The 72089-nt window shown below is 38.2% G+C and overlaps 3 protein-coding genes across 3 annotated transcripts; 1 reads left to right on the top strand and 2 right to left on the bottom strand.

Annotated features, from left to right (window-relative positions):
• Positions 1-34347: 34347 nt before the first annotated feature.
• Positions 34348-35196, bottom strand: LOC138889457 (uncharacterized). Its single transcript, XM_070172766.1, has 2 exons — positions 34711-35196; positions 34348-34599 (listed from the first exon to the last, which is right to left on the bottom strand). The coding sequence occupies exons 1-2, from the start codon at positions 35194-35196 to the stop codon at positions 34348-34350; spliced, it is 738 nt and encodes a 245-aa protein (XP_070028867.1).
• A 4822-nt stretch (positions 35197-40018) lies between these two features.
• LOC138889458 (uncharacterized) lies at positions 40019-40778 on the top strand. The gene is made up of 3 exons (XM_070172768.1): positions 40019-40087; positions 40169-40219; positions 40407-40778. Exons 1-3 carry the CDS (start codon positions 40019-40021, stop codon positions 40776-40778), a joined length of 492 nt encoding a protein of 163 aa, XP_070028869.1.
• A 2963-nt stretch (positions 40779-43741) lies between these two features.
• On the bottom strand, positions 43742-45368 carry LOC104228031 (reticulon-like protein B9). Its single transcript, XM_009780416.2, has 5 exons — positions 45204-45368; positions 44597-44777; positions 44352-44481; positions 44194-44263; positions 43742-44027 (listed from the first exon to the last, which is right to left on the bottom strand). The coding sequence occupies exons 1-5, from the start codon at positions 45313-45315 to the stop codon at positions 43858-43860; spliced, it is 663 nt and encodes a 220-aa protein (XP_009778718.1). The 5' UTR covers positions 45316-45368; the 3' UTR covers positions 43742-43857.
• Between the last annotated feature and the right edge of the window lie 26721 nt (positions 45369-72089).

Genomic DNA, 72089 nt, shown 5'->3' on the forward strand with positions numbered 1-72089 from the left:
GTTCACGGTACTGTTCACGGGGTACTATTTCTGCAATTTTCTCCAATTTTACTAAGTCCGAAATCACTCCGAGACACCTCCGAAATACTCCCGAGCCCTCGGGGCTCCTAACCAAACACATACACTTTCAAAAACATCCTACGAACTTAACCGTGCGATCAAATCGCCAAAATAACGTCATATACCACGAATTAAGCTTTGAAATCCAAGAATTCTTTCAAATTTTCCATTTTGAGTCCGAAACACGTCAAACGACGTCCGTTTTCAACCAAACTTTACAGAAAATGCTTAAACCATATATAAGACCTGTACCGGGTGCCGAAACCAAAATCCGGGCCCGATACCATCACTTTCTAATCAAATTTCATTTCCATTTTCCTTAAATATTTTCAGAAAGCAATTTTACTCAAAAACTCATTTCTCGGGCCTAGGACCTTGGAATTCGATGATTCTTATTCCTATGAGTCACAAATAATAATACGAACATATCCCTTCAGTCGAAACTAAATTCGGAGCTCATTTGCTCAGTTCAATACCCATTTCGCTCGTTAAACAATTAACTCATGTTTCATGTCAAAAATCCAATCGCGACTTGATGAAATTAGACCAAACTTTCCAGATCACTCCTATAATTCATTATTTAAATTCTGGAAATCTCGAAATAAAATTTCAATCTCTAGAACTAAAAATGGACCTTTGGATCATTACATGCTTATGCTCAAACGACAAAAATCTTCCAAAAACTCTTCCAAAACTTATCCGAGCCTCATGGGACCCCGACCAAACATGCCAACATAATTCATAACATTATTCAAACCTCTTCCAATCATCAAAATACCTGAAACAACATCAAATTACCCAAAACTCATCGAATTCAAGCCTAATTTTCTAAAAACTTCCGAAATACACTTTTGATCAAAAACCCGACCAAACCACGTCCGAATGACCTGAAATTTTGCACACATATCCCAAATCACATAACGAAGCTATTTCAACTCTTAGAATTCCATTCTGACTATCAGATCAAAATCTCACCTATCAACCGGAATTCGCCAAAATATTAACTTCGCCAATTCAAGCCTAATTCTACACCGAACCTCCTAAATTACTTCCAATCACACTCCTAAGTCACAAATCATCCCTCGAAGCTAACCGAATCATCGAGATTCAAATACGAGCCCTCTAACACATAAGTCAACGTCCGGTTCACTTTTCCAAAACAAACCTTCCTTAAAGAGACTAAGTGTCTCATTTCCTACTAAAACCAATCCAAATCAACTCGTTCACACCCAACACTGATAATGAAGCATAAAGAAATAGGAAATGGGGAAAACGGGGCGGTAACTCACGAGACGACGGGTCGGGTCGTCATATGGGGGTTACCATCAAAATATAGTTTTATAAAAGGACTTAATAGCAAGAAATATAATTTCAGAGATATACTACGGAATCTTATATATATATATATATATGCAGCTTGAGAGCATGATGATGGCATAAACATAGAATGTGTAATTCTTACATTTAGCATTGTGAAGATGGTATATGTTGTGAAAGTTATATAATGATATGTAGATTTAGCATAAAGGAGTCACACTAGTTCAACATATTTAAGCGTAAGATGAGAGGCGCAAAGCAGTTGTACTTGTTAGAACTGTATTAGAGCATGGATTGAAGGGTGAAATATTATAAGAAATCTCAACGCTAGAGTGAACATGAAAGAATGAAGTGGTAACTATAATAATGTCGTAAGGGCAAAAAATAATGGCCCTTAGAAAGATATGTTACAACGAGTAGCGACGTGGTACTTGGATACAAAAATGAATAAAGAAAGCTCCTATGAGTATAACCAATCTATCCTATCATCATAATAATGAGCATATCAGCATAATGATGAAATAAAAGTCAATGTACGATGAAAGACTAAAGCGCTAAGATAGAGATTTATAATTGAGAGAGATAAATAGCCTATTGTAGTGGGTGAACAAATTGATTGTCAATGAAAAGTTCTATGTGAGATATAAGTTTAATATTGACTTTAAGTGGTAAGTAAGAGTTTGAATTGGGTTTACTCCTAAGTGGGGGAGCATCGGAAAAAAAATGATTCACCTTAAAGATAATGGTTTGAGAAATAAGATATTTTATTTACTAGAGTCAAGATGAAGATAAAACATTTGGTAACTTCATGATGGAATGAGTACAATTACCATAAAGTTTTTGTTGGGATTCAAAGACTCATTACGAGTAATAGTTACAATGTTCTGCATCAGGGATATTAAAAGTTATGTCTGATAGTAAAATATTTAATGGGCAACTCGAATGTATTCCTACAACTTTGGGGGGATGTGTGATTTGAATTAAATTCAAGTATTGGCGGAGAACAAGGAAGTACTTTAAACTGTACGTGGGATTAAGTGGAATAAGAGGATATTTTAATGTGTGCACACTTTAGAACAAGATGAAATGGAAAAGGGTAATGTAATGTGCATTCCTGAATGAGAAAAGACTCTTCTATACAAAAAATAAAGTATTCTAGTAAAAGGCATGGGTTCAAAGAAGAGCACTAATATTAAAAGGGTGCAAGTACCATCGTGATAACAGTGACTCTCAACTATTGAAAACTTATGGGCTACGGTAGCATGTCTATGGTGCGAATGGAAATAAATGCAATCCCAAGTTTTGGTAGAAAAATATCACAAGATACTTAATGGGGTCAAGGAATTGTTAAAAGTTAAGAAATAAAACTGGAACACGGATGTCCGCGATTAGGTGGCAAACTAGTGTCATGAAATCAAATGAAGTGAGTTGAATTACTTTCAAAGTAAGCTTGTTGGCAATAATAGTTATCAAGCTAAGAGTCTAGCATGAGCTCTAAAGGTATGAGCGAAAGTAGGGATGTTAAATTACCATATGATGGATAAATCTGAGACAAATATCTTATTAATCTTTGGAAGGAATAAAAGGATATTCCAAAATAGTTTTGATGATTAGAGAATATTAAAAGTCTTAAGTGGGAAAACCTTTCCTGGAAACAAGACTCAAAAAGAGAAATAAACTAATTTAAAAGTATTGGTTATAAGAAAGTTTCAAGACTATGAGTCGGAATGGATAAGTTTACAGGTACCAAGTAGGCAATATGATTTTCTCTCACCAAGCATGAGCCATAGCTTTGAGAAAGCTGAGAATTTAGGAAGCATGAAAATGTGTCATTCTGCATTATCCAAAAAAATATTTATTAAGGACGTCCAATCACAGAGAAATTTTTGGCTTATTTGAACATACTTTTCAAGTACACCTTGACATATACATGACTAAAGAAAATGCATGCATGTATAATAATGATATGGTGGCTATGTATAGTAAAAATTATCATATATGTTACAAGTTAAAAGTTTTAAAGATTTACATTTGATGCACTTATGGTATATGTAAGGCTGAGTGGGGTCAAGATAGCACATTATATTTCGTATTATTAGTTGTTGAGCGATATTGTTATTGGTGCCCGTGTGGGGGCTTGTTCTGGACAGGTTAAATGTGATGACCCTTTGGGTCATCACTTGTATTGCAAGTGAATTCAGCGTTCCGAGGCCTAAAAACCTCCCTTTTACCTCACCTTGATTTTCGTGTGTGTTCCGGACCTATAACCAGAAAGCCCTCTATGTGAAAAAAAATGAGAAATATAAATTCCTATATTTAAAAATTTAATTTTTGGTTGACTTTGGTCAATATTTTTAGCAAATGGACCCATATTCTTGTTCTGACAATCCCAGGAGGTCCGCGGTAAAATATGGGACTTGGACATATGCCCGTAGATGAATTCTGAGGTCCCAAGCCTTAGAAATCAATTTTTGAAAGAAATTATTTTACTGAATTATCTAAGAAATGAAGAAAATAATTAATGTTTGAAATCATTATTATCAGGCTCGTATTTTGGCTCTGGATCCCGGTACAAACTTGTTATAGTATTTGAAAGATAATTGTGAAATTTGGTGAAAAACGGAGTTTATTTGACGTAAGTTGGACTTCCGGTTGAAGAGTTATGAACTTTGAGAGTTCTTGATGAAAATGTTGAGTTTTGAGGTTTAATTCATGATTGTACATGTTATTTTGTTGATGTGATCGCACGAGTAGGTCCATATGATGTCTTTGAGTTAGTATACACACTTGGTTTAGAGTTCCGAGGGCTCGAGTGAGTTTCGGGTAGGTTCTGGGATGTCTTAGGCTTAAAACATAGTTGTTGGGGGTTCAGAGAAGTGTAAGTCCTCTGAACAAACCAGTGCGGTCCGCACAAAATAGAATGCTGCCGCGGAGGGGCCTGTGCGGCCGCACTGGATTTTGTGTGGTCCGCAGTGAAGAAATATTTCACTGGTCCGACTTCGGAAGCCTATATCTTTTGATCTACAAGGAATTTTGAGATGATTCAAAAACAAAAGTTGTAGCCCTTCGCATCTAGTTTCCCGAGCTAAAGAAATCACAATTTGGATATTTGTAAGAAAGGTATGGCCAAAATACTAAAGCATGTCACTGCAGTCCACATGGGAGATGTGTGGCTGCACTCGATTTTGTGCGGTCCGCACAGGGGGTCTGAGAGGGGTATATTAAAATGGAATTTTCATTTATTTTTCATTTTTCAGAACCCCAAAAAATATAAGAGGCGATTTGTCAAACAACCTTTCTTATCCAAAACATTGGTAAGTGATTTCTAACTCGTTTTCTTCAATCATTAACATCTTTCACATGATGTCAACTCAAAATCAATGATTTTCATGGGGGAAATTGGGTGTTTTGGGTAGGACCTAAGTTTTTAAAAAATTGGGGATTTGGACCTCGATTTGAGGTTCGATTTCAAAATAAATTATATATTTGGGTTTGTGGGGGAATGGGTAATCGGGTTTTGGTTCGAACCTCGGGTTTTGACCATGTGGGGCTGGGGCGATTTTTGACTTTTGGGTAAAACTTTGGAAAACTTATTTTCATGCATTGGAGTTGATTCATTTTGTGTTTATTGATATAATTAAGAAAATTATGTCTAGATACAAGCGAGTTGGAAGAGGAACCAAGGGATAAAGCGGTAGTTGAAGCTTGATTGTGCTCGTGGCTTTGAGGTAAGTGTTTGGTCTAACCTTAGCTTGAGGGATTAGGAGTCGAGTCCTATTTTCTATGTGGTAATTGTTGAGTACGACGTATAGGCATGGTGATGAGTATCTATACATTGGTGTCTAGCATGCCCGTGAGTCTTATATTGTGATTATCATAACTTTGTTGTATCTTTCATGCCTTGGTAATGGTTTCTACTTGTTGTGTAAAGTTTGTGGAAAGAATTGTGACCTATGAACATTGAGGAGCGTTGGCTCAAGTTATATAACGAATTGTGAAAGTATAAGTGATAATTGAACTTCTAGATCATTGACTCGAGTTGTGAAGTGAATTGCGAGGTAAAAGTGAGAAAGGTAAGAGATCATTATGTTGCCACCCTTGTCGGGCTGTTGTTGCTTTATTTGTTATCTCCCTTGCCGGGATGTTGATATTATTGATGTTGTTCCCTTGCCGGGACTTAATTGTTGATTTGTTGTTCCCTTGCCGGGATTCTTATTATAATCTCCTTTATTTTCTTTCCCTGTTGTTTGTGATTATTGTTTGGGTGAGGAAGAGAGCTAAAGCACGAAGGGTGATGTCGTGCCGCATGATGTACCATTCTGTTCCGATTATATTGATTATATGAGGAAAGAGAGTAAAAGCACGAAGGGTGATGTCGTGTACATTTTTATTATATGATTGCTTTGGTGAGGACGAGAGTAAAAGCACGAAGGGTGATGCCGTACACTTATCAATTTCTGACTCTTTGTTGATGTCCGATTTATATTGTTTCTTTCGTTTACTTGTTGTCTTTCTATTTGGAATCGATATCTCCCCCCGCAGCATGCTCCCCCTCCCATACTTGACTGTTTATTTCTATATTTCTTTTCTGCTGTATATAACTGAATTGCACAGGTTTATTTGGTAGTCTGGTCCTAGCCTTGTCACTACTTCACCGGGTTAAGGCCAGGAAATTACCAGCACATGGGGTCGGTTGTGCTGATACTACACTCTGCACTATGTGTAGATCCCCGAGCGGTAGCTTTTGAACCGTAGCATTGGGTGGTTGCCGTCAGTCCAGCTAGAGATCCCGAGGTAGTCCTACAGGTGTCTGCAGGCCCGGCGTTCTCTTCTATCTTTATGTATTCGGTTTTCATTTGCTTCCGAGACAGATTGTACTTTCCTTTCAGACATTGTATGTAGTAATCCATAGACAGTCCGTGATATTATGTCACCGGATTTTGGGTAGAGATGTATATTGGTATTGTCGTACTGGTTATGGTTAATTTATCAGATTAAGTCTTCCACTTGTATTTATTTATGGTTAATATTTCATTGTTAATCACATGTTAGTTTAAATTGTTGAAAAGGGCTAGTTAATGATTTGGTGATCCTATAATACGCGTCTTTCCTAGCTTTCACGAGTAGGCGCCATCACGACTCTCGAGGGTGGACAATCTGGGTCGTGACAAGTTGGTATCAGAGCTCTAATTACATAGGTTTTACAATTCACGGACAAGCTTAGTAGAGTCTGAGGATCGGTACAAAGACGTCTGTATTTATCCCCAGAGGTTACAGAGTTAGGAAAAACATCACATTTATTCTTTCCTGTCGTGCGGTTTGGTTTCTCAATGCTAATTGAATTTCTACTCTGTTATTTCGAAGATGGCGAGAACACGCGCTTCCTCATCCATCGATCAATAGACCGAGACCCCAATAGCAGCTCCCACGAGGGGCAGAGGGCGAGGCCGAGGCTGTGCTAGAGGCCGAGGCGTGGGCAAAGCTCAGCCCAGTGCAGTAGCACCAGCAGCGGAGCCTCAGGTTGACTTTGATGATGAGGTTCCGGCCCAATAGTTTTGGTGGGCCCAGCTCAGGTCCCAGAGGGGTTTATTCCTACCCTAGTACTCCAGGATGCTCTGGTCCATCTAGTGGGCCTTATGGAGAGTGTCACCCGGGTAGGCATGCTTCCTGTAGCACCAGCCGTCTCTCAGGCTGGAGGAGGAGCCCAGACTCCTACTACTCGCACTCCGAAGTAAATGACTCCTCAGTTTCAGACTCTAGTGGCTCAGCCAGTTGGAGCAATTCAGCCGGGTATGGTAGCTCAGACCGGTGATAGAGCAGTTATGTCTGCCGATGCTTTATGGAGATTGGACAGGTTCACCAAACTCTTCCCTACTACCTTCAGCGGTGCATCTTCTGAGGATCCCCAGGATTTTCTAAACAGCTGTCATGAGGTTCTCAGGAACATAGGGATAGTGGAGACCAATGGGGTCGATTTTGCTACTTTTCTCTTGTCGGGATCCGCCAAGACTTGGTGGAGAGATTATTGCTTGGCTAGACCAGCCGAATCACCAGCTTTGACTTGGGAGCAGTTTACTCAGCTATTTCTAGAGAAGTTTCTCCCTATTACTCGGAGAGAGATTTATCAGAGGCAGTTTGAGCGTCTCCAGCAGGGTTTTATGACTGTTACTCAGTATGAGACCAGATTCATCGACTTGGCTCGTCATGCTCTTATCATACTTCCCACCGAGAGAGAGAGAGAGGGTGAGGAGATTCATTGAGGGACATATCTAGCCTATTCGACTTCAGATGGCCAAGGAGACGGGGAGTGAGATTTCCTTTCAGGAGGCGACCAATGTGCCCAAGAGAGTTGAGATAGTTCTATCACATGGAGGTGGTCAGGGGTCTGACAAGACGCCTCGTCATTCAAGCCGATTCAGTGGTACCTCGTCTGGAGGTAGAGATTCGTATGGTAGAGGCCATCCTTCTAGGCCTTTTTAGTCAGCCCTTCAGGTTTCTCACGGTGCTTTAGGTGGCCATTGTTCTCACATGCAGTATTTTGATCAGCAGCCCTACAGTGAACCACCAGCTCCTATCAGTGCACCGCCACTCCAGAGTTTTCGGGGTGGTCATTCAGGTCGCCAGGGTCAGTCTCAGTTTCCTCAGCCGCAGCATTCAGGTGGATGTTTTGAATGTGGTGAGTATAGTCACATCCGGAGGGCTTGTTCGAGATTGGTGGGTACTCAGTTGCAGCAGCAGGGTTCCCGTGCTATGGTTTAGGAACCAGGTGTTCCACCGCCCGCTCTGCCAGCTAGGGGTGGGGGTAGAGGTGCTATAGGTAGAGGTAGAGGTAGAACTCAGACCGCTAGAGGTAGAGGCCAGCCAGCTGCAGGCCATCCCAGAGATGTAGTCCAGGGTAGTGGGGCCTAGCCCCGATGTTATGCTCTTCCAGCCAGACCTGAGGTTGAGGCTTTCGATGCAGTTATCACAGGTACTGTTCTGGTTTGTAGCAGAGATGCTTCAGTTTTATTTGATCCAGGGTCTACATACTCCTATATGTCATCCTATTTTGCACCGTATCTAGTCATGCCTAGTGATACCTTAAGTGTTCATGTTTATGTGTCTACACGGGTGGATGATTCTATTGTGGTAGATCGAGTCCATCGTTCTTGTATAGTTGTGATTGGGGGGTCTTGAGACCCGTGTAGATTTTTTACTTCTGGACATGGTTGATTTTGATGTCATATTGGGGATGAACTGGTTATCACCTTACCTTGCTATCTTGGACTGTCATGCCAAGACTGTGACCTTAGCCTTGCTGGGTTTACCTCGTTTAGAGTGAAGGGGGACTCATGGTCATTCTACCCGTAGTGTTATCTCTTATGTGAATGCTCGGCATATGGTCGAGAAGGGGTGTTTGGCCTACTTGGCATATGTTCGTGATTCTAGTGCCGAGATTCCTTCTATTGATTCTATGCATGTTATTTGTGAGTTTCCTAAGGTATTTCCTTCTGACTTACCGGGCATGCCACCCGATAGGGATATTGACTTCTGCATTGATTTGGCTCCGGTCACTAAGCCCATTTCTATCCCGCCGTGTCGTATGGCCCCGCCTGAGTTGAAAGAGTTGAAGGAGCAGTTGCAACTTGATAAGGGTTTCATTAGGCCCAATGTTTCGCCTTGGGGTGCGCTGGTGTTGTTTTTTAAGAAGAAGGACGGATCAATGAGAATGTGTATTGATTATCGGCAGTTGAACAAGGTTACAATCAAGAATAAGTATCCATTGCCGAGGATTGATGATTTGTTTGATCAGCTTCAGGGTGACAAGGTATTTTCGAAGATTGACTTGAGATCTGGCTACCATCAGTTGAGGATTAGGGCATCTGATGTCCCTAAGACAGCTTTCTGCACGCAGTATGAGCATTATGAGTTCTTGGTGATGTCATTCGGGTTGACAAATGCCCCAGCAGCTTTTATGGATTTGATGAGCCGAGTGTCCAGGCCTTACTTGGATTCGTTCGTGATAGTCTTCATTGATGATATTTTTATCTATTCCATATCCGGGAAGAGCACGACCAGCATCTTAGAGTGGTTCTTCAGATATTGAGGGATAGTCAGTTGTATGCTAAGTTTTCGAAGTGTGAGTTTTGGTTGAGTTCAGTTGCATTCCTGGGTCATGTTGTATCAGCAGAGGTTATTCAGGTTGATCCGAAGAAGATTGAGGCAGTCAAGAACTGGCCTAGACTAGCATCAGCTACAGATATCCGGAGTTTCTTGGGATTGGCATGGTGACGAGTATCTATACGTTGATGTCAAGCATGACCGTGAGTCTTAAATTAAAATTGTTGTGTTTTGAATAAATACTATGAATGCCTAAGTTGTTGATTCTCTAAGTCGAACAAGGATTATGGTTATCCTCATGAAAATTACTTATGATTGAGTATTGGTGCTAGTTGAGGTAGTTAGATGTTGGAACAAGTTTGGTTATAGCTGATTTTCCCTTGCCGGGGCGTATTTACTAGACTGTGGATTCCCTTGCCAGGATAGTGTTGTTTCTTTATTGATCCCTTGTCGGGACTCTTGTTGTGATTGGTGTTGAACTGTATATTTGGATCGGGTTGCACGCCGCAACAATATTATATTTGGATCAGGTTGCACGCCGCAACAATATTATATTTGGATTGGGTTGCACGCCGCAACAGTGATAAATGATATGGATCGGGTTGCACGCCGCAACAGAGTTAGTATGTTTTGGGATCGGGTTGTGTGCCGCAACAATTGATAATACGAAGTATTTATAGATTGGATACAAGTCCTTATTGTTTTGCTGTAAATTCTAAATTGTTCTTATGTTTTCCTCTTAATTTACTGTTAGTACTGATATTCCCCAATATCATGTACCCCCTCCCATCTCTACTTTTTTATTCCTGTTTTATTTTCCGCTTCATATTATATAACTGCACAGGTTTATTTGGTAGTATGGTCCTAGCCTCGTCACTACTTCGTCGGGGTTAGGCCAGGTACTTACCAGCACATGGGGTCGGTTGTGCTAATACTACACTCTGTACCATGTGCAGATCCCGGAGCGGCAGCTTTTGGACCGTAGCATTGGGTAGCTGCCTTCAGTCCAGCTAGAGATCCCGAGGTAGTCCTGCAGGCGTCCGCAGACCCAGCGTTCTCTTCTATCTTTATATGTATTCTGTTTTCATTTGCTTCCGAGACAGATTGTAATTTCCTTTTAGACATTGTATGTAGTAATCCGTAGACAGTCCGTGATATTGTGTCACTGGATTCCAGGTAGAGATGTATGTTGGCATTGTCGTACTGATTATGGTTAATTTATCAGATTAAGTCTTCCGCTTGTATTTATTTATCGTTAATATTTTATTGTTAATCACATGTTAGTTTAAATTATTGAAAAGGGCTAGTTAATGATTTAGTGATCCTATAATACGCGGCTTGCCTAGCTTTTACGAGTAGGCACCATCACGACTCCCGAGGGTGGAAAATTCGGGTCGTAACACGTATTTTCCTTTTTAATTAACCCAAAAGAATTATATTTTCTTATTTAAAAATAATTTTACCCTAATTTTATTTTTTATTATTAATAAGATAATTTATAGTAAATTTAATATTTATGACTCATTTTAGACTATAAATTTCATAAGTCTTTTTTTCTTCTTAAATTACGTATTCAACCAAATACTATTATATAAATTGGGCCGAAAGCAGCAAGGTATACTTCTTAAGTTCATCAAGACATTGTCCAGTTCCTGTCATATTTGGTGTTTCATGAAAAAAGAATTGTTGGAGAATCTACGTCAGCATTATATATATATATATAAGGAATGGTCTTAGGTTGCCGAAATTTAATCTGGTATAGTCATGCATGAGCTCTGACGTATCCACAATAGAAGTCTAGATGCTCCCGAAATATCACGTGAAGTTTTGAGGGCAAGCATAGATACGACATGTATAACTAGTATACTAGCACGAGTATCCACACCATTTCACGCCTTCATGTTTTCATTTTATCAAATGACGGTATAGCTACAAATAACGGCATGCTTCAATTTTAAGTTAGTTGGACCGTCTGTATACATCATCCTCACTCTAGTTAGACCTATCAGTAGTATTTCTTAACTACGTAAAGATGAAAATCTATTACTAAACAAGTAGTAATAGCTACGAAGATATTGCAGTTTTCTTAATTATGTTTTTAATACGCCTTTCTACGTACGGACTTAATTTCTTTTCATGAATAAGTATATAAAAATTCTTTTTGATAATGCATAGCTGATCGGACTCAAATCCATGTCCACTTTGCAGTTGTTATAAATTTTGGATCTAATTCAACCCAAAATATATCCATAAGGTAAAATTCCCCAAGGTTATATAGTTAATTAAGGAGACAAACTAACAACTTAAGCTTGACTTCGAAAGTCTACCCTATAACATCTTAAGCTTTTAGACGAGATTGTTACAAATTTCAACAATTTGCACACGACTTCAGTAAAAATTAATTTGATATTATTTCCCCCCATTCGATAATAATGATTTATTTAAGTGGTTTATAAATATTTAACTGCTCAATAACCAAACACTACAAATGACTCCCTTATGAAAAGCATTAGAAAAATGGCTTTAATCAAATACTGTTTTTGCATGTGCGAGCAAAAGGGATAATAGAAAAAGGGACGTCAGAATTACATTTGAAACTTGCAAAAATTACAAATAATAAATATTAAATACTATAAGGATAAGACTACATGTCTCAGCGAGCTAGTTTTGGCTTTTCTCCAATAGCCACCGCATTGTTACAAAAATGACACGATTCTCAAGCTACCCTTCATAAGTAAAGCAAAAGAGAAGAAGCAAATGTTGTCGCATTTCTCCTCTTAATTAAATTGTGTATGAGGAACGTATTATCATAATAATGTTCCCACGTCCTTCATCCTTTGTTACGTTGAGACATAAAAATAATTGATCTGATGGGTTGAGATCAATTAGCTCTTCTGAAATCTCCAAAGGCTCAATTCAGCAGATTGTATTTTACTCCTACATGGAAAACTTGATCCTCTAAACACCTTTTCGGGGTGTTACTTTTTGGCTATTATAGACATTGAAAAGACAAGCAAAAATAAGAGAGTTAATTTTTAGCGTAAAATTTCGGCATCTTTGCGCTACATCCTGTGTCTCTTCATTTTGGAGTATTGGGCGGCTTGCGGCTAGTAAGATATTAGCATTCACTTTGTGAAATATTGTTTTATGATTATTACATGCTTGGAAATTTGTTGTTTTTATTATGTTTTACAGTATGTTTCCTGTGAAGTTTATTAGAATAATGTTTCAGGACCGTTAAACGCCAAAAATATTTGTCTAATAAAATAGAACCAAAAGAACGTACACCACTCATCTTAACATTTTTGCCAACGGAATACTATTATTTTCTTTCAAAAAGAATGTAAAGCACAGCACCATTGAGAACTGTGGGATCTGTTTTTTCAGGCATCGGATTCTACTTTTTGCACCCGTAAGAAGTTATGCTTTATTATTCTTAATTTTTTTATTCATGATTCTTCTCTAGTATATTTACGTAACAATGATTTTTTGGATTTTTGTAAAGAGCCGTGTGGTTCAGTAACCGCCACAATATTGTAGGTAAAACAATGCTTAATTAGTAAAATTATCATATTAGAACTGCTGTTTTTTATGCAATTTTTTTCATTAATTCGAGCTCTATAGAAATCCTTTTTACGTCCATGGTAATTATCAGTGGTGAATTCAGAATTTGAACTTCATGGCTTTGATATTTAATTCTCTTAGCATTGCACTCCCAGTAGCTTTAAAATTATAGATTTAAAATTTAATATTTGTAGAAATTTTATAATTTTTCACGTATATATTTAAATTTCACATAAAAAAATATTAGATGTGGTGGAGCCCTAGCTTAAAATTAACACCCCATTGCAACTCTTCACTAAAAAAGACGGGTGTGAAAAATACAAAAAAATGTTGAAGACTTAGAATTCTATATATTAAACGTTTAAGGGAAAAAACCAGTACCTAGCTAAACTGGTCATTATTCGTATATAGCTGCTTAATTTTGTTGAATTGGTTGGTCAACAGATAAAAATAATTATGGGATAAATTTAAACTGGTAATTTTTTTCCCCTTCCAGTGTAAATTAAATACTGCATCTACGTACTATGATTTAAAGCTCCACTTGATTCAACTATTTCAAATGTACAAAATTGCTTAGTTGGTTTTTAAATATCATTTGTGTTTTACAATTAATTAACTAATATCGCTTTAGTTGCAATTAATACAGAATTAGCTCGAATGAAGCCTCAAGAGCGATAAAGATCGGAAGGCAATTTCAATACTCTAAATAAAAGGTACTTAATTGTATTCGTTCCCATTTACTATGTTATAAATAAAAGCTACTTGAGAGGCATTTGTGTTTCATTTCTTTCTGAGAGGTCAAGAGATAGAAACCCCTTGATTAGTACATATGTAAATATATAAGTAATAAGTGAAATAAAATGATTTTAATAGATAAGTACATTGGTGAAAGGCACATTGGAGTATTAATTAAAAAAATATTTTTTTAAATTAGCGATTATTATGCAGTTAGTGACAAAGTTTTGATTATTTTCTTAGATGATGCTTCTAGTAATAGTAGTGCTATAGGAATTTTAAAATGAAAGGAACTCCATCTTTTTCTGATATCTTCTATATTAGACGTGTATGTCATTTTTTTTTTTGCATGTCATATTTATAACCTAATTATAAAGGATGACCTAGAATTATTTTTCTCTACTCTTGATAAAATTTAACTTGTTAATTATATTTACTAATTATATTAAATTAAGTATGATTTAATATAAATAGGTAGCCGCCAATGATTTCCTATTTTCCAGGAAGATGGTTGGCTTCGCTTTCCCACATCCCATCCCCCCCTGCATATATATAACTTCTTCATTTATTGGGGATAGTTTCATTTATTCCAACCAAGTTTTGTCTCTCTCTGTTATTGCTCCAAAATGAGTGACCAAATATCAAAGTGGGACTTAAGCTTTCCTTCTTCAGCATATGAAGATGCTTGTAAGAAAATAACGTTGAGTCATTTAAAGGTTGAAGATGAAGTCTCTCAGACAAACTTTTTGGACAATAATTCACCACCAACTCTACTAACCTTAGGTATCCCTGGGATGGAAAATCACGAGCTTATGATTGATTTGCAGCAGTCACAACAGCAAGGCAAGAAGACTAGGTCAAGTCCCTGCCATGAAAGCCTAGATAGGAAATCAAGAGGGCTAAAGAGAAAATGTGGAGAAAATATAGAGCATTTAGTGCCTGAATTTGATGTGAGTTTGTTGTTCCCATCCTTGTATGTAATGACAATTGGCTCACTGTTTTTTTTAATTACACTACTAATAGGATTTGAACCCTCCACCTTAACAGTGAAAGGTAGGGAGCTCACCAAGCAATTTAGCCCTCAACCTTAAAACTAGTTGACTTAGCTCAAACATATCTCAATATTCGCTGTGCGTGTGACTTAATACTCCCTCCGTTCCAATTTATGTGAACTTGTTTGACTGCGCACGGAGTTTAAGAATAAAATGAAAACTTTTGGAATTTATGGTCCTAAACAAATCCAAATGGGGCTCACAGTATTTGTGTGGTTATAAAAGCTTCTCATTAAGGGTAGATTTGTAAGTTTAAGCTAAATTATTACCAAATTTAGAAAAGAGTCATTCTTTTTGGAACGGACCAAAAAGAAAATATGTTCACATAAACTGGAACAGAGGGAGTGGTATTTTTACTATATTATAATTTGATTATAATCCTGTTATTATCAGGCTAATGAAAGTGGGAGAACATCAAGAAGGAATGAAGATGGTTTGCAGCCTTCAAGAGCAAGTTTTGTAAAAATGCATAAAATGAGTGAGAAGGTCAGTCTTTCTTGAATTACCTTCTTTTTTTCTTAATTAATTACTGTAGAGGTATAAAGTTATTAGGCCTCAATCCTATAGCAATTATTATAAATAGTATACCCAGTAAGATAGATGGATAGTTCCTTATATATTGAACGTGGTTTATGTCAGTCTCACGAGTCATGGCTACTCATAGTATGGTTACTGGTAAGTGTGAAATATCATCTCGTTATACATTTTGTGTTAATGAATATGAATTTAGAGATTATGTATCTTGAAATTACATATGCTTCTTTAATTTATATTTGTGTCATATACATGTAGAGACGTAGACAACGGATTGCGAAAAGGGTGAAGGTTCTGGAGGAACTAATCCCCAACTGTAACAAGGTAGATATTACTCGTTCACGTTAATTATTCTGTTTGTTTAAAACTTCTCTAAATATGAAATAATTTATTTCAGTACATTGCTTTCTTCTCAACTAGAATTTGCAAAAGAATAGAAATCCCCTTTGTTCCATTTAAACTTTATAAAGATTAATGCTCTTGTTTGCATGCAGTTCTAATATTGGTTTACCTAACTTTTCCCCAGCTTTTTAATGTTTTCTAATGTCGGCTAAATATGCTGTTTTGACCAGTCAGGTAGAGCCTCAGTGCTTGATCAGGCCATACAATACATTCAAACCCTACAACACCAAGTTCAGGTTACTCCCCTCATCCTTTATGTCTCAATGTGTGTTGTTTGGGGCGATGACTAGGACCGAGGCTAAAGCTAAATGGTTGGAAGAAGGTTTAATTGAACCCCTTCATCGAAAAATATGTATATGTTGCCCAAATATAAGCTTTTAGTAGGGCAACAAATGAATCTACAAAATTGCTTCTGAGCAGCTAAGGTTAAAGTTCGATTAAAGATCGTTTTTCCATGTGGTAAAACTTCCTCGGGGAATATAAGGTTTTCGTGAAGCTGATCTTGAGCCGCCATCCAAGCTCAAATGCCGTCATTTTAGAGTATTTTTGGTGTGTAAAGTCTCTAATTCAGCGAGCTTTGGATATTAGTAATTCCTAAGAAAAGGCAAAGTCCGATATTTGACGGAGATTTTTCTATCAATAGATAGGAATGAGTGTTTGATACAGGGGATAAGATCCATTTGCTCTTTTATTTTATAGTATCTTTTCTGAGAGATATGTATATATCGGTTGTTTATCTCTTGAGTCTTGTCTATCTATCATTGATTCTAAAGTCTTTTTGTAGTTTCAAGTCCAAGTTTTTCGTATTCTTGCCTTCTATTTTTAATCCTCTTATTAAAATTTCTAGCTCCTCTATTAGCCAAGAAGAGGGATAGATAACAAGTTTGCTAATTAATTTAATGTACTTGCTTGCTAGGTGATGTCAATGGATGGATTTCCTGCATCCAATTTGCTTGCGAGAAATCTAATGATGCAGAGCAACAACAACAATATACCCAATGTGATCTCACAAATGATGCAAAGCACTCTCCAATTTAATCCTCATGTGCTCGTAATGCGAAGGGTAGCAGCTGGGTCCTTTTTCGGACTTGGAACATCAATGATGTCTCCACATTTTGCAGCAAGTTATTGGTCGTTACCGCATGCTGCCATTGTTAATTTGCTGCCTCTCATGCCTGGAATGGAACTACTTCGGCAACAAAATGATTTTCATTCGTCCCTTCCATATAGAAGATTTTTCCCCTGCGATATTAACAGAGAAGACAGTGATATGGAACAATCAAGCTCTATTAATCTCTTCTAGTGCTGGATCGTTATGTCCCAAAAGAAAATCAGTGCTTATTTGAAATTGCACTTCTTATAAGTTCTCTCCTGCTGTTTCTATGCGCAGCTATTCTTTTTTATATAAAACCTTAAGAAGTGTAATCGCCTTTTAGTTCCAAAAGTTACTAATAGATGAATAAAAAGGAAAATTATGCGACCTTAATGTGAGTAACTCGTGTTAGATTCATAATATTGTAGTTGAACTTGTCTTATCTACTGTTTAAACTGTATTTGTATTTATAAACGTGCGTTGCACGTTAATAATGGCACATGATGATTTAAATATTTATTTATATGAAAGACCAATACAATTTAATTAATAAAAGAATTTTATATATAATAATACAACAATTATTTAAATACCGAACAATATTATTACATTAGCATAATACATGAATTTAAAATAAAAGGACAACATCAAAACTTACACAAATAATTAATTTTATCATGTTAGTCAGATAATTATGTATTACAGTTTTAGAGTATTTAATGTGATCGTATATTAACGAACACTTCTTTGTGGACAATATTTTTTTGTGTATGTTTCCTCCGAATGCTTTGGTTGTTCCACCTTAACCAGAACTCTTGTTGCCGATCTTGATACCCCTCTTGAAAGTGCAACATACAACTGTTCGTGCAAGAAAATATATTGCGATAAATATAGTCCAATACTTAGGATGTTTGTCCTTGTACTTTATTTATTATATTTGTAAAACATAAACATACTAACAATTATTTTCACACAAATTTAAAAAGATATTCCTTACTTTTGAAAGACAAAAGTTAAATTCAGGGATAAGAATATACTTAGGAACACATTAACCGGTATCATAATTTTTGCATCTATGACGTTATTATCAAAACTTCTATATACCATCTGTGTGCTATCACATAAGCTATTCGGCGTATCTAAGTTTTTCAGTAGCATGACAGGCATATTTTTCTTCAAAATCAACCTATATACAATGGAAAGTCAATTTCAACTTAGTCTATTATATATACGGTGACACTAACATATGTAAGAAATAATAAACTTAATAACAAACATGTATGGTAGAAGGCCATTTGGTAGTATTCTTCTTGGTAGTAATTATTGATATCATTTTCTATTGAGTCAAAAGCAAAAAAAATATTTTGTTTTTACTATAAAATTCAGCAATCAACTTTTTATTTAGTTGATCAACATATTCATTTCTACTAGCTAGATATCTTTTTAATTCTATCATGTGATTTGCATAAATTGCGTTTTAATCTAATGGTAGAAATATTTTTATTATTGAAAATATTTCTCTTATTAAATACACTACTATTACCATTAGGATTGATAACCAAGTGTTCAGGAAGAACCAAAATCTTTTATTGGGTGTTCTTCTTTGTTTCCAACACGAAACAAGAAGACATTGAATACTGGATATGTTCTTACTTTATATTTAATAATAAAAAATATTATTTGAGTAGAAAATCAGTTCAAATATAATATAGAAATATATTATGGAGATATTTTTTTCTCAATTTCAACACTTTATGCAGTCTATTTAACATTACTTTTATATTTTTCTGGTGTTGAACATTATGGAGTGGTAATGTATTGTTAATATTGGGGATTTTTATAAAATTAGTTATTAAACCTTCATGCATATTTTTAAAAAAAAAATTTAATAGGTAAAATTTTATTAATTTAAAATATTAAATATTAAAATAATTAACACAAAAGATATTGTAGTTAAAAAGGGTTCAAATTAAATAAAAAAAAGGAACGTATTAGACACCTTTCGAAATCTGCATAAGGCGATTTCCATACTTATTTTTTTCCCTCGATTTCCAGACTTATATTAATTGGAATTATATGATTAAGACATACAAGTTATTATTCTAAGTGAGCTAGGCATTAAAGAAACAATAATAAATAAACAATAAAAAAGATAAACTTTAGATACTATAATAAAGAAAGTTTTATACGATAATCCAATTCGAGTACAAACTTTACATAAGAGAAAATAAGTATACAATTTATACTAATAGGATTCCTAACATGTAGTATTATGTCTTAAAATTAATAGGATTATAAGGATAATATGTAGAATTCTGGTTATGTCCTTTTATTATGAGTTATTATGCTTAATATTATAAGGTTATTTTTGTAAACCGACTTTGTATTTATGCTTTATAATAATATAGATTTTTATGTTTGACTAAATTAAAATTCAAAACTACGAATTAGACCACAAAAGAGGAAGCGAGTATTGAGATCGGAAAAGGGCTTAAATTACCCATATAGTTTGCTAAATAGCTTATAGGCGTCCTTCGTCTATCTATTTGTCGAGAAAAGCATACGACGTTGTTTCTATTATCAAAAACAGCTTTCACGACTAACGGAAGGACTTGTGGAGCTTTCATTAAATGATATGACTATTGTTCAATGTGTTAAAGATACACTATAAATTATGTGTTTGTTATAGTATTCTTTATTGAATAATTATTTATTTATTCATTCAATGCAATAAAGTTTTATTTTAAATAGATCATGTTTTTATCTGTGTGTGCCATTTGCTTATATATAGTGGATGATTTAGTGTATAGAGTTTAGTTTATACATGGAAGATTAAATCATCGATTCTTATAAGTCATAATTTTATGTTCACAATTTAATGATGGAATTGGACAAACCATTGGACTGGTTGTAGCACAAGATTAAATATAATTTATCTTTGTTATGAGAATGATTTAATACCGACTTCATGTGCTAGTACATTTTGTATGTATTGAACGGATCAAGTAGAGATAAGTATTTTATATTGACTTAATAAAATAATTTCTCTAGTCCATTCAATGTACTTATACTCTTAATCTTGATATAATTATTATTAGTTGTTTGTGTCATTTATTGTTTTGATTTATTAAAAGATGAGATTATTTTGTGGTTCAATAAGCTGGTAAATTGGACAATAATGATATACATTGGCGAAATAATAATTAGTTGATAGAATCTACGTCTCAATTTTAAGATTGATGATATTCCTTTACGAAAGCTTATAAGTTTTCATGTGTAAATTTGATCGATGAATTTTGTATCCGACATATGAAATAAGTTAAGCAAAAGTCTAAAGGAAGTAATCAATAAATTAAATTGTCAATAATTTAATTTGATTTATTAGTATCTGAATCTTAACATGTGGAGTTAAATAAGGTTTTATGGAATTTTTTTGAAATTGAACTAAGTAGTGCATACGAATTTTTAGTGGAATAATTCATAATTTATTACCGCGTTCTTACCGCGAGCTTCTGCTACTTCTAACTTGAATTGAACTTTGAAATGACTTCCCTTGTTCTCCAGGTGGGTGTCTGATTGCCAAAACTTGAACTGTCGTCTTTGAAACTTGAACCGTTTTCCCTTGTTCTCTAGGTGGGCACCTGATTGCTGAACTTGAACTGTCTTCCTTTGAAACTGCTTTCCTTTGAAACTTGAATTGTTTTCCTTTGTTCTCCAGGTGGGCGCTTGATTGCTAAACTTGAACTGTCTTCCTTCGAAACTGCTTTTCTTTGAAACTTGAACTGTCTTCCTTTGTTCTACAGGTGGGCACCTGATTGCTGAACTCAAACTGTCTTCCTTCGAAACTGTTTTCCCTTGAAACTTGAACTGTTTTCCCTTGTTCTCCAGGTGGGCGCTTGATTGCTGAAACTTTCTCTGTTCCCTCGGAACTGCTTTCCTTTGAAACATGAATTGTCTCCCCTTGTTCTCCGGGTGGGCGCCTGATTGTTGAAACTCGAACTGCTTTTCCCTGAAACTGCTTTTTCTTGAAACTTGAACTCCCTTCTCTTGTTCTCCAGATGGGTGCCTGATTGCTGAACTCAAACTGACTCCTCTTGAGACTTGAGTTCCTTTCCCTTATTCTCCAGGTGGGCGCCTGACAGCTGAACTTGACCTGCTTTCCCTTGAAACTTGAGTTATTTTTCCTTGTTCTCCAGGTGGACGCCTGATTGATGATACTCGAAGTGCTTTCCCTTGAAACTTGAACTGCTTTCCTTTGAAACTTGAGTTGTTTTCCCCTGTTCTCTAGGTGGGCGCCTAATTGCTGAAATTCGAACTGCTTTCCCTTGAAACTTGAACTGCTTTCCTTTGAAACTTGAGTTGTTTTCCCTTGTTCTCCAGGTGGGCGCCTGATTGTTGAACCTGAACCGCTTTTCTTTGAAACTTCTTTCCCTTGAAATTTGAACTGTCTTCCCTTGTTCTTCAGGTGGGCACCTGATTACAACAAAACAGACAAAACAAAAGAAATTTTTCTGCCCCAGTTTGATATTGGGAACATCTGTGAGTGTTAGCCAATTCTTGTTATCAAAATAAGTTCTAAGCTAAATTCCCTTATCTTGAAAAATTTCAAACCATGTCTCATCTCAAAAGTGAAAAACTTAAATACTAAATTATACTTCCCAAAAGTAAAACTCTTGTCAGACCTTCTCACTTGCAAGGGTCTCAAAACTTACTAAATCCCATTATCCAGGAAGTACTAGAAACTTACTGCCGAGCCTATCTAGCACCTGCTTTCCTCACGGAGGGTTTCTCCGGAACAAACAAAATTTTATGCCCCTGTTTCAATCAAAGAAAACTTGTGAGTTTAAACATGGTGGTTGGTTTGCGACCTTGACTTTGAGGGCGATTGCTCCTTCACTTCCCATGATAACTTTTATTTCAACTCAAAAGACCTTGCCTGTTTATTGACTTACCACTTTCTCTATCACCCTTATCACGGAAAATACCTCTGATCCGTTCAAACCTAATACCATTCATCTGTTGCATTGTGCTCATGCATTGACATATACTGAACCTCTGTGTTTCACATGAATCCCAAAGCACATCAATTGTCACCCACTCAGTGTGCATGCTATTCTTTCCTGACTTAACCCATTGGCCTTGGCCTTGAGGTCTATTTCTCCTTCCCTTGCCATGATAACTTTGATTTCCGCTTGGAAGACCTTATTTGTTATTGGTTAACCACTTTTTCTATCAACCTTATCATAGAAAATACCCTTGATCCGTTCAAACCCAACACCCTCTACCCGTTGCATTGTTCATGAATTGACATATACCGAACCTTTATATTTCACATGAACCCCAAAGCACGTTGATTGTTACCAACTCAGTGCACATACTGCTCTTTCTTGACTTATACCACTTTGATGCACTAGTCAGACTCCGCTTTGTGCAATTGGAAAGCTGGTAGCATATTTTGAAGTCATTTCTCACTTGTTTTGACCAAACTGACTCATAAGAGGACTTGAACAACAAAAGGATCAGAGTAAGGGACAATGGAAAGACATGAAATCTAGCAAGAAAACTACAAAGTAGAAACTTATCAAATGTGGATACCAACTCTAATGACCATGACACACATTTTTAGATTAATGGCCTAATCTGTCAAGAAAATCTAATGTTCAACTCTTATTGTACCTCTTCGTCGTGAAACTGGGCTTCAATAATCTGATTATTCTATCTGATTCACGATCCTTGTTCGACTTGTGGTGCCCGAAGGGTTTTCACCATCAAGCCTCTTTCATTTTATTCTTTCTCTCAACTCACCGTCATCTTATGGTGCCTGTGCAGGTTTTTCCCAATAAGACTCTCTCATTTTGTTCTTTTCTTTTAATTTCCTCTAATTCTGCAGATGACAAGGCATTACCCATAGTAAAAACATCATGTGTTCCTGGCATGTCTAGCCCGACACTCTCGAAGATTATCTGGGAGGACTTTATTGGACCGTAATGTAGCTTTTGGATAAGGTTAGAAAGAAAGGATATCATAAAGGCTCAAAACAACTTGAATGAGTTCAGAATTACAACTTTTGGAATTAGATCTTTCACAAAACCACAACTTCTATCCCAGTTTCTTTGCCTGGGGAATTTCGAACTTTATTTTGATGGGACCGAATCGTGAGGCTGCCTACGTATCCTTAAAAAGAATCAGGTCGAATGTAGTTCATGACATAGGAATCGCTTTGTTTTTTGTACTTTTTTTTCTTTTCTTCTTTTCTCTCTTTTTCTCTTTTTCCTTCTTTTTCTGTTCTTTGCTTTGCTTTACTTATTTTTTTTTCAATTTCTTTTCTCTTTTCCTCTTCTCTTTTTCCTCTCTTTCTCTTCTTTACTTATCTTCTGTATCTGTATTTATGAACTTTACTACTGATTCCAAAAGAGGGGTATGAAAGAAAACAAATAAGGCTCAAAAAGAGGTAACAAAGGATAAAATATTTAGATAGCAGAAAGAGGGCTTCCCAATCTCTAAGAATACTAAGTGTAACACATGCAACCTGAAGATGAAAAATGAAGATCTTGCATAGCATTTCGTTTGCAGCATCGGCGTTGGTATCACAGATATGCCTTCCACCTTTCTTTAGTGCCTTGTCAAGTACAGAGCTCTTCTTGGATGACTTCTTCTTCAAAATGGATGTGCTCCGTCAGTTTGGAGCAAACTCCCTTGGCTTTATGTTGTAACTTGAGATGTACTTGAACTGAAAGTTGCTTGTTTCAAATTGTCTGGGACGCACTTTCTTGTAACAAATTCTTGTCGTCCTCTTAACTTCCCTAACCATCTTCCCCAGTTTCACACAAGTCGGGCTTTAAATGATCTCAAAATATCCAAATTTGTACTTATTTCCCTCAAATGTTCCAATCATCTTCAAACTTGTTTCATTGCTTCATGATTAAACTAACTTTTAAGATAATGCCTAGAATTATGCATGCATGTCATGTCACTAGAGCCAGCATGAAAAGAACTATAAATGAAGAAGATAACTAAACAAAAAAAGACTAGAAATAATAGAAAATAGAAAATTGCATTAGACAGACGGTGAAAGAGTTTGAACAACATAAATTGGGGTTACAATCCTGGAACAAACCTAGATAACACTAAAAGAGTTACTACGACTAAACAAACTAGGCAAAAACAAAAGGATAGAAGGGTTTGAGTCACAAGACAATGCCCAGATTACAACCCTGAGATAACCCGGACAATAGAAATGACAACAAAATAAACTACCAAGATTCCTTCCGGCTAGCCACGAAAGGAGCATATAAGAATTATCATATTCCTTTTCAACACAAATCATACCCACCATATGCATCTCATTATGAACAGGCGATGGACTTTGGCTAGTGTCTACTACATCTGGATTTTGCACGACAATGTCACCTGCATCAATAAGCTTCTGAACTACTCTTTTCAGATGCCAACACTTTTTTGTGCTGTGACCGGGGGAATTAGAGAAATATGCTCACCTTTGAGAATAATCAAAATTCTTTGGAAGAGGGTTCAACATTTTTACCTGAATCGGCTTTAACATTTCCAATTGCCTCAACCTTTGGAACAAACTGGCATATGATTCTCCAATGGGAGTGAAAGTCTTTTCCTTTTGTTGTTGCCTTTTCATTTTGTGCTCTGGACTTGGTTGGAACCCTTTACGGGTAGGTGGTTGATATGCTTGAGGGGGCGGGTAAGACATTTGTGGAAGTGGTGCGGGTCATCACGGGCCTTGTGGATGTGGAACATATGGTAGTGCATTGTGGACGGAGTATTGGGAAAGTGATGTACGACTTTGGGGGCCTTGTGGAGAGAAGTAGCATTGGGGAGGATTATCTGGTGCATAGGGATATCCATGGGGTCGATATCGAAGCTGAAAGCGTTGAGCAGGAATGCTCACCGGATCCTGTCATTGGCGCAGCTCAACAACATCTTCTCTTTCTTCCACCCAAACTTACTGAGATGTTCTGAATGTCTTCTGTAGTATCTTTCAATGACGAATAACTCATGATTTTGCCTGACTTTATTCCCTCTTTTACCATCTCCCCCATTTTAACCACATCATTGAAAGTTTTACCCAAGGTCGGGATCAAATGACTGACGTAGGTGGGCCCCTAGGCTTGTAGGAAAAGCTCAACCTTTTCTTCTTTACCAATCGGGGGACTGACTCGAGCAGCCTATTCCCTCCATCTGAGCCCAAACTCCCTAAAGCTTTCCTCCGGTTTCTTTTCCATCTTGGATAGGGAGGAGCGGTCTGGGATAATGTCTAGATTATACTGAAATTGTCGAACAAAATCTTGAGCCATGTCATCCTATGTATGCCACATATTGACATCTTGACGATTATACCATTGTAAGGCTACCCCAGTCAAGCCCTCGCTGAAATATGTCATCAACAAATCCTTTTTCCCGCCAACACTTCTCATTTCGCTGCAATAACCTCTCAGATGGGCTACTGGATCTCCACGCCCATCGTACAAGTTAAACTTTGGCATTTTAAACCCCGCGGGCAGATGAACATTAGGGAGCATACACAAGTCATTGTAAGACATGTTAATCTGATTTTCCATCCCTTGCATGCTCCTTAAGAACTGCTCTATACCTTTTAGCTTCCTGAATATCTCATCTCGCCCTTCTTTTCCTGTGACCTTTTCATTTTCAACATGAGGCTCATTCCAAGGGTTTTGATTGTATGAGTCAGGAACCTTGTGGGCAACCTCTGAGGGGTAATATTGGGCATCATGAGCTTTGAGTAGGTGTTCATTGTTGAGGATAGCGGATATGACAGGAGGGCAATTTTGGGGAAAGGTAATTAGAGGACGAGTGATGGAGCTACTAGGGTGGTTGGGAAAGTTGTGATAAGCGGGTGGATCTGGAAAGTATGGGGGATCATCTGACACTATGACCGGAGTTTGGGTAAGGGTAGCATCTAAGAAGCTAGGTGGTGGCGGGGGTGGTGCCTTCCCAGTCATCCAAGCCTGATACATATTCGCAATGTGTTGTCTTAACATCCTTACCTCTTCAACCAACCCATTTCCCTGTTCAACCAATTGCTTTTGGGCACCAGTATCAATCGACTCGATTCCGTTGCCGTCTGCCATTGCCTTTCGACCTTATGTTGTAGAGAAGAGTTACCACTTTAAGAACCACAAACCAACCACCCTTCTGCTATAATGAGGATAACATAGAGGAACAAAATGCAGACATCATGTTAGCGTTAGGGCATTTAACAGTTAAAAATATCATATTACGTGCAATGCACCTAGCAACAATTAACGGTTCAAGAATGAATTCGAGGGTCACAAGATCACTTGGCATCATCCCAATTTGTTCATTTCAATCTTCTCTTTTCTTTCATTTTCTAACACTTTCTTGCTCATTTTTCTTCCTCTTTTTTTTAATTATCACTCTTTTCTTTCCTCTCATTTCTCACATCCCATAATTTCACCCTCTTTTTTTGTTTTGTTTGTTTCCTTCTTTTTCCTTTTTCTTTTAATAAAATAAAAAAATGATTCGATCGAACCCTATGTAGGTTGCCTATGTATCATGACGCCGCATTAATCAGATCTTTGCGTAGTTCGGGAAGATCGGAAATAAAGTAAACAAACTAACGTTTTCTTTTTCTTTTCTTTTTCTTTTTTTTTTACCTTGATGACTACTTTGATGAGAAAAGAGAAATAAAAGAAGCAAAACAGTTTTTTTGTTGAATTTTCTAGACTTAATGTTCTATATCCTATTCTAAACCCAAGTTTAAACGAGCAAATATTTTTTTTCCTTTTTTTTTGAAACAAATACTCTATGGGAAATTATTAAGGAAAAAATCCTAGAAGAGAAAAATATTTTTGATTTTTTTAGGAAGGAAATTTAAAGAATAAACCAAACAAAAATATTTTAAATTTTCATTTGATATCCCTGAAGAAAGATTCGAAACGAGAAATGAATCAAGATAAAAATGTTTTTGGATTTCAGTTTTTGATTACCTAAGGAAGAAACTCTAAAGATAAACAAAAGATAAAGTATGTTTTTTCTCTTCTATGTACAATATCCTAAAGTTCTAATGAAAATAAAAAGAATTTTTTTTCATTTTTCATTAATTTTCCAAAGAAGAACCTTAAAAGAAAATCTTTTTGGATTTTTGGAATTAATACCTTAAAGAAAACTTTTTAAAGAGGTACTAAAAGAATTTTCTTTTTGAATTTTTAGTCTTAATGTACTAAAAGGAAGTATAAAAGCAATTTTTTATTTTGAGTTCTAGATATTAATTCAATAAAGGAAAACCACCTCAAATGATTTTTTTTATTCCTAGAATTAGTATTCTAAAAAAACTTCTAACGGCAATATAAAACGTAACATCTCTATTTTTTTTGGATTTTTGAGTTATAACATATTTTTTCAAATACAAAATAGGAAGTACAATAACAAAAGACTCGACAAATTTACTAGACTATGACAGACTCTAACATACCCTAAAAGACTCGATATTACTTGTACAAAACTAAAAGGTAAAATACGACATAAAAAGAAAAACAGACTCAAAACATATAAAAATAAAAAAATGAAAATCTCCTTAAGCAACTCCTCGATGAGCGATCCTGACTAGATGGTCCTGGGGCGTCTGTCATGCTCAAACTCCGGTAAATAGATCCACACCTGTATGAAAAAATTAAGACCAAATAAAGTTAAAGACCTAGAACGCTATGTGAGACAATAACACTTCCTATTGGATGCATGCAAGACATGATTGAGGCTATTTTTGCAAAATTAACCTATGTGGCTAAAAGGTGGCTAGGAGTGCAAAATTTGGCTAAGACCCCGCAAAGCCAAGAATCTAAGATTTACTAGGAAGACCGAACCCTATGTGGGTTGCCTACGTATTACGCCCCGAAAGGCGAGAATCAGGTATGCGTAGTTCGGGCAGATTAAATACGGGCGAGAATTAAAAAAATAAATAATTTAGAGAAAATATATCTTTTGTCTTTTTTTTTTGAAAAATGATGAAACACGTAAACTCTTTTTGGATTTTCTTTTCCCTTTTTTTGATTTTTTGATTTTCGAAAAATGATGAAAAGGTGCAAAATCTTTTTTTTTCATTTTCTTTTTCTTTTTCTTAACAAAAATGTGAAATAAAACATAACTGGGCCCTACTTACTTTATTTTCATACTTCAACCTCTTTTTTTTTCTTTTTTTTTTTTCCATTTGCCCTCAACTATCATTGGTCCGCCAAATGACCCTTTTACCCTTGAAGATTGCAACATGTAGCACATAGGATGCATCAGGATGGTCTTTTATTTTTGGATATACATGTCCTAGACGGACCCAACTCCTGTGTTGAGTCCCCAAAGTCAAATGCACATGATGCAAACAAACGTTCCTACTAGGGATCCGACATGAGGCTGTGTTTTTCTAGGTTTAAAATCTGGGGTTGTGCTCTAGACCCGGCTTACCCGAGCGGACAACTCGAGCCGAAGAGGGGGCAACGTACCGGGAGCACTGAAGTCTACCCGGCCTTGTTGCTGGCCCAGCCTCATTCTATTTGATATAACTTCTACAGAAAAAGCGGGTCACGCGAACGTGTGCACCATTTTTAGAAGACTCAGAGGAGTAGCGTAAGAAGACAGTTATACACAATTTAAATAATATCAAAGCAGTAAATAAATAGCATTTAGCACATTAGGTCCACAAATGCGATAATATGAATAATAAATAAAGCTAAGTAAAAATCATAAAAACAAGCTCGAATTCTTGAACCCTGAACCAGAAGTTTTGGGTTCATATCCCTAGCAGAGTCGCCAGAGCTGTTACACCTCTTTTTTCCTACCCCCGGAAAGGTATAAGGGAGTTTTTTCTAATTTAAGTGACAATCAAAACGGGATTATTTATTTAAAATTCAGAGTCGCCACTTGGGATAATTTATGGTGTCCCAAGTCACCGGTTTAAAATCCCGAATCGAGGAAGGTTGACTCTATTTACGGTTTACGAACACAAAAATCTGGGTAAGGAATTTTGTAAACCTAGGAGAAGGTATTAGGCATTATCGAGTTCCGTGGTTTTAGCACGGTCGCTTTGATCATACCTGGCTTAATCAAAGTGTTTACTTATTTTAGAACCTATGTGTATTTGCCTTTTTTAATTAAGAAAGTTATCTTAAAATAGGTCACACGTACATGTACCCATTTGTTTGGCGCGTCAAAAATCATATCACGTGAATGTGTCCACAATTAGTAACGCTTTAAAGTAATTAAGAAAGTTTGGCCAAAGTTGCGCGAACACATACTCTGGTTTTGTTTTTTAGAACCGTAATTATGTCACGCGAATGTGTACACAACTACGATGGTAGATTAAACGTGCCTGGAGCCAACTCCGAATATCATTTTAATGTCTAAGTTATAAAATTTACATGAGGGCCATAGAGATTCAATTATGGATGGCACATCTCGGCCTAAAAAACTACATCTAATTAAAGTGGACTATATTAATAACAAATTTATTATTATTGCGAAAGTTTGGTCGAAGTTGCGCGAACGCATAGTTCGATTTGGCTTTTGGAATCGTGATTAACGTGTGCACAATCACAATGATAAATTAAAATTCGTCTAAAGCGTTGTCTACAAATATTTATTTTTTCTAAGTTTGATTCTATTCACATAATCTAATTTGAACTAAAATCAGTGCTCGACTTAATCATTATCAGTCTCCAAAATGGGCCGATTCAAAGTCTAGCACGAGAGTAAAGCACTAGCATCCTTATTTTGCAGATTTAAAACCTTGCATACATGGTCCCAATCTCATTCATATATTTTTATATTAGAAGAAAAATCACAACAAGTGCATTCATCACAGTAGTCATTTAGTATCACCATAAATTCACTACTGATATCCAACATATCCTCCATTTTAACACACAAATTGAACTATTTTTTAAAGCTAAACTGAAAGTTCAATCAAGAGAAGAACAATCCATGAACAAAATTTATCCATACGCCTGAAGAGCAGTTGAAAATAATTACATCTCACTTAATTTACAGCCATAAGAATGGCGATAAAACGTAAGATACAACATAAGACATTAAAATCTAACAAAATTGTAATACCATAACAGAAAGCTTGGATGTTACCTTAAATCAAGCCAAAAATCTTGTGGAGCTAATAACAGAGATTGGCAGACTCATCAACAAAATCTAGCAGCAATCCACAGTCTTTCAAACCGCTAGAACCCCGGACGGAACTCGAACCGGAAACCAATAGATAGTACCTCGACGTATGATTGAAACAGACTCCATGGACAACGACCTCCGACGACCTCGAAGCTCGTCGGAAAACTCGAACTAAACCAGAAAGACAAAACCAACGGTCTCCTTAACAGTGACTCGCGATTCAGAGTTGTTTCGGGCTATTTCACGTTGTTTCGATGGAGGTTTCAAGCAGTGGATCAAGGGCACTGAGCTTTATGGTTGGTGTCTATGGAGAATTTTGTCCAAGGCTCTGTGATGTGAAGAAGATGACGACGGGTGAGCTGTTCAACTCTTGTTCCTTGTCACTCGTCTATGTTTCTGTCCGGCGATCGTGGTATTAGTGGTGTGTAACGACTGAGCGAGATTCTCGCTGGGGGGAGGGTTTTCGTTTGTGTGTTCCGACAGGTTCGCCGCTGCTGGGGAGAGGAGGAGTGAAGGGTCATTTTTGGGGTGGGGTTTAGGTGTAACGGCGGATTGCTAGCTTAGGGATCTCTTTCATATTTTTTGCCTTAGGTCCCTTGGTCTTGTATTGTTGGAATGAAGAAGAAGATCCCAAGGGTTTGTGTTGTGTTGAACGGCGAATTTCATCCCATCCAGGTCCTAGGTCTAGTCTTTGTATTTTAGGGCTAGTTTTTTGTAGTTTTTTTTAGGTTAAGGGGTATGAGCCTAGGAATTATGGGCTTAGAAATTATGGGATAGGTCCGAAAATTAGGCTTAAAATGGGTTGTTTGAGCCCAAATTTTATTCTTTTCTCCGTGAACAAGAATAAAAATACTACCTTATTTACTAATTAATCCTACTTAAATAAAATAACTATTAAAATAAGACCAACTGTTAAAACAAACCTATTTTTTGGTATTTTTCAAATATCATACTAAAATAAAAATAAGGTACCATTTTTTGTATTTTTATTTTTACGAAAAGTAATAAACTAAAAGCAACTACAAAGAGGAAATATTTTTGTAATTTTTATTTTTTTATAAAATAAAGTAAAAGAGTCAAAACTAATTGAAATATCGATATTAAGCTTAAACTAAATATTTTACGCTAAAATTGGTGAAATCTCGGGGAGGGTCCAAAATCACATGTCTACACGACTCATTCAAGTGTGCCACCCTCAAGTTGGTGGCGACATCCCAATCAAGATTCAACTTCTTTAAAGCCCACATGGCTTTGTGCTCAAGTTCCACCAGAAGATGACAAGCTTTATCGAATACCGACTGGTATGGAGACATTCCGATAGGTGTTTTATATGTCGTCCAGTAAGCCCATTAAACATCATCAAGTTTCTTGGACCAATCCGTCCGGTTAGCATTCACTGTTTTGGACAAAATAGTCTTTATCTCCCGGTTGGAGACTTTCACTTGACCGCTTGCTTGTGGATGACAAGGAGTCATGACTTTATGAGTGACACCATACTTGGTGAGTAAGGTGTCGAACGCTTTGTTGCAAAAATGTGACCCCTCCATCGCTTATGATAGCTCGCGGAGTACCAAACCTTGTGAAAATATTCTTCTTCAAGAATGCGACCATACTTCTTGCCTCGTTTTTGGGTAGAGCAATAGCCTCAACCCATTTGGACACATAATTAACGCGACCAAGATGTAGGTATTCCCACAAGTACTCACAAAAGGACCCATGAAGTCAATGCCTCATACATCGAAAATATCAATCTCCAAAATGGGGGTGAGGGGCATTTTATTTTTCTTTGAGATTCCACTGGCCCTTTGACATTCATCACACAGCTTGACTAGATCACTTGCATCATTTTAAAGAGTGGGCCAATAGAAACCGTAGCTTAGCACTTTGGCAGTCGTTCTTGCTCCACCATGGTGACCACCATATGGTGAAGAATGACAAGCCCAAGTATTTCACATTGCTCCTCCTCCGGTACAAATCTTCTAATCACCCCATCCGTGTAAATCCAGAAAAGGTATGGTTCATCCCAATAATAGTCTTGACAATATTGTTTGAGATTCTTCCTTTGGTTTGAAGAGAACTCATTCGGGATGATACCACTCACAAGAAAATTTGCTAGATTCGCAAACCATGGCACCTCCTTCATTGAAATAGCCAAAAGTTGTTCATTGGGGAAGGAGTCATTGATTTCAAGGCCATCATGCGGCCTCCCCTCCTCCTCCAAACGAGACAAGTGGTCCGCCACTTGATTTTCACTCCCTTTTCGATCTTGGATGTCAATATCAAATTCTTGCAATAAAAGCACCCATCTCATCAATTGGGCTTTGGAATCTTTCTTGCTCATAAGATAACGAAGTGCCGCATGATCCATGTGGACAATCACTTTTGCACCCATCAAGTAAGGGCGGAACTTCTTAATAGCAAATACAATGACAAGGATCTCTTTCTCCGTAATGGTATGTTTGATTTGGGCACTATTCATGGTCTTACTAGCATAGTAGACCGGATGAAAAATCATGTTGATGTGTTGCCCCAAAACAGCCCCAACCGCTACATCACTTGCATCGCATATGAGCTCAAAAGGAATACTCCAATTTGTAACGGTAATAATGGGAGTAGTAGTCAACTTGAACTTTAGTAATTCGAAATCTACCAAGCAATCATCATTGAAGTGGAACTTAGTATCTTTCTCCAAAAGCTTGCACAACGGGTTCACCACTTCAGAGAAATCCTTGATGAAACGTCAGTAAAACCTCGCGTGGCCTAAGAAACTCCGCACGCCTTTCACCGAAGTTGGAAGTGGAAGTTTAGAAATCACCTCAATCTTTTCCTTGTCGACTTCAATGCCATTCTTTGAGATCTTGTGGCCAAAGACAATGCCTTCATTGACCATGAAATGATAATTTCCCCAATTTATTACCGAATTTGTTTCCTCACATCTTTCCAACACTTTATCCAAGTTTGCGAGACAATCATCAAAAGAATTCCCGACCACCAAGAAGTCATCCATGAAAACTTCAAGGTAATCCTCCACCATGTCCGTGAAGATCGACATCATACACCTTTGAAAAGTCGATGGTGCATTGCACAACCCAAATGGCATCTGCTTGAAGGCAAAAGTACAATTAGGACATGTAACTGTAGTTTCCTCTTGATCCTCCAGAGCAATAAGAATTTGGTTGTAGCCGGAATACCCATCAGGGAAATAATAGAAAGCACGACCGGCCAATCTATCAAGCATTTGATCTAGGAAGGGAAGTAGAAAATGGTCCTTTCTTATGACTTTGTTGAGCTTATGATAGTCCATACACACTATCCACCCAGTCACTATTCTTGTAGGAATCAACTTATTCTTGTCATTGGTGACCACCGTCATGACCCCTTTCTTTGGGACACATTGAACCGGAGAAGTCCACGAACTATCGGAAATGGGGTAGACAACCCCGACATCCAACCACTTGATGATATCCTTTTTGACAACCTCTTGCATGGCTTTATTGAGTCTCCTTTGATGTTCAATAGATGGTTTGGCACCTTTCTCCAAGTTAATCTTGTGCATGCAAAATGCATAGCTTATCCCCCGAATATCTGCCAATATCCATCCAATAGCCTTCTTCCTCTTTTGTAGCACCCCCAATGTAGAATCTACCTACACGTTAGTCAAACAAGAGGAAAGAATAATCGGTAAAGTATAAGAAGGGCCAAGAAATTCATACTAAAGATGTGGAGGTAATGACTTCAACTCCAAGATAGGAGGCTCTTCAATTGAAGGCTTTATAGGAGGAGTTGTCCTATTTTCAAGATCCAAGGACAATTTGCGTGGTTCATAAGTATACGACCACATTCCTTGCAAAGAGTTTATGCATTCCACGAAGCCATCTATCTCGTCATCATCAAAGTTGAGCAAGATAGCCTCCAATGTATCATCAAAATTCATCACAACACTTGTTTCATCCACAATCACATGGGTCACCAAATCCATGAAAGAACATACCTTATTGCTATTGGGTTGCCTCATGGACTTACACACATGGAAAAACACTTTTTCATCACCAACCTGGAAGGTAAGTTCTCCGGCTTTCACATCAACAAAATCCTTCCCCATAGCAAGGAAAGGTCTACTAAGAATAATCGGCACCTCATAGTCAACCTCACAATCAAGAATGACAAAATCCTCCGGAAGAATGAATTTATCAACACAAACCAAAAAATCCTCAATCACTCCCAAGGGTCTCTTCATGGTACAATTGGCCATTTGTAATCTCACAGATGTGGGTCTTGGTTGCCCAATTCCCAATGTCTTAAAAACCGAATAGGGCATCAAATTGATACTTGCCCAAGATCACAAAGCGCTTTAGCAAACTCGACACTTCCAATGGTACCAGGGATTGTGAAAGCACCAGGATCTTCCAATTTAGGAGCCATTGAATGCACAATTGCACTCACTTGATGAGTGACTTTGATAGTTTCAAAATTCATTGACCACTTCTTTTTCACCAAATCCTTCATAAACTTTGCATAACCGGGCATTTTCTCCAAAACTTCAACTAATGGCACATTGATTGATATACTCTTCATCATGTCAATGAACTTTTTAAATTGATTTTTGCCATTTTTCTTGGCAAGCCTTTGAGTATATAGAGGAGGAGTCTTAGGCAATGGTACCTTAGCCTTTTATATTACCATTTCCGGTATGTCAATAACATGATCCCTAGACGGGTTCACTTTCTCTTGAGTCTTTTCCACATTGTTATCAATATCAATCTGCATTTCATTATTTGCTTGCACCACATTGTTCGGGGCCTCATCTCCTTGTACCACTTGCTCATCATCTATAAGTTTCCTTTGACTAGAGGTAGGTGCATTCCCACCTTTTCCACTCCTTGTAGTAATGGCCATGGCATGTCCTATGTTGTTCCTACCCTTTAGGTTCACCACCGTGTCACTTGGTAGTGCCCCCTTAGAACGAGTATTTGGAGCTTGAGAGATTTGCCCCATTTGAACTTCCAAGTTATCGATAGATGTATTGTGGGAGGCAAGTTGGGCATCAGAATCAACATTCTTCTCCTTCATTTGCTTGAACATGTTCTCAATATGCCCCATTTCATTATTAGAAGAACTTGGACCATGGGATGGATAAGGAGGCGGGTTGCTCAGTTGTTGATACATCGGGGGTCTTTAAAAGCCCGACCCCCTATTGCCTTGATTATTGTTCCACCCCCCTTGATGGTTGCCTCCCCAATATCCTTGATTTTGCCACTCCAATTACCTTGGTTATTTCCTCCACTCCAATTTCCTTGATTGTTGTTATTATGCCAATTTCCTTAATTGTTGCCACCACTCGAATTACCTTGGTTGGTAGAATTCCAATTACCTTGACTACTTTGAGGTTGCCATTGTTGTTGATTCGGGCCTTGAGAGTTGTTTCTTTTCCCTCGAAACTTGTTCACATATTGCACTTCCTCCTCTTGTTCATTGTAAGATTCATCTTGATCAAAACCACTATCTTCTTGCACATAATTCTCCATTAGGTTTTGCGCTTGTGGACCCTTGGTCCTTCTTTTGTTCACCATCATGCTTACTCCCTATATGGCATTGACTTGCTCAGGAATTTGCACTTGTTGAAGTTGAGCCTTTGCTAATTGATTCATCGTGGTGATCAATTCGGCAATGGCTTGCCTATGATCATGCAACTCTTTATGAAAGTGAATCATATTTGGATCACCTTGCAACACGTTACCCCAACTTTGTCATGCCGATAATGTGTCTACCATTTAATCTGAAATCTTACAAGCTTTCGCATATGGCGTTGTCATGAAATTTCCACCGGCAGGTTAATTTACCACGCACTGATTGGTCGTGTTGATCCCCTGATAGAAAGTTTGTTTAATCATAGTTTTCGTCATGTCGTTATTGGGGAACTCTTTGACCGTTGGGCTATACCGCTCCCATATCTCATGTAACGGCTCATTGGGCTCTTGTTTGAATGCTAGAATCTCATCTCCAAGAGTAGCCATATGCCCAGGAGAAAAGAACTTGGAAATAAATTTCTCTGCCAACTCATCCCACGTATGGATGGAATGGTTTGGCAATCTCTCCAACCAATCTAAGGATTTTCCCCATAGAGAAAAGGGAAATAGACTTAACCTTAAAGCATCCTCAGAGACATTTGTCTATTTACTCCCCCAACAAGTGTACACAAACCCCTTCAAGTGTTTGATGCATTTTGACTCGGAGCCCCGGTGAAGAATCCTCGTTGCTCTAGCAATGTGAGCATTACATTTGTGATTTGAAAGTTTCCCGCCCTAATACGGGGTAGGACTATGGCACTTGCATACACTTCATTCGGCAACACCCGGTGAGGAGCCACTCTTGGTGGAGGTGGGGGTAGAACTAGGACGTTGTCTTAAGGCTCTCGACCACTTCTATTTGCTTGAGGTTTATGAGAAACCTCATCAACATGGTCATCATCAACATCCACATCCCCTAATGGTATGTTTCCGAGTTGATCATTGTTGTTTGCCATTGTGGTACCTACAATTGATTCACAAAAATCAGTAACAAGGAAGGAAAAGAAGACAATCCACACACAAAACCCAATACATAGCTAAATCAATTTTTAGCTCCACGGCAATGGTGCCAAAAATTGATCTCGTCCAAGTTCACACTCAAATCAAGGTTATGAAATGGTCGATTGCAATAGTAATACCCAACAAGGAGTCGGGGTCGAATTTCACAGGGAACTATAAGTGGGAGTTAGGAGTATATATTGTAGGATTTGAGTTTGAACTATCTCAATTTATAATTCCACAAATTGGGGTTGGTTCTATGTCTAATTTAGACTAAGATTGCAAATTAAGAATTGAAACTAAGAAATTATTTTTGTTGTTTTTCAAGTTTTGTAAAAATCCTATGGCTATGACCGTCACCTAGGTGTTTGCCTAATGGGATATAAATCTTAATACTTGTTTTGTTGGTCGAGGTGTATTATAGCTATCAACACTCAATTACCCACTCATACCTCTCAGTCAGAGAGTGATTTTGCCCAATTTGGCTTTCTCAAAACCAAATGGGTATTGCACAAAACGGTTGATAAAATCTCAAGTTGGATTATTACTATCTCTAAGTTGAACCCTTTAATTGGGATTATCAATCTCTCAATTGACCCAATTCCTTGTTAGCCAAGTTTTCCTAGACTAAGTATCTCTTTCTCAAGTAGAGACTAAGTCAAATAGGCATGAACTAATATTTGCAACCATTAATTCAACAAATTAAAGCATGAACAAGGCTAAATAATAAACACCCAATCATAAATAAGCATTAAATTAAACACCATAAGGTTTACATACTAGGGTTAGGTCATAACCCTAGTAAAAATCTAGCTACTCATGTTTGAAATTGAAGAAATGGAAGAAGAAATGGTAATTAAACTCATATTTCAAAATTAAAATGATAAAATCAAAGTTAAAATATCCCCAAATATGAAAAACTACTAAAGGAAGTAAAGAGAAACGACTACTGTAGATGCTGATGTCAAAAGATGACCTAAGATTGTAAAACTCGTCTATTTATACAGGACAGGAAATTTCAGACAAAAATGCCCTTCGGGAGGTTCTGCCACACAATTTCATGTGCGGTCTGCAGAAGTCTTGAAGTTGTCAGGATTGGAAATCTGCGGCCTCATAATTTTGATATGCGGACGCAATGCACTCTTTCTACGGTCTGCATAATTGTAATTGCGGCCACATCTTGCTCTTCTGCAGTCCGCACTTTTACTTCTGCGACCACATAACTCTTCTTCTGCGGCTGAACAATTGTTGCGCGGTCCGCACTTCTGGGAAACCTGGAATGCACATTCTCTGAACTTTTGGTCTTAGCTTTTGTTTGTGGCTGCACAATTCATGTGCGGATTGCATTTTGCACAAAATTCTGATGGCTTTTCCTTCATCTTCTGCAGCCGTAGATGATATTCTATGGTCCGCAATTTTGGGCTTCTGTGCCTTTTATGGCCTTGAGTTCAGATTACTCCTTTTTGAGTTGGATTTCATCTTGGTAGTCCATCTTCCAATATTCCTGGAATTTAGCACATCTCATAAGTTTTGGGAACACAATTAAGCGTTTTTAGACCAAAACAAAAGTTAAAAGGCACTAATAAGTAGTCAAAATTCCCACTTATCAGGCATCTATGTCGAATGTTCTGCAACATCAGCATCAGTCTATAGAGTTTGCTTGTGAGATTCTTGAAAATCTCAAAGAGATGTTTGGAGATCAGAATCGTGCGGCTAAGCAGATTACCATGAAAGCTCTTCTAAATACCAAAATGGTTAAAGGTTCATCTTTTAGGGACCATGTTCTGAAGATGATGAGTCTTCTGAATGAACTGGAGGTCTTTAGAGCTAATATTGATATATATATGCAAGTTGAGATGATCCTACAGACTACCTGATAGTTTTCAGTAGTTTCGCCTGAATTATAACAAACATGAACAAAATGGATTTGTCACTTGTGAAATTGCTGAATGAGCTGCAGTCGGCAGAGACTATTATCAAGAAACAAGCTCCTCCTGTGGCACTAAATTTTGAGATAGGTTATTCTTCTATGCGGAGAGGTGGGCAGAAGAAGAAAAGGGCCAAAAACCCTCTGTTTGAGGTGCAACTGCTGGTGTGAAAAAGCCTAAGGGCAAGTGTTATCACTGCAAGAAGACTGGGCATCATAAGACACAGTGTCCGGCTTATTTGGCTAAGATGAATAATAAACCAGGTGATTTACGTCTACTTGTCTTTAAAACCTCTTTAGTGGTTGTTTCTACCAAGTCATGGTGTGTAGATTCAGGAGCCACTAATTATGTCTGCACTTTTTTGTAGGGGTTTCAGGTAATGCGGCGGTCAAGTAGAGGAGAAGTCAATGTTTATCAGGCAGATGGTTTGGCAACTCCAACTTTAGCATTAGGAAATATTAGTATTTCGTTTGGTAGTAATAGAGTATTAACTTTAAAAGACACATTATATGTACCTTCCGTTAGAAGGAATTTAATTTCGGTTTCTAGCGCTATAAGAGGTGGTTATAACATTAATTTTCATGATATTGATAAATGTGTTATTAGTCATAATAAGTGTTATCTCTTTTTGGCTGCATTGATTGATGGTCTTTTTATTGTTGATTCTATTCCTAAACTGTTGCAGCCTAAAGAACTAAATTATATTGATTTACCAAATAAGATAAAATGCTCTTCTGAATTGAGTGAAACTTATTTATGGCACTTGCGTTTGGGTCATATAAATCTGAACATGATTTCAAGGTTGGTTAAGGATGAACCTTTAAGTTCATTAAAAGTGAAGGACCTACCAACTTGTGAATCTTGTTTGGAGGAAAAAAATGATAAAACGAAATTTTCCCTCAAAAGGAAATTGAGCAAGTGATAAATTAGAGTTAATTCATTCTAATTTGTGTGGTCCAATGAATGTCCAAGCAAGAGGTGGCTTTGCGTATTTTGTGACTTTCACATATGATTACTCAAAGTATGGATATATTTATTTGTTGCGTCGAAAGTTTGAATATTTTGAAAAGTTCAAAGAATTTAAGACAAAGACTGAAAAGCGACATAATAAATATATCAAGACATTACGATCTGATCGTGGTGGGAGTACCTCTCTACGGAATTTATTAGTTACTTATCAGAATGTGGAATTACATCTCAACTGTCTGCACCTAGAACACCACAACAAAATGGTGTAGCTAAAAGAAGAAACATGACTCTTATGAAAATAGTTAGAACAATAATGAGTTATTCTAGTTTGCCTTCGTATTTTTGGAGACATGCCTTAGAAACAACAAATTTCGTTCTTAATTTAGTTTCTTCAAAGTCAATACCATTGATCCCTACATAATTATGGACTGGGTGCAAGCCTAGTTTGCAGCATATAAGAGTTTAGGGTTGTCTGGCATATGTGCTAAAAGGAAAAACAGATAAATTGGAGGCGATAATCGATGTATGTGTGTTTCTGTGGGTTATCCAAAAGGGACAAAAGGTGGTTTATTCAATTGTCCTAAAGAAAATAAGGTAATTATTAGCACAAATGCCAAGTTTCTTAAAGAGGACTATTTGATGAACCATGTTCCTAAAAGTAAACTTCTTTTACAGGAACTAAGCAAAGGAATGGAAACTCAGTCATCTGAAAAACAAAACGACCAGGTGCAAACCCTGGAAGTCGCATTTGATATACCAGTGCATTTTAATAGTGGGAAAATATCAATATACTTGATGTCCCGCAAGAACAAGTTCCCGAAGTCATATTGCCACAAAGTTGTGGGAATTATGTTGAGCAAACTGCACAACAAGATAAAGTCGTTGATATCCAGTGGATAGCATGGAGACTTAGGTTCCTGATAAGGATGTGGTTCAACCACAACATCATGATGGTGTAGTTGCAACTGATGTAGTGCGTAGTCATAGTGGGAGAGAAACAAGACAGTCAGTTTGTTATACGCTCTTGGGAGAATCATATGATAGGATCCCTGAGGAGCCCACTACCGAACCTGTCGATTGCGACAAAGCACTACTTGATAAAAATGCTGATAAGTGGGGTGTTGCTACGAAATCAGATATGGATTTTATGTACTCTAATCAAGTATGGGATCTTGTAGAACCACCTGATGGGGTTAAATTTATCAGATGCAAGTGGTTATATAAGAAAAAGAGAGGTGTAGACAGAAAAGTGCAAGCTTTTAAAGAAAGGGTTTACTTAGAATGAATGGATCGATTATGAAGAAACTTTTAAGCCGGTAGCCATGCGTAAGTCTATTAGGATTCTCTTATCCATTGCTACTCATTATGATTATGAGATTTGGCCAATGGATGTCAAGATAAATTTCCTTAATGGAAGTCTTGATGAGTGAATGTATATGATGTAACCAGACGGTTTCGTGGAAAGTGACAATGAATATATGTTGTGTAAGCTTAAAAGGTCCATTTATGGACTGAAATAGGCATCCAGGGCATGGGACACTTGTTTTGACAAGGTGATTAAAACTTTTGATTTTGATCAATGTCTTAACGAGTCTTGTGTATACAAGAAGTGGGATAGAGATAAAGTGATGTTTTAATCTTATATGTAGATGACATATTGCTCATAGGAAATAATGTGGGCATGTTGGATTTGGTTAAGGAATGGTTGTCCACGCACTTCGATATGAAATATTTGGGAGAAACGGCTCATATTCTTGGGATCAAGCTCATGCGAGATCACAAGAAAAGGATATTAGGCTTATCCCGGGCTTTTTATATTTGTACAATACTCTCTAGGTTTAGCATGCAAGATTCCATGAAAGGATATCTTCCTTTCAGGCATGGAATTGCTCTATCAAAAGATCAGTCTCCTAAAACTGATGAAGAGATAGAAAAGATGAAAACGATCCCTTATGCATATGCTATTAGAAGTCTTAAGTATGCTATTATGCACTAGACGTGATATCTACTTTGTCGTGGGCATTGTTAGGATGTTTCAGTCTAATCCTGGCGGAGAGCATTGGACTCCGGTTAAGCATATAATCAAGTATCTGAAAAGGACTAGGGATTATATGCTAGTCTACCATTCGGATGACCTCGTACCTATTGGGTACACTGATTCGGATTTCTAATCAGATAAAGATTCTAGAAAGTCTACCTTAAGAAATGTATTTACTCTGGGAAGCAAAATATGTGGCAGCCTCGAAGGCAGCCAAAGAGGCGATTTGGCTCGGGAACTTCCTAAGAGAGCTGGGTGTGGTTTCCTCGATTCAAGCTGCAATTACACTCTGGTGAAATAATAATTAGTTGACAGAATTCATGTCTCGATTTTGAGATTGATGATACTCCTTTATGAAAGCTTATAAGTTTTCGTGTGTAAACCCGACTGGTGAATTTTGTATACGACACATAAAATAAGTTAAGCGGAAGTCTGAAGGAAGTAATCAATAAATTAAATTGTTAGTAATTTAGTTTGATTGATTAGTATCTGAATCTTAACATGGAGAATTAAATAAGGTTTTATGGAAGAAGTTCAAAATTGAACTAAGAAGTACAATTACAAATTTTTAGTGGAATAATTCATAATTTATTATGATAGAAATTAATTTCGAAGTTCGAAATAAGTTCCATAGTAAGGAGCCTTGTTAATTAAATTCTATGGTTCCTACTGTCCCCAAATAATAGAAAATAAAGAAACATTTCCTTGGTGGAAAAGAAAACCGATAGATTTTGAAAAATGGTTTTACCTTAAAAAACGTGACTATATATACATGGGTACAGGGATGGTCGTTTTTAAGTTGTATTTTTCCTTGGAATTTCGCCCACCCAAAATTTTCCCTTTGTAGATATTATTTGGATAACACCGTAGAAGACCGTGGAACGCTTCTGGAGGTTGTGATCTTGCTACTCTGGAACTGGAGACTAATCGATTTACTTTGTTCACGCTTCAATAGGTAACTCGTATAATCTCCATATGTGCTAATTATTTAATTTATACGTGAATATAATACTGAAATTGCTTCCGCTGTGATATATAATCCAACACAATGGACCACGTGGTTATGTGGAACTGAATCAAAAAATGCATCTTATTTCGACCCATTTACCTAATTCGACCCCAGGTTTTGTTTGGGTCATAAAATTACATTAACCCGTTTACCTGATCCTATCAAAATTGAATTCGGATATCTTACCACCCACCAGGAAGTTTTCTTTCTCAATTAACTACCCTTAACCTAATTTCTCGAAGATGACAACGATTTATCTAAGGTATTTTAATTCAATTTTATAGTGTAAAATAAAGATTTCTTCCCTCACTTTTTCTTTAGTTATCTGTAACTTTAGGGGATTCGTATTTGGGAGCAGCGACTATGGTCGTGAGATAGGTAAGGGGGTAGAGGAGGTGATAAGAGCAACGACTATGGTGGTGGCAGCAGTAGCTACGATGATGGAGTCACAGAGACAGCGGCTACAATTGTGAATATAGTGATTGCGGTTAATATGATGGTGGAGGTCAACTTCTGATGGCGGTAGTAGCGCAAAAGAGGGGAGGAATGGGGGGGAGAAAGAATTTGGATGTAATCAAGAAGAAGATCGGAAAAATGGGGAAGCTATTGGGAACAACATGAGAGTTCTTTAGGAGGAGGAACGAGTGGAAGAAGTATCCTACGTTGACTAATCAATTCCGCCACGCTTTCCCTGGTCTTGGCATCGCCGTCATCGATTTCTCCATCTACTGCGTCGGCGAATTTGCTTACAACAAGATGTCTGCCCTTCTCACTCCATCTCTTCCGCCACTGCTTCTCACTCTAACATACTTTGGGTTGGATCAAGTAAATGGTTCGGAAAAAAAATCCAATTTTTGGTTTAGCCCCACATAGCCACGTGGCCCGCTGAAAATTTGCCACATCATTTAATGAAAGCCTCTCATGTTTTGTCATTAATTAATCGTGGTGCAGTTTTGTTAATAGAAATAACATCTTATGGTTTTTCGGATTAATAGATGGACATGGGGTATTTGTAAGCCATTTAGCAAACGATAGGGGTAGTTTAGGCCTTTTTCCGTATTGAGATTACATTAATGATGTGCGACGTAAGGTCGGCTGGAAATATTAGTAATTCGGTTAGTTGTTTACTGCGAAAGTAGGGCTGATTTTCAGAAAGAATCGCATTTAAACCTGAGAATAGTACTGCTAAGACAAGTAATGCAGTAAGCAGCACATTTTCTTCTATAGTATTTATTATTTATTAAATAAAAAATAGTTACAAGTGTTTCAGACACCTGTTATGTAGCCATTAACAAACTTTGTCATAGAGTAATTGACTCAAAATCTTTTCCTTTCCTTCACAGGTCCCCTTGGAATCTTGTTAAGAACTTTGTTATCAAATTTCTTGTACAATTTCTTCATATCTTGGTTCCCTTTGCTTGCTAGATAATCCACTTCGTCTTGATACTTTTCATACATAGCTGGTATTGATGCCAGGCACAGAAACCCTAATAACCCATTCAACACACACAGAGATTAAAGTCACAGTTCCTTAGGTAGGAAATGTAAAAATACAAAAATATTATAAAAAAATTAGATATCCAATTGGTAAAATTCTTATAGAAGAAAAGCCGTTGAATGGAAGTACAGACTACAGAATTCCAAAAACCTTACCAAGATAAAACAGATTCAGAGAGCTGAAATAATTTCCAATAACTGACAACACCCAGAGGAAAGTGATTGCCTGAGCCCAAAAATACCAAATAAGTTATTTAAAAAAAAACTGCAAAAAGAGAATAAAATTGCAATACTATAGAATATCTTATATGTACCAGAAAAAAGGTTCTAAAATCTTTTCCAGATGAAATGTCATAGAACTTCGATAAAATGGAGTTGAATTTTCTGCATAACCATCTGTATGTCGAATCTGATATCATAATTGCGCGTAAATCAGGAGGAGCCCTGAAGAATTTAAAATAGAGGAACATATTATTATCAGCATATAAAGAAATTAACTCATAATTAACAGGAGTAATTAATGAACTTGTTGTGAATCCATTGCTTGGAAATTAATTACCAATCAACAAGTCCAGCCCCAGTAGACCAAATGAATAGAATCAACATCAAGATCATGGAAATGTGACACAAAAGGGAAACAAAGTTGTACTCCACAACTTCAAAAAGGAACCAAATTATTGTGAATCCAATTAGAATCGCAGCTGATATTGTTTTGTCCCTCCATAGTAGAATATCCGCAACTGTCGAGATATTAAAAGGGGAAATAAAAATCAATTTAGTTGAAATTGTTTGTAACAATATCTGATGAAAGTCATTTTATAGGAAAAGCGTTTTCCTTCCTGAAATATATTTTTCGGTGATTGATTGGTGAGTGAATGTATTAAAAAAAACAAAAAAAATAAAAAAAATCAATCATAATATTAGTAAATCAAAGATTGTTTTGATGAACTATTTTTTGAGTACGAATTAAATTTAATAATATGTTTAAATATTTTGAAAATTTTAGTTATAAGAAAACCGCCCATGGCTGAGGGAAGTTTTTTTCTCCTTTCATAAAGAATGTTTCCCTTAGAAAATATTTTCTCGTAACTAAAAATTAGAAAATGAATTCCACATTAAACCTCTTTTTTACCAAACACAGCCAAAAAAAAAAGAAAAAGGGTCACCTTTTCCTCCTCCAAGAATTGTATGAATGGGTCTTTGACAAGCAAATAATCTTTTGGGAGGTGCTGAAGTTGAAGGGCGGGGATCATCAGAATCAGAAGAATAAATCGGCATGATTTATAACTTGAGGAAAAATCTATATTGAACAGTTGTTAATATCTAAAACAGATGATGATAGAGTTAGAACAGTTGAGTTTTTATAAGTAGTTGTAATTCAAAAGCTAATTGGCTGCTAGCTAATTAAGTAGAAGCAATACAAGCAAAGAAAGGAATGGCTTTAGCATGGCATGGAATATTTGCTTTACATGAAACTTTCCCTTCTGTTGTAACTCTTTGTTTTTGGACAATTGTTACTTAGAGTGTGTTTGGCATAACGGAAAATATTTTTCAAGAAAATATTTTTTTTGAAAAACATGTATTAATCTTATTTATTTTCTGGTGTTTGGTATGCAAATTAAGGATAATGACTTCTCAAGAGTAATTATAAATAATTTCGATTTAATAAACATCAAGCCATAAACTTTCAAACCAACAACCTTCCGAACCCACAAATTTTATAAACTTTTGAACCGCTAAACATTCAAAACCGCAGAATTTCGAACCCGTAAACTTTATAATTTCTAAACCCGTAAACTTCCAAACACATAAACCCTGTAAACTGATAAATTAAAAAACTAAAACTGAAAAATATATTTAAAAAATATTTTTTCGGAAGAAGGGTGTCACGACCCTAGTTCGCCCTCCGTGAACTGTCGTGACGACACCTAGTCTCTACGACTAGGTAAGCCTAACAAATGCAAAACATAAACGAAACTTGCGGAAGAAATAATCAAAAAAGCCAAAAATATCCGAAGGAAACAATATTTAAAATGTCGCTCGGCATATACAACACAACTTCTCAGAATCTAATACACTATCCCAAAATTCGGAAACTCACAGAACCACAAGCCTTTGGATATCTAACATGTCTAACTTCAGAATATCTAACAAGGAAAAGAAATACAGAAGGGAATGTTTAAAAGCTAGAATAGAAAGGGACTCCTCGGTCTGCGGACTGGGTAGATGTAACTCGAAGTCTCTAGAGCAGTCGCCTCGCCTCACGGGTGGTAGGACTGAGTCGACGTACCTGGATCTGCACATGAAAAACATGCGCAAAAATGACATGAGTACACCACAGCGGTACTCAGTAAGTGTCAAGCCTAACCTCGGTCGGGTAGTGACGAGGAAGGTCAGGGCCCTACTGAGGTTAAATAAAAATATAAAGTTTGATAGTATAGCAAAGAGCAGTATAATAAGTACAACAGTAAATGCAACACGAATGAAAAGACAACAACACCTACTACAGAAGCAAAGTAAACACAGAGGGAAAATACGGCTCAGCACAAAGAAAGCAACCGTGGATCTCCCAGGATACCGTCCTGTAGTCCCAAATATAAATATCCAGTCGATCTCCTGGGATACTGTCCTGTAGTCCAACTCATAATGCGAGGGGATCTCCCGGAATACCGATCCATAGTCCCAAAGGTAAATACTCAGTACAGGGGAAATCTACCAGGTGCAGTCCCGTAGTTCCAATGTAAATGTGCAGGGGGATCTACCGGAATCCCACATCCGTAGTCCCAAATATAAACAGACAAGAGGAAGCTACCGGAATCCCACATCCATAGTCCCAATGTAAATACACAACAGCAACAAGAAAGTATTCAGAAATGTCAAATTTCATATTAAGGCAAACAAGTAAGTCCAACCTAGCATGCTGCACAGAATTCAGGTAAAGCAGTTTGAGCAAATAAGGTAATTAAATCTCTAAAACATGCTTTCCTAAGCTAACAACATGCTTAATAGTGCAAGTAATAAGAATAGGAAAGATAACATACTAGTAATTACTTAGTGAAAAACAGAATTTTCAACAATTAGCACAAGTACACACTCATCACCTCACGTGCAAGGCATTTCAATTAACAATAATACCAAATCCTAAGGGGAAGGTCCCCCACACAAGGTTAGGCAAGCCACTTACCTCGAACTAGCTCAATTCAACCCGGAACCACGCTCTTGCCACGAGTACTCGACTCCAAATGGCCCAAATCTATTCAATTCAATTTCATAATGTAAATAACACTTCAATTAACTGATTCTACAATTAAATATTAAGCTAACTCGTGCAATTAGGTAAAATGACCAAAATGCCCCTCAGCCCCACGTCTCGGAATCGGGTAAAATTTATATTTCCAGAATCCTCACACTCTCACGAGTCTAACCATACCAAAATTATCTCAATCCAATATCAAATCCCCAATCAAAACTCAAATTCTTGGTCTAAGAGCTTTCCCCCAATTTTCATACAAATTCAAAAATTAAATGATGAATTCATGTTTAGATTAATAGGTTACAAGCAAAAAAGAGTTAAGAATCGTTACCCAATCCATATCTCTGAAAATCCCTCAAAACCTTGCTCAAATCCGAGCTCCCAAGCTTAAGTTTTAATAAAAATGGCCAAATCCTCGACTTTGAAATTTTATAATCTGCCCAGGTAAATCCTTCTTCGCGAAAAGGATCCTCGCGTTCTCTAAGCACAACTTCACTTGGCCCAGATTTCCTTCATCGCGAATGTGATGCCCCTGTCGCGAATGTGATAGCAAACTTCTCCCTCCTACGCGAACGCGGGACCCTCTTCTCGAACGCGTAGGCATACGACCTCTCAGCTTCGCGATCGCGAAGCGTTAAGCTTCCACCAGCCCCAGCTCCTCTTCGCGAACGTGAGACCCCACTCGCGAACGCGAAGAAGGAAACCGAAACTAGAGACCTACTGCATTTTCTGCAATCCTCTAAGTCCAAAAATGACTCGTTGAGCATCTGAAACACACCCGATGCCCCCAGGACATCAACCAAACCTTCCAACCAATCCTAAAACATCATTCAAACTTGTTCCAACCATCGAAACACTCAAAATAACATCAAAACACCTATTTTTCATCGGATTCAAGCCTAAAAATTCCAAAAACTCTAAAAATACGCTTTCGATCAAAAAGTCTATCAAACCTCGTCCGAATGACCTGAAATTTTACACACACGTCACATTAAACACTACGGAACTACTCCAACTTCCGGAATTCCATTCCGATCCTCAGATCAAAATCTCACTATCGAACCGGAAACTTAAAAAATTCAACTTTCGGCATTTCAAGCCTAAATTAGCTACGGACCTCCAAAACACAATCCGAACACGCCCCTAAGCCAAAAATCACCCAACGGAGCTAACAGAACTATCGAATTTTCAATCCGAAGCCGTCTTCATACTGTTCTGACTACAACCAACTTTCCAACAGTTAAGCTCTTATTTAGGGACTAAATGTCCCAAAACTCTCCGAAACTCAAAATGGAACATCCCAGCAAATCAAAATAGCAGAAATAAACTCGGGGAAAGAAGTTAATAGGGGATCGGGGAGTTAATTCTTAAGACAACCGGCCGGGTAGTCACATCCTCCTACACTTAAACATTCGTTCGTCTTTGAACTAGCATAGAGACATGCATGAAGTAGTGAAAAGATGATAGTAATGGCTGCGCATATCCTGCTCGGTCTCCCAGGTCGCCTCCTCGACCGGCTGACCCCGCCACTAAACTTTTACTACAACAATGTTCTTTAACCTCAACTTTCTAACCTGCCTGTCCAATATTGCCACTGGCTCCTCAACATAAGATAGATCCTTGTCCAACTAGACTGAACTGAAATCCAACACGTGCGACGGATCACCGTGATACCTCCGGAGCATCGAAACATGAAATACCGGATGAACTCCTGCCAATATGCGAGGTAAGGCAAGCTCATAAGCAACCTCCCCAACACGCCTCAATATCTCAAAAGGGCCAATAAACCTCAGCCTCAAGTTCCCTTTCTTCCCAAATCTCATAACGCCCTTCATAGGCGAAACTTGAAGCAGAACCCGCTCTCCAACCATATAGGAAATATCAGAAACCTTCCGGTACGCATAACTCTTCTGTCTGGACTGGGCTGTACGGAGTCTATCCCGAATCACTTTAACCTTCTCCAAAGCATCCTGAACTAACTCTGTGCCCAATAATCTAGCCTCACTCGGCTCAAACCAACCCACCGGGGATCTACACCACCTACCATATAAAGCCTCATACGGTGCCATCTGAATGCTGGACTTATAGCTGTTGTTGTAAGCAAATTCCGTCAATGGCAAGAACAGATCCCAAGACCCTCCAAACTCAATCACATACGCACGGAGCATATCCTCAAGAATCTGAATAGTGCGCTCGGACTGTCCACCCGTCTGAGGGTGAAATGTTGTACTCAACTCCACCCGAGTACCCAACTCATGCTGAACGGACCTCCAGAACCCTGATGTGAACTGAGTACCTCTATCTGAAATGATGGACACTATAATACCATGTAGACGAACAATCTCTCGGATATAAATCTCCGCTAACCGCTCCAAAGAATAAGTAGTACACACAGGAATGAAATGAGGGGACTTGGTCAGCTAATCCACAATCACCCAAATAGCATCGAACTTACTCAGAGTCCGTGGGAGCCCAACTACAAATTCCATGGTGATCCGCTCCCATTTCCACTCCGAAATCTCTATCTGCTGAAGCAACCCACCCAGTCTCTGGTGCTCATACTTCACCTACTGATAATTGAGACACCGAGCTATGAATCCAACTATATATTTCTTCAACCGCCTCTACCAATAGTGTTGTCTCAAATCTTGATACAACTTCGCGGCATCTGGATGGATAGAACCGCGAACTATGGGCCTCCTCTAGAATCAACTCTCGAAGCCCATCAACATTGGGTACACACATCCGACCCTGCATCCTCAATATCCCATCATCACCAATAGTACATCTCTAGTATCACCGTGCTGAACCTTGTCCTCGAGGACAAGCAAATGAGGGTCATCATACTGACGCGCCCTGATACTATCAAATAAGGAAGACCGAGAAATCACGCAAGCTAGAACCTGACTGGGCTTTGAAAGATCTAATATCACAAACTGGTTGGGTAAGGCCTAAACATCCATTGCCATAGGCCTCTCCGATGCTGGTAAATAAGCCAGAGTCCCCAAACTCTCTGCCCGGCGACTCAAAGCATCGGCCACCATATTAGCCTTGCTCGGGTGATACAAAATAATGATATCATAGTCCTTAGCAACTCTAACCACCTCCTCTGGCGCAAATTTAGATCCTTTTGCTTGAACAATTGCTGCAAGCTCCGATAGTCAGTATAAATCTCACAAGACACACCGTATAAATAATGGCGCCAGATCTTCAAGGCATGAACAATGGCAGCTAACTCAAGGTCGTGGACACGATAGTTTTTCTCATGTACCTTCAACTATCTGGACGCATCGACAATCACCTTATCGTCTTGCATCAACACCGATCTGAGGCCAATCCTCGAGGCATCACAATAAACCGTATAAGACTCCGAACCTGTAGGCAATATCAAAATTAGGGTTATAGTCAAAGTTGTCTTGAGCTTCTAAAAGCTCGCCTCACACTCCTCCATCCACTAGAATGGAGCACCCTTCTGGGTCAACCTGGTCATAGGGGCTGCAATAGATGAAAACCCTTCCACGAAACGGCGGTAGTAACCCGCCAAGCCAAGGAAACTGTGGATCTCTGTAGCTGAGGATGGTCTGGGCCAACTCTATATGGCCTCTATCTTCTTCGGATCCACTTGAATACCCTTACTCGATACCACGTGGCCTAGGAATGCCACTGAATCCAAACCAAACTCACATTTCGAGAACTTAGCATATAACTTCTTCTCTCTCAGAGTCTGAAGCATAGTCCGCAGGCGCTGCTCAAGATCTTCCCGACTCCGGGAATACACCAGACTATCATCAATAAAGACAATGACGAACGAGTCAAGATACGACTGGAACACACTGTGCATCAAATGCATAAAGGCTGCTGGGTCATTGGTCAGCCCAAATGACATAACAAAGAACTCGTAATGACCATATCGAGTCCTGAAAGCAGTCTTCGGGATATCTAGCTCCCGAATCTTCAACTGATGGTAACCTGAGCACAAGTCAATCTTAGAAAACACTCGTGCGCCCTGAAGCTAGTCAAACAGACCATCAATACGAGGCAAAGGATAACGGTTCTTCATTGTAACCTTGTTCAACTGGCGATAATCAATACACATACATATAGAACCATCCTTTTTCTTCACAAACAAGATAGGAGCACCCCAAGGTGATACGCCGAGCTGAATAAAACCCTTATCAAGCAATTCCTATAACTGAGGAGGAGCCATACGATATGGAGGAATAGAAATGGGCTAATTGCCCGGCAACAGATCAATGCCAAAATCAATATCTCTATCAGGCGGCATGCCCAGAAGGTCAACTGGAAACACATCGGGAATATCCCGTACTACTGGTACTAAATCAACTAAAGGGGTATCAATACTGACATCTCTCACATTAGCTAAATACGCGTCACACCCCTTCTCAACCATACGTTGAGCTTTAAGAAAGGAAATAACTCTACTGGGAGTGTGATCTAAAACACCCATCCACTCAACACGCGGTACACCTGGCATAGCTTGCGTCACGGTTTTGGCGTGACAATAAAAAATATCATAATGGGGCGACAACCAGTCCATGCCCAAGATAATGTCAAAATCTACCATGCTGAGCAACAATAGATCGGCTCTGGTCTCAAAACCACTAAGAGCAACCAAACACAACCGATAAATGTGGTCCACAACAAGAAAATCTCCCATAGGAGTAGAAACATAAACAGGGAAACTCAAAGAATCCAGAGGTACACCCAAATGCAGAGCAAAATAAGAAGACACATAAGAGTAAGTGGAGCGTGGATCGAATAGAATCGATGCATCTCTGTGACAAACTAGTATAATACATATGATGACATAATCGGAGGCAACAACCTCGGTACGGGAAGGAAGGGCATAGTATCTGGCCTGACCTCCCCCTCTAGGGCGACCTCTACCTCTCCGACCTCCACCTCTAGCTGGCTGAGCAGGTGGGGTAGCAACTGGAGCTGTAACCATAGCCTGAGAACTCTGTGGGGTACGCTGTGGCTGAGAAGTCTGTGGAGGTGCACCCCTCCTAAGTCTGGGGTAATCCCTTACCATATGGCATGTATCACCACACTCAAAACAAGCTCTAGGAGGACATGGCGGTTGTGACTGGCTCGGGCCAGGTCTGCTGGACTGACCACTTAAAACACCCAACGCAGGAGGCGCACTAGATACTGGTTGTGCATAATAAGGCTCCTAGGGCCTAGGAGGAACTGGAATACTACTGGCTGCTGGAAGAGTTGAATGAACGGGGCGACTCATATAACCCTTACCATGACGACCTGCAGCTAGGGCAAGGGCACTAGATAATGGCCCGACTCTCGAGGCCTCTTGGCCTCCATCTCCTCTCTCTCTCTAGCATGCATACCCTCAATCCTCCTAGCAATGCTCACCACCTGCTGATAAGAAATATCCATCTCCAACTCGCGAGCCATACTAGACCTAATGTTGGGAATAAGCCCCTCAATAAACCAACGAACTCTCTCGCGAACAATAGAAACCAAGGCTGGTGCATGTCTAGCCAAGCTAGTGTAACGGACAGCATACTCTGAGACAGTCATAGCACCCCCAGCGCAAATGCTCAAACTTTGCGCACTATGTGTCCCTGAGGCTCTGAGGGACAAACTCTCTCAGGAACAGATCTGAAAACTAGGCCCAAGTTAGTGAAGCAGCCTCGTCCGGACTATCTAACTCATAGGTGCGCTACCACTCATAGGCGGCTCCTCAAAGCTGGAAGACAATGAAAGAAACCCCACTCGATCCTGATATACCCATAGTGCGGAGGATACAGTGACACTCCTCCAGAAATGCCAAGGAATCATCTGATGCTAATCTGTTGAACACCGGAGGGTCATACTTCTTGAACCTCTCAAGTCTCCGCTGCTCATCCGCTGAAGTCGCTGCCCTGTCCTCCGGCTGAACTGGCACTGCAGGCGATACAAGAATAACCTCTAGGACCTGATCAACATGCACTCGCTGCTTAGGAGTGCGGGCGGTAGGAGTCTGTGCTCCTCCCCCGGCCTGAGATGTGGCTGCAGTAAGGGGAAGCAACCCTGCCTGAGCCAAAGTGGTGTATATGCTCATGAACTGCACTAGAGTCTCCTGAAGTGCTGGAGCAGTAGTAGCAGTAGGCGCATCAGGTGCCTGGACTCCGGCTGGAACTGTTGGTGGTACATCGGTGACAGCTCGCGTAGCTGCTCTGGCTACACCACATGCGCGTCCTCGGCCTCTACCCTGGCCCCGACCTTTGACGCCTGCAGTAGGGGGCACATGTGTCTCATCATCTCAGGTAGCACGTGTCCTCATCATCTGTGAGAGAATAGAAGACAAAAGTTTAGAATTGTGATGTCAAAATATCGCACGATAAGGAAGTCAAATGAAGTAGAAATTTTCATAACAGTTACATAGCCTCTCGTAGATAAGTACACACGTCTCTGTACTGATATGCGAGACTCTAATAAACCGGCTTGTGATCCATGACTCCTATGAACCTAGAGTTCTGATACCAACTTGTCACGACCCCAATTCGCCCTCCGTGAACTTTCGTGATGTCACCTAGTCTCTACGACTAGGTAAGCCTAACAAATGCGGAACATAAACGAAACTTGCGGAAGAAATAACCAAAAAAGCCAAAAAATAACCGAAGGAAACAATATTTAAAATGCCGTTCGGCATATACAATACAACTTCTCAAAATCTAATACACTATCCCAAACCTGGAAACTCACAGAAACACAAGCCTTTGGATATCTAACAATGTCTAACTCTAGAATATCTAACAAGGAAAAGAAATATAGAAGGGCAAATGTTTAAAAGCTAGAATAGAAAGGGACTCCTCGGTCTGCGGACGTGGCAGATATACCTCGAAGTCTCTAGAGCAGTCGCCTCACCTCACGGGTGGTAGGACTGAGTCAACGTACCTGGATCTGCACATGAAAAACATGCGCAAAAAGGGCATGAGTACACCACAGCGGTACTTAGTAAGTGTCAAGCCTAACCCCGATCAGGTAGTGACGAGAAAGGTCATGGCCCTACTGAGGTTAAATAAAAATATAAAGTTTGATAATATAGCAAAGAGCAGTATAATAAGTACAACAGTAAATGCAACATGAAGGAAAAGACAGCAACAACTACTACAAAAGCAAAGTAAACACAGAGGGAAAATAGGGCTCAGCACAAAGAAAGCAACTGGGGATCTCCCATGATACCGTCCTATAGTCCCAAATATAAATATCCAGTGGATCTCCGGGGATACCGTCCCGTATTCCAACTCATAATGCGAGTGGATCTCCCGGAATACCGATCTATAGTCCCAAAGGTAGATACTCAATACAGGGGTAATCTACCGGGTGCAGTCCCGTAGTTCCAATGTAAATGTGCAAGGGGATCTACCGGAATTCCACATCCGTAGTCCCAAATATAAATAGACAAGGGGGAGCTACCAGAATCCCACATCCGTAGTCCCAATATAAATACACAGCAGCAATAAGAAAGTATTCAGAAATGTCAAATTTCATATTAAGGCAAGCAAGTAAGTCTAACCTAGCATGCCACACAGAATTCAGGTAAAGTAGTTTGAGCAAATAAGGTAATTAAATCACTTAGACATGCTTTCCTAAGCTAACAACAGGCTTAATAGTGCAAGTAATAGGAACATGAAAGAAAACATACCAGTAATTACTTAATGAAAAATTGAATTTTCAACAGTTAGCACAAGTACGCACCCGTCACCTCACGCACAAGGAATTTTAATTAACAATAATACCAAATCCTAAGGGGAAGGTCCCCCCACACAAGGTTAGGCAAGCCACTTACCTCGAACCACTCAATTCAACCCGGAACCACGCTCTTACCACGAGTACTCGACTCCAAATGGCCCAAATCTATTCAATTCAATTTCATAATATAAATAACACTTCAAATAACTGATTCTACAATTAAATTTTAAACTAATATACGCAATTAGGTAAAATTACCAAAATTCCCCTAGGGCCCACATCTCGGAATCGGGTAAAATTTACATTTCCAGAATCCTCACACTCTCACGAGTCTAACCATACCAAAATTATCTCAATCCAATGTCAAATCCCCAATCAAAACTCAAATTTTTGGTCGAAGAACTTTCCCCCAATTTTCATACAAATTCCGAATTTAAATGATGAATTCATGTTTAGATTAATGGGTTACAAGCAAAAAGGAGTTAAGAATCGTTACCTAATCGATATCTTCGAAAATCCCTCAAAACCTTGATTAAATCTGAGCTCCCAAGCTTAAGTTTTGATAAAAATGGCCAAATCCTCGACTTTGAAATTTTATAATCTGCCCAGGTAAATCCTTCTTCGCGAACACGGGAGGACCCTCGCGTTTGCGAAGCACAACTTTGCTTGGCCTAGGTTTCCTTCCTCGTGAACGCGATAGCAAATTTCTCCCTCCTACGGGAACGTGGGACCCTCTTTGCGAACGCGTAGGCATACGACCTCTCAGCTTCGCGAACGGGGGACCCTCTTCACGAACGCGAAACATTAAGCTTGCACCAGCCCCAGCTCTTCTTCGCGAACACGAGACCCCTCTCGGGAACGCGAAGAAGGAAACCAGAACTGGAGACCTGCTGCATTTTCTACAATCCTCTAAGTTTAAAAATGACCCGTTGAGCATCCGAAACACACCCGAGGCGTCGGGACCTCAACCAAACCTGCCAACCAATCCTAAAATATCATTCAAACTTGTTCCAACCTTTAGAACGCTCAAAACAACATCAAAACGCCTATTTTTCATCGGATTCAAGCCGAAGAATTCCAAAAACTCTAAAAATACGCTTTCGTTCAAAATGCCTATCAAACCTCGTCCGAATGACCTGAAATTTTACACACACGTCACATTAAACACTACGAAACTACTCCAACTTCCGAAATTCCATTCCAACCCTCGGATCAAAATCTCACTATCGAACCGAAAACTTCAAAAATTCAACTTTTGGCATTTCAAGCCCAAATTAGCTACGGACTTCCTAAACACAATCCGAATACGCCCAAAATCACCCAACGGAGCTAACGGAACCATCAGATTTCCATTCTGAGGCCGTCTTCACACTGTTCCGACTACGGCCAACTTTCCAACACTTAAGCTCTCATTTAGGGACTAAGTGTCCCAAAACTCTTCGAAACTCAAAATCGAACATCCCGGCAAATCAAAATAGCAGAAATAAACTCGAAAAAAGCAATTAATAGGGGATCGGGGTGTTAATTCTTAAGACGACCGGTCGGGTTCCCCTAGGGGGGTGGGTGGACGGGGGCAGGAAAAAAACAGAAATTTAAAATTACAAAAAAAAAGTAAAAATAATTTTTTTTTGCGGGAATGGATGAGTTGGGGTGGGTGGTGCAGAAAAACGAAAAAACAGAAATTTAAAATTGCAAAAAAAAAAAAAATTAAGGTAAACAAATAATTTTTTTTGCTGGAGGAAGGGGGTGAGGGTAGAGGGGTAGTAGGGTGGGTGGTAACGGAAAACTTAAATTTGAAGGGAAAAAAAGGCTTTTTGGGAGAGAGGGGATGGAGGTGGGTTGGTGAGTGCGGGGAAGGTTGAGAAGGAGTTTTGGAAAATGTTTTCCCTTCTCTTGATAAGGAAAACATTTTCCTCAAATTGGAGGAAAATAAGTTCATAAGGAAAATATTTTCCAAAATATTTAAGCCAACCAAACATAAAAAAAATTGAAAAATATTTTCCGGTAATATTTTCCGGTAATATTTTCCTACATACCAAACACACCCTTAATCTTCTAATCCATTCAATTGCTTCAAAAGTTTGTGAATACGATATGGATGTAAAAGTTGGCCTTTTCTTTTGGCTGTTACCTTTTTTTTCTTTTCCAGGTGAGGGAGATTGGAAAATTCGGTGATATTCGAATCTTTACATATATAAAATATAGGACTATGATTTATATATAAGCTACCACTTAATTCTCAAAGAAGTCAAAAATTTCTAGCTATGTTCTCTCTTTAACTCGACATATCTTTTTCTGTCATATCCATATTACTTGATTAATACTGGGGAAAAACTACTCAATCCATAAAAAATTTCAACCAAAACTAGCCCATACGATCTATTCAAAAAGACCCAAATGTCATTTTTATCTAAAAGGTTTTCAATTAATTCCAGTGTAGATTACAATTTTTAAGTTATTTCAATTTGCTCATGTATGAAGAGAGCCTTAATTCAAATATAGCTAATACCATTTCAATCAGCAAGCTAATGACAAAAATTCAAGTAGAAAGAAGTCAGAAAGAGATAAATGAAAATCACAAATGCAAGTTTGTCGATACAATAACTTAGTCAAATAATTTGAAAAGTGAACAAGATGAGCTAAAACTCTATTGAAAGCTATTGAAACTCGGTTATGCTTGAGTTTAAAAATTTGAGGTTTTGAACGAATGGGTGTTGTTGGAATAGATTAGATACATCTTTAGGAGCTTGAAACTCAATTTGGGATAAATTGGTGGAGATTTAAGGTGGTTTGAATTCAAATCTGAGCCAAATTCGAAGTAAAAGACGAACATAGAAGAAGATGAGATGTGTATTACACCATGTATATTCCGTGTTTGTGTATCCCTTATGTATCATATGTGTATGTCTTGTATATTCACGTAAGCCTGTGTGTGAGATTTGTGTGATACATGTTTGATACATGTGTCACAGATGGACTTTTTAAACTCGAATTTAACTACAAATTTTGATTCTAAATCCCCTCCGATCTTCCTCAAATTTTATATATTGCCTCATCTATTTGTTCTCAATGAATTTCAACCATACCCATTTTAAAAAAATCTTTTTTGTACCTAATATTTTAAAATATTGAATATTAGTGGTAACAAATTTTGACTCCAAACTATTCCGATTCACCTTCAATCTTTCTCAAAATTTGTATAATACCTCATCAACATATATTCAATGAATTCTAACAATACCCATTAAAAAAATTGTTTGCCTACGTTTTCAAATGTTGTATATCATTAATATTTTTTTTTGCTATTTTTGATAGCAGGACTAAAATAGCCTGGTAAGTAATATCTTTCTATTGTAGAGACATACTAACTTTTGACTATTACATTTTAAGTGTTTGGTACGATGAAAAATATTTTCTAAAAATTAGTTTCTCATTTTTTCGTTTTTGATTGGCTTAAATATTTCAAAAAATATTTTCCTCCTGAATTCATTTACCTCTAGTTAGCGGAAAATGACTTTTCTATCAAAAAGAGGATAAATATTTTTAAAACTTTTTCTCAACTTTTTCCATTTTATTCCCCATCCCCACCCCCACCCACCCACCCCATCCCTCACCCTGCAATCCCCATCTACCGCCCACCCATTCCCCTCCCCCTTTCCGCCACCCCCTTCTTAACATCGCCGCGCCACTCCGGTCATTATACCCCAACCTATGTTTGTCACGACCCGGTCGGTCGTTTTGAGTTTTAGCATTCCGTTCAATAGTTTGGGATCTTGAGTGGCTTCATATTGTATGTTATGACTTGCGTGCATGGTCGGTTTCAGTTTTCGAGTGATTCAGGATTGATTTGGAAGAATGATTCTCATTTTAGAAGTTTAAGTTGGAAAAGTTGACCGAGGTTTGAGTTCTATGAAAATGACCCCAAAATGGTATTTTAATGGTTCCAATAGGTTCGCACTATAAGTTTGAACTTGGATGTATGCCTACAATTGAATTCGGATGTCCCTAGGTTGATTTGACTTGTTTTCCCGAAAGTTGTCAATTTGAAGGTTTAAAAATTCCTTAGGTTTGACCGTAGGTTGATTTTATGGATATCGGGTTTGAATTTTAGTTTTGCGGCTTGGAATAGGCCCGTTTCATTATTTGGAACTTGTCTGCAAAGTTTGTGTCATGACCCAATTTCTCATATAGGCCGTGATGGCGCCCAACATCGCCGTTAGGCAAGCCAACTGGGAATTAACCATGTGATTATTCCTTTTTATAATTTAGAAATAGCTGATTTTAATTATTGGATAAGTCAGAGGTGAGAAATTTGATAAAACAAAGTGTAAACAATTATAAGACAAGTATGGCGAAATAAATACTCAAAAGTCATCAAATGTTTAGCATATTTTCCAAGACCTGGTGTCAAAAGTGCATGAGCTACTAGTAGAATATACAAAACTCTAAACAACTGTCTGAAATAAGGTAGACGGAACGTAAATACAAAAGAGACAGAGACTCCGGGTGCTGCAGGACGGGCTTAGAAAACCAGCTCACCACTAAGTCTTCGGGTACCAGAGGTGCGCGCTGGGGCGACTGCCAGATCCTGCACGATTAGTGCAGAAGTGTAGCGTGAGTACATAAACAACATTAACCCAGTAAGTATTCATTCTAACCTCGAAAAAGTAGTAACGATGGATCGACATCGACACTTACTATGGTCAACAAATAAAATACAAAAAGTCTAAATAAGTATAGGTTATGTAAATAACAATAGTAACACAATAACACGCAGTAAATAAATAATTCTTTCATTAATAGTAAAGTCCAAGTCAATCTGTGTCATTAAATAATTATAACCTCCCAAGCCATAAAATAATATTAAATATAATTAGGCTCTGAGTATTATCATGCACGATTTATGCCGAGGTCATACGACCCGATCCCAAAAATATACAGTGTGCACTGCCGAGGGTCAAACGGCATGAACCATAGATGCATCTATTAACCTGCTGAGGCGAACGACCCGCTCCCATGAGAATAGAGAAGTTTACCTCACTCACAGAAGTACTTGCGACACGAGAGGACATGGATTTCTCAGAGTTATTAAATATTCTTCAATTCTTTCCCGGAAAAAAAAGAAATCTAACTTGGATGTTTCAACTTTAAAATCCTAGTCTCAACACTATTAAAGATAATTAATATGCATAGCAAATATGACAGTACAATTAAAGCATGATGTAAATGTAAGACTACCCAGACACCTCTTGGAATATAGCTACGCACAGGTTCTCGTCACCTAGTACATACGTAGCTCCCCACATAAGTAATTCATAAAAAAGTATATACCTAAGGGGATGAGTTCCCTCTTACAAGGTTAGGCAAGAGACTTACCTCGTTCTCAAGCTTACTTCCGGTCCACAGATATGCTCTAAATCCTCAACTTGGTGCCAACAACCCGAAACTAGCCAAATATTATATAAATAAGTCAATGTGTACTCAAAAGTTCTTAATCTAACTATTGGAGTAATTACCCAACCAAAATCAAAAGATTCCTAAAATTTATTACAGGACTCACGTGCCCGGATTCCAAAAAATTTCAAAGAATAATGTTACCCATAACCTTACGAACTCAAATATATCACTTTCACCCAATTCCATAATCATTTTCATGGTTAAATTCCATTTTTGTCAAAATCTAGGTTTTCCAACTAAACCCATAATTTCCACAATTTTACATGTGTAAAATCTACTCATAATCTATGTATGTAACTTACATTGGATAGAAATTATTTACCTTCAATAGCTAGGTCGAAACCCCTCTCCAAAAGCTCCAAAATCGTCCAAGGAATGAAAGAAATGAGTCAAAAATGGTCTAATCCCGCTACTAAAAATGGTTCTGCCCAGTGATCCAAGCACAAGCCCAGGGGAAAATTGCCCTTAGCGAACGTGAGAGAGACCATGCGAATGCGAAGGCTTGGCAAGACTTCCCTTCGTGAACGTGGGCCACTGCACGCGAATGTGTAACACCAGTTTCTAGTCCCCCATTTTCCTTCTTTGCCAACACAGAACCTTTCTCGCGAACGCGAAGAAAGAAACCAGAAGCAATAGATAACATATTTTGGACTCAACTCCAGGTGGTCCGAAACTCACCCGACCCACCCAGGACCCCCTCCAACTACACCAGCAAGTCTATAAACATGATACGGACTTGCGCGAACTCTCGAAATACGTAAAACAACAACGAAATTAAGAATCACACCCCAAAACCAAATTGAATCAAATTACGAACTTCAAGATTCCAATTTTCTCAGAATGCTAAATCATACTTAGACTACTCGGAATGACACCAAATTTTGCTCGGAATCCCAAACGGATCTCAATAACACCAAATCCTACTAGGTGAAAACCCCTTTCTAAAAGCTCCAAAATTTCCCAAGGGATAAAAGAAATGAGTCAAAAATGATCTAAGTCCCGTTTTTAAAATATTTTTGCCCAGTGATCCTTAATCACGATAGGGTATTTGTGATCGCGAAAGCCAAGCACAAGCACATGGGAAAATTGCCCTTTGCGAACGCGAGAGGGACCATGTGAACGCGAAGGATTGGCTAGCCTGCCCATCGGGAACGCAAGGGCTCCTTCGTGAATGTGGGCCACTACACGTTAACGCGTAGCACCAGTTTCTAGTCCCTTTTTTTCTTCTTTGCCAACACAGAACTCCTCTCAATTGCGAAGAAGGAAGCTAGAAGCAGCAGATAGCAGATTTTGGACTCTACTCTGTGTGGTTTGAAACTCAACCAATTCACCCGGTACCCCTTCCAACTACACCAACAAGTCTATAAATATGATACAGACTTGCTCGAACTCTCAAAACACGTAAACAACAACACAACTAAGAATTGCACCCCAAAACCAAATTTAATCAAATTATGAACTTCAAGTTTCCAATTTTCTCCGAACACGCCGAATCATACTAAGACTACTCAGAATAATACCAAATTTTGCTCGGAATCCCAAACGGGCCTCAATAACACCAAATCCTACTAGGTAAAAACCCCTTTCCAAAAGCTCCAAAATCTCCCAAGGGATGAAAGAAATGAGTAAAAAATGGTCTAAGCCCCATTTTTAAAAATGTTTCTGCCTAGTGATCCTTAATTGCGATCGCGAAAGCCAAGCACAAGACTAGGGGAAAATTTCCCTTCGCGAACGCGAGAGGGGCCACACGAATGCGAAGGCTTGTCTAGCCTGCCCATCGCGAATGCGAGGGCTCCTTTGCGAACGCGAAGAAAAGCAGTGGCCACCCCAGCTCCCCTTCCTCTTCGCGAACACGGGCTACTACACGTGAACACATAGCACCAGTTTCCAACCCCCCTTTTACCTTCTTCGCGAACGTGGAACGTTCCTTGTGAACGCGAAGAAGGAAACCAGAAGCAGCAAATAGTAGATTTTGGACTCAACTCCAGGTTGCCCGAAACTCAACCGAGCCACCGGGGATCCCATCTAACTACACCAACAAGTCCATAAACTTGATAAAAACCTAGTTAAACTCTCGAAACACATAAAACAAAGCACGAAACTAAGAATCGCTCCCAAAAACCAAATTGAATCAAATTATGAACTTCAAGTTTTCAATTTGCTCCGAACACGCGGAATCATACTTAGACTACTTGAAATGACACCAAATTTTGCGTGCAAGTCTTAGCCATATGGAACTATTCCCAGGCTTGGAATCCCAAATGAACCTCGATAATACCAAATCCTACTTCAAACCAAATTTAAAGAACTCTAAAACCTTCAATGTGCCAACTTTCACTATTAAGATTCGAAACACTTTCGGTTCATCCAAAACCCGATCCGAACATACGTCCAAGTCCAAAATCATCATACAATCCTATTGGGACTTTCAAATCCCGATTTCGAGGTTGTTTACTCAAAATATTGACTCAAGTCAAACTTATCCCCCTTAGAGAATATTAGGGAACTAAGTGTTCCGATTTCAACCCGAATTAACCATCCCCGCAAGTCATAAAATAGTAAAAGCACATACGATGAGTCTTATTTAGGGGAACAGGGATCTAAAAAGCAAAATGACAAGTTGGGTCATTACAGTTTGGTATCATTCCGGGTTGATTTGATAGGAATCTGACGCCTAGTTGTGTTTTGTGGAAGTTATTGAGTCTTATTGTAGATTTCATGTGTTTTGAGGTCTGATTCATGATTTCGGATGTTATTTTGGTATTTGATCGTATGAGCGAGTTCGTATGATAATTTTAAATTTGTGTGGAAGTTTGGTTTGGAGCCCCGAAGGCTCAAGTATGTTTCGAAGGTGTTTAGGATTGGATTGAACTCATTTTTGGTTGCTGGAGTGCTGGTGCTCCAGTTAACAATCATAAGCACCAGCATCACTATCTCAAAGGGAACAGTAAGGGGCAGGTGTCGCATATGTGATGCCTCACTCGCAATTGCGAAGCTAGGCTGGGATTGGGTAGGTTCGCATTTGCAATCATTTGGTGGAATTTGCAAGGGGAGAAGACTTCGCAAATGTGAAATCAATGTCGCATTTGTGACATCCCTTTAGGCTGTCAGGCACCTCAATTGCAAGTTCTTTTCCGCAATTCTAATGGTTCGCACTTGCGAACCTAGTGTCACAATTACAACATCTGCACTTGAACAAAAGGGTTGGGCAGACGAGATTTGGATTTATTTTTCATATTTTGGAACCGTAGACACGGTAGGAGGTGATTTGGAGAGGACATTTTTCATATACAATCATTGGATAAGTGATTTTGATCAATTTTCAACTATGTACATGATTATATATGAGATTTAACATCAAATTCATGAGAATCTAAAACAATTTTTGGGAAACTTTGTCTATGTTTTGAAAAATAAATATTTGGGATTTGAGAGTCGAGATGGACTCGAATTTGAAAAAAAATACATATATGAACTCGTGGGATCATGGGTAGTTGGACTTGAATTTTGATTGGGCGAACCCGGGGTTGACTTTTGAGGGATTGTGTAAATATCTTAACTTTATTTAATGGAATTGGTTTTTATTGCATCATTTGATGTTATTAAGTCAATTTTGGTTAGATTGAGCCAAGGGGAGGTGAATTTTAGAGTAAAAAGCATTTTAGAGTATTGATTGAGGGCTTTTAAAGTAAGTATCTTGCCTAACTTTGTGTGGGGGAACTATCCCATAAGGACTAGTTTGATTGCACTATTTTAATTATGTGAAAGACGTGTGCACGAGGTGACGAGTTTGTACATGGTCTTATATGTAGAAATTGACCAATTTATACTCTTAGGTTCCTTAAATGCCTTTACTTGAAGTTGCTATATCATGTTATATCTTCCATTGTCAAGTTTACCCTTATATGCTTTAATTGAAGTCACTATTACATGTTCTATCTTTAAATGTCAAGTTTACCCTTATATGCTTTAATTGAAGTTGTTGCTTTTTTTATTGTCATGTTACCTCTTTATTGTTAAGTTATTCTTATTTGAAGTTTTCATTACATGTCACCTCTTTCATCATTGAGTTATTCTTATTTAAAGTTGTTATTACATGTTATCTCTTCTATTGTCGGGTTTACTCTTATATGCACTTGATTGATGTTGTTGTTATATGGAATATCTTTCATTATTAAGTTTATTCTTCCATTTTATTGTGTTGTTGTAATTCTTGTGTTGATCTACTTTCTGTATTCTTGTGTTATTATTATTGTTGTTGTTGTTGCACTCGGTGTTATTGAATCGTGGTCTATGTATTGTTGTGGTTATGATAATGTTGTGGCATATGGGCACGTGTGGTGTGATTTATTATGCTGTGTTATTGTATTTTTGGCATATGTGAAATTATTGAGAAGATTGTCGGGGTGTTTGCATGTGAGTTGTCCGTGCTATTTTTATTATTGATATTTGCACATGCAGCGAGACAAAGTGGCTATATATTTTGGGTTTGCACATTTGGAAAGATAAGGTGGGATAATTGTTGATACACGTGTAGTGAGACAAGGTGGGCATTTACTATATTGTTGCGCACGCGGTAAGACAAGGGGCTATGTCAGGGATGATTTGTGATGGCGTGGGGGCATTGTTATTGATGATATTTGTGTGGTGGTGTGACTTCTATGTGTGTGGCATACATGTTATGAGTTTTGTTGTGTTGTTTCCAATGTGTTATTCGGTGTCTCTAATTGTACCTGTTGACTTGAGTTGTGATACTACACTTGCACAAACATACACCGTAACATGCCATCTATATCAGTCTAGGAGTATAAATCTTGATGCTCATTGATCATGTACATGTATTCTTGTATACTTGCCTTCTGTGTGTGGTTTGGACCGATGGAACATGAGTTATCCACGGGAATATGAGACATTTTTACTTGTGGCACGTGAGTTGTCCGTGCGGATCTGAGGTATTAAGTAATGGCACGTGAGTTGTCCATGCAGCACGTGAGTAGTCTGTGTGGTTGTGATTGATATTGTGGGCACGAGGTGACATGTGTATATGAATAATGATCTGAGACTCGCGACTTGTGAATATAAGGTGTTGTACCTCGAGGTGATTCTCGTTGTAAACCTTGTGTTAGAACAACTGAGTACTTTGATGTCATATGTTTTTCCTTGTTTGGTTTCACTGGTACCTTTGTTGTGTTCTGATTATTTTGTTATGTTATCACATGTTTATTCCTTGTTGTTATATGTTGCTTTTACTTTTCATTGCTATATTTATATTGTCATTCTCTCTATGTTGGCTTCATATTAACATTCGTTCCTCTGTTAGTTTTATATTATACCTTGTAAAGGTCATTACATCTAGTAGGTGTCTTGTCTCGTACCTCGTCACTACTTCACCGAGGTTAGTCTTGATACTTACTGGTACCGATTGTGATGCACTCATGCTACGCTTCTGCATATTTTTGTGCAGATACAGGTACTTCGGAGCGTGCCGGTAGTTAGTTAGCTGCTTGTGATTCGACGTGGAGACTTCAAGGTATACCTGTCAGTGCGTTCGTAGGCCTCAGAGTCGCCTTCAATTGTCTTTCACTACCAGTGTTTACTTTCATTCTAGAACGGTTGTGTATTCAGAGAGTTAGTGTACCTAGTAGAGCTTATAACTCTATACCGCCGATTTGGGAATATTATGATTGTTGTATTGTTCGGGTCTCATTAAGGTATCTACCAGCTTAATTTAATATCTAGGTGGTTATTTCTGTTTGATTCTCATTGTGTGTTAGGCTTACCTAGTCTTAGAGACTAGGTGCCATCAAAACTACCTAAGATGGGATTTTGGGGCCATGACAACATCTCTCCCCTGCATTTTTCCATTTCGTCTCATTTAATGTTTGCGTAAATTATATATTTTACTATCTAACCAAAAACTGAAATTTCATAGAATGATTCATATAATATATAACTTATTTTTAACTTTCATGTCACGATCCAAAATCCATTAAAGATCGTGATAGCGCCTAACACCGCTATCAGGCAAGCCAACAATACCTGATTAAATCAATTACTCATTTTAGTATTTTGAAATCATAATTTTTCCTTCAATTAATGATGATAAATAATATCTATAGAGTAAATGACAATAATTTCCCAACTACACTACTGAACAACTCATAAGTACCCCCAAAACTCAGTGTCACAAGTACATGAGCATCAACTAGGAAGATAAAATAATGTACAACATCTGTCCGGAATACAAATTAGATAATAAAAATATACATGACTATGAAGGAAACTCTGCTAGCTGCGGATCGTAACATAAGATGCAGCTTACCGAAGTCCCCGTTTTAACCACGCCTTTGCTTTCACAAGGCCACTAGACATATATGTGTACCTGCACAAAAATGTGCAGCAAGTGTAGTATGAGTACGTAAATAAACGCGTACCCAGTAAGTATCTAGTCTAATTCTGGAGGAGTAGTGACGAGGGATTGACATCGATACTTATTAGTGGTCCAATAATATCAAGTACAGTAAAGAGGTAAATAAATATGAGGCTGAGTAAATAAATAAAATAAACAAGTATAAAATAAGTGGTACAAATTACCCTCTTTACAATGAACGCAAGCTCTCTATTAGAAATTCCCTCCTTAACTGAGCATATATATGGATATAGTGGGTCTCATCAAATAGGTTGTCATAATATAAATCAGGAAAACACACAGATACACTGGCTTCTTGCCAAATATTACGCACGATTCCATGAGGATATGTTATAGGAAATGCCGAGGCGTGCAGCCCGATCCAACATAAATATTTAAACTGTACACTGCCGAGGGTCAAACGGCACAGACCATAGATGCATCTATCAAACTGCCGATGCGAACGATCCGCTCCCATGAGAGTGTGGTACATAAAACCTACTGAGGCGAATGGCCCAATCCCATTAGAATAAGAAGCTTTAACGGGTCCTTGACCCCCACTCACAAATAAACGTGCGAACTATAATTTCTTTAACAAAATCTTCCAATGAAACACACACACACACATATCATGATAAACTTTACCCATAACACACAAACATCTAAGGTATATCATAAAGAACTTCACATGATATATATATATATATATATATATATATATATATATATATATATATATACACGAGTCGACCACTCTACACCAGTCTAAACTCAAGTAGTAATGGGAAGTAAAAGAATCTAATAGACAGAAGATAACTCAAATAGTACAGTTATAACATGGCGTGAACCTTAATCTACATGGACAATAATATGAATGTATCTAGACACGGACTCTCGTTACCTCGCACGTACGTAGTCCCCACAACAAATAACATACATCATTTTCAATATCTAGGGTAATTTCCCCCTGACAGAGTTAGACAAGAGACTTACGTCGCTCTGAAGTTCGATAACTAGCTCCAACGCCACTCTAACACCTCAAACCGATGCCCAACACTCCAAAACTAGTCAACAATGTAAAAACCAATAAAAATATACTATAAAACTCATAACAATTCAATTTATAACAATTTCCAACTTTGCTTGAAAAGTTGATAAAGTAACCCTCAGGCCCACATGCCCGGATTCCAATTTTTTAAAGATAAACTTTAACCATAACACCATGAAATCAAATATATAATTTATTCCAAATTCCATGTCCAATTTCGTGGTCAAAATCCAAAAATACCAATTTCTAGGTTTTTCTTCAAAATCCTAAATTTCTACAAATTTTCATGTCTAAATCCATATATAATCCAAGTATTTAACTTGCAATATGTGGGAATCATTTACTTTGACATAGACGATGAAGATGGAGCTCCAAAATCACTCCAAGACCGGCTCTCATGGAGGAAATGAAGTGAAAATGGCCACAATCCCGTTTTAAAACAACTCATTGCCTAGTCCGACCCTTTTTTGCTAGCATTCGCGAAGCTCAACAACCTCATGCCCATAAATCTCTCATTGTGTTCGCGACCCTATGACCGCGTTCGTGTAGGTCAACTACCCTGCCCCTTTGCGTTCGCATCCTTATCTCTGTGTTCGTGATCGGTTTCAAGCCTGCACTACTATTGAGTAGCGAGGGTGGTCGATGCAGTTTTACCCAACTAGGTCGGGATCGAATCCACATGGAGTTAATTTATTTGGAATTAGGTATATATCTAAGTCTAGATGCGGGTTTTGCTCTTAATTACACTTCCACACACTTTGGGATTGATTTTACTTCTTACTCTATTCTATTGTATGCAATATTTGAAACTAAGTATAATGTTTTTGTTGTTGATTTTCAAGAGTTTAAAGAGACTAGGGTAGTGACTTCTACCTAGGTCGATATCTAACGGGTAGCAAGAATCTAGGGCAAGCTTTATTAGAATGGGGTCGTAATATAGCTATCACACCCAAGTACTCACTCTATACCTCTCGGTAGCTTGAGTGATTTTGCCCAATTTGGCTTTCTCAAGTCCAAATGGGTATTCATACAATTCAAGTGATATTAGCTCAATTCGGGTATTACTATCTTTAGGTTTAACCCTTTACTTGGGGCTATCAATTTCTTGAATTTACCCTAATTCCTTGTTAGCCTAGTTTTTCTAGACTTAGTCCCTCTTTATCAAGTAGAGACTAAGTCATAAAGGCATGAATCAGTGTTTGCAACCACTAATTCTATAGTTCTAACAAGAACTAGCTAAATATCACTAACACATACATATTCAAGCCCTAGAATTCAATACACATTAAATACCCACACTAGGGTTGGATCACAACCCTAGATATGGGTCTAGCTACTCATGGAAATAACAGAAATCAAAGATGAAATGAAGATAAAATTTATAATACTAGATTAAAGGATGAAAATCTAATGTTAAAAGATGAATCTAGTACAAAATTTTCAAAAGCAGTAAACTCAGTCGTCTCAACTCTCAAGTTCTCCTCTAATACATAACCTGCCCTAAAAATGACAAAAATATCTATTTATACTAAGATGAAAATATTTGACCAAAATGCCCCTTCGGAGGTTATGCGGCCGCGCTCTTGCTTTTGCGACCGCACAATTCTGAGCGCGGTCCGCGTTCTTCAATTCTAGATCTGGGTTGAGCTGAGCTTTCGCGGACTGCATACTTTCGACCGCAACTGCACAAGGGACTTCCGCGGCCACATAATTATACTACGGACCACACTTCTCTCTTTTGCTCAAATTATAAGCTCTATGAACCTCATCATCGCAGTCCGCGTAATTTCAATCGTGGCTGAACAGGGAATTTTGCAGCCACACATTTCTGGTGTAGTCCGCTCTCATCTTTAGCCCAAAGTTCACACTCTCTGAATCTCCCTTATGCGGACCGCGTAATTATGCTCGCGGTCGCACCATGGCTTTCGCGGCCGCACAATATTTGTGCGGTCCGCGCTTCAGAACTTTTTTCCCAGCCTTGGTTTTTGTTCAACTTTTGACTCCTTTATGAGTTGATTAAGGTTCCTTTGGTTCATTTTGAACAATTCCTGCAAGCAACCATATTTCATTAGTTTCCGGGAATACCTTCAAGCAATTTTGGCCTAAAACACAAGTAAAAGAGAGCAAATAATAGGTTAAAATCCCTACTTATCAATTCGCGTAGGCCAAACAGCCTTAGGCCCAGCTCCCTCCCCTTCTTCTACGCTTTCGCGTTGCCTTGGCCGTGTTCGTGAAGGATAAATCTTAGCAGCCTCAAAGTCCTTCTTCGCGAACGCGGGACTCCCATTGCGTTCGCAAAGGAGGAAATAAGACACCGACACAACAGTTCCATAACAACCTGAAATGATCCGAAACCATCCCGAAACACACCCAAGGCCCCCGGGACCCCGTCCAATCACACAAACCAGTCCCTTAACATACCACAGACCTGTCCGAGTCTCAAATCACATCAAAAACTTCAAAATTATGAATCGCACCCCAGTTCAAGATTAATGAATTTAGAACTTCAAACTTCTACATTCGATGCCGAAATCTATCAAATCACGTCCGATTGACCTCAAATTTTGCACATAATTTACATTCCACATTACGGACCTACTCCAAATTCCGGAATCGGAATCCAACCCCGATATCAAAAGGTCCACTCCCGGTCAAACTTCTCAAAAACCTTCAAATTTCTAACTTTCGCCAAATGACCCCGAAATGAACTACATACCTCCAAATCCACATCCGGACACGGTCCCAGTACTAGAATCACCATACAGAGCTATTCCTAGAATCAGAATCCAAAATGGACATCGATAACATACAAATATACTTCCACCCCAAATTTATGAAATCCTTCCAAATGCCAACTATTCACAATAGGCGCCGAAACGCTCCCGGGTCATTCAAAACCTGATCCGAAATACGCCCAAGTCCAAATCATTATACAAACCTTATGGAACTTTCATATCCTAATTCTAAGGTCGTTTACTCAAAAATCAAATCTTAGTCAATTCTTCCAACTTAAAGTTTCCGATATGAGAATTTTCTTTCCAAATCAACTCTGAACTTTCCGAATTTCAATTCCGACCATGCGTACAAGTCATAATACCTAAAGTGAAGCTACTCATGGCCTCAAACTGTCGAACGACATGCTAGATCTCAAAATGACCAGTTGGGTCGTTACATTTCATTCGATATACATATAAAAAATACAACTACAATAGAATACAACTAAATACAATTTTCCTACAAAATTCGCACAACTTTAATACATATTTTTATTCTTCGAATTTTAATCCAAAAATTCATCCAAATTCAACTCTAATCTTCACCAAATACCCTCAAAATTGAGATATAAACTCCAAGGAATATTCCTGGTCGTTTTCAACAGTAGCCAATCTAAATAAATAATATTTTTTAAGCCTAAACCGAATGACTTAAAATTTTGCACACACGTTACAAATGACACAACGAAGCTACTGCAACTTTCGGAATTCCACTCCGACCCCTATTTCAAAATCTCACCTATCAACCGAAAAATGCCAAAATTTCAATTTCGCCAATTCAAGACTAAACCTTCCACGGGCTTCCAAAATTCATTCCGATCATGTTCCTAAGTCTCAAACTACCTAACAGAGCTAACCAAATCATAAAAATTCTGATCCGAGATCATATACAAACAAGTCAAATCTTGGTCAAACTTTTCAAATTTAAAGCTTCAAACTGAGAATTGTTCTCCCAAATTCATTCTGATTACCCTGAAAATCAAAACCAATGATTTACATAAGTCATAATACATCACGCGGAGCGAGTCATGCCTGCGAATTGGCAAGTAAAGTGCAAGAGCTTAAAATGATCGGTCGGGTCGTTACATCCTCCCCCGCTTAAACATTTGTTCGTCCTCGAACGTGGCCAGACTTGTTACAAAAGCCAACCAATCGCTGAATAACCTTACCATGCATATACCCAGGGGTGATCCCACGTCACCCTATCTCATATAGGTCCGATAACACAATTTAGCTGAAATTTCACAATTCATCCTAGCCCATAAACCTTAGAACCACATTTCTACCACCGAAATCATCCACAAGATCAAAATCTCACATCTATACTCTGACTAAGCCCGAACAAGCTGTAATAACCCGTACCCGCAACCTTGGTGCGATTACATGATATACTAC

Source organism: Nicotiana sylvestris, chromosome 4 (assembly GCF_000393655.2).
Source record: "Nicotiana sylvestris chromosome 4, ASM39365v2, whole genome shotgun sequence".
Taxonomy (NCBI): Eukaryota; Viridiplantae; Streptophyta; class Magnoliopsida; order Solanales; family Solanaceae; genus Nicotiana; species Nicotiana sylvestris.

Bases quoted from the DNA above. Each gene is read 5' to 3' on its own strand.
- LOC138889457 (XM_070172766.1), bottom strand. From the start codon at position 35,196: ATGTATCAACAACTGAGCAACCCGCCTCCTTATCCATCCCATGGTCCA. The intron at 34,600-34,710 runs GTAATATAAAAG...GACATGATGAAG, and splicing joins TTATTGACATACCGGAAATG to AGTATATCAATCAATGTGCC.
- LOC104228031 (XM_009780416.2), bottom strand. From the start codon at position 45,315: ATGCCGATTTATTCTTCTGATTCTGATGATCCCCGCCCTTCAACTTCA. The intron at 44,482-44,596 runs GTAATTAATTTC...TAAATTCTTCAG, and splicing joins GGGGCTGGACTTGTTGATTG to GGCTCCTCCTGATTTACGCG. The intron at 44,028-44,193 runs GTAAGGTTTTTG...ATGGGTTATTAG, and splicing joins TCTGAATCTGTTTTATCTTG to GGTTTCTGTGCCTGGCATCA.
- LOC138889458 (XM_070172768.1), top strand. From the start codon at position 40,019: ATGTGTGTTTCTGTGGGTTATCCAAAAGGGACAAAAGGTGGTTTATTC. The intron at 40,088-40,168 runs GTAATTATTAGC...CTTCTTTTACAG, and splicing joins ATTGTCCTAAAGAAAATAAG to GAACTAAGCAAAGGAATGGA. The intron at 40,220-40,406 runs GTGCAAACCCTG...ATGGAGACTTAG, and splicing joins CTGAAAAACAAAACGACCAG to GTTCCTGATAAGGATGTGGT.